The 72,089-nt window shown below is 43.7% G+C and overlaps 3 protein-coding genes across 5 annotated transcripts; 1 reads left to right on the top strand and 2 right to left on the bottom strand.

The window, feature by feature from the left end:
- Positions 1-27,236: 27,236 nt before the first annotated feature.
- LOC110516399 (ras-related protein Rab-19-like) lies at positions 27,237-34,072 on the bottom strand. The gene is made up of 3 exons (XM_036945270.1): positions 33,161-34,072; positions 28,394-28,577; positions 27,237-28,125 (listed from the first exon to the last, which is right to left on the bottom strand). Exons 1-3 carry the CDS (start codon positions 33,362-33,364, stop codon positions 27,842-27,844), a joined length of 672 nt encoding a protein of 223 aa, XP_036801165.1. The 5' UTR covers positions 33,365-34,072; the 3' UTR covers positions 27,237-27,841.
- Positions 34,073-38,289: 4,217 nt separating this feature from the next.
- LOC118938846 (tetraspanin-8-like) lies at positions 38,290-51,167 on the bottom strand. 2 transcript variants are annotated; one of them, XM_036945267.1, is made up of 9 exons: positions 50,938-51,164; positions 48,462-48,527; positions 48,078-48,194; positions 47,714-47,788; positions 42,986-43,081; positions 42,634-42,732; positions 42,134-42,244; positions 41,483-41,566; positions 38,290-38,795 (listed from the first exon to the last, which is right to left on the bottom strand). In XM_036945267.1, the coding sequence occupies exons 1-9, from the start codon at positions 50,995-50,997 to the stop codon at positions 38,667-38,669; spliced, it is 837 nt and encodes a 278-aa protein (XP_036801162.1). In that variant the 5' UTR covers positions 50,998-51,164; the 3' UTR covers positions 38,290-38,666. The 2 variants fall into 2 exon arrangements, with proteins under 2 accessions (XP_036801162.1, XP_036801163.1); XM_036945268.1 differs by having other exon boundaries at positions 38,292-38,902; positions 50,938-51,167.
- Positions 51,168-58,891: 7,724 nt separating this feature from the next.
- LOC110490625 (tetraspanin-8) lies at positions 58,892-67,287 on the top strand. Of its 2 annotated transcripts, none has more exons than XM_036945266.1 (9): positions 58,892-59,038; positions 63,339-63,404; positions 63,677-63,793; positions 64,118-64,192; positions 64,438-64,533; positions 64,836-64,934; positions 65,198-65,305; positions 65,480-65,563; positions 66,583-67,287. In XM_036945266.1, exons 1-9 carry the CDS (start codon positions 59,015-59,017, stop codon positions 66,709-66,711), a joined length of 798 nt encoding a protein of 265 aa, XP_036801161.1. In that variant the 5' UTR covers positions 58,892-59,014; the 3' UTR covers positions 66,712-67,287. The 2 variants fall into 2 exon arrangements, with proteins under 2 accessions (XP_036801161.1, XP_036801160.1); XM_036945265.1 differs by having other exon boundaries at positions 59,029-59,283.
- The last annotated feature ends 4,802 nt before the right edge of the window (positions 67,288-72,089 follow it).

Here is a 72,089-nt window from a genome sequence, read left to right as displayed (position 1 = left end):
GCTACCGTTCAACGTGATTGAAACAGACAGATGTTATGGACCACTTCAGATGTACTTTATTAGTTATCTTTCCATTGATAAAATATGCCAGATTTAATCTTTGAATGACATACCTCTGTTGAATTAAAAGCTGAGCTCAAATGTCAACAATCTAAACCTATTAATTCACTTTAATGTCAAAAGCATAAAAGACCAACTGTCAACACCTCCCCCTTGTCTATCATTGGTGAATGACCTCACAGTCAACACCTCCCCCTTGTCTATCATTGGTGAATGACCTCACAGTCAACACCTCCCCCTTGTTTATCATTGGTGAATGACCTCACAGTCAACACCTCCCCCTTGTCTATCATTGGTGAATGACCTCACAGTCAACACCTCCCCCTTGTCTATCATTGGTGAATGACCTCACAGTCAACACCTCCCCCTTGTCTATCATTGGTGAATGACCTCACAGTCAACACCTCCCCCTTGTCTATCATTGGTGAATGACCTCACAGTCAACACCTCCCCCTTGTCTATCATTGGTGAATGACCTCACAGTCAACACCTCCCCCTTGTCTATCATTGGTGAATGACCTCACAGTCAACACCTCCCCCTTGTCTATCATTGGTGAATGACCTCACAGTCAACACCTCCCCCTTGTCTATCATTGGAGGGTGACCTCACTCCCTGATGATTCGTTTTCAATGTTGCCATGACCCTGATGTTACAAGTCAATTAAGTTTTTACTATTTGTTTCTTTAATTGGATATTTTATGGAGTTTTAGCTCTTATTTAAAAATAAATGCTCAATAAAAATCAGAGCAAATAAGTCTGTGGTGAATTACAGTGTTGTAGCACCGTGCCACGTTGTACAGTGGCTTTATTAAGGTTTTCAGCTATTTATGACTCTGTGCAGTCACACACGCACACACACACACACACACACACACACACACACACACACACTCACTCACAGTCACACTCACAGACAGTCACACTCAGCAAGACACTCAAGAGACACCGTGAAAGAGTGTAGGATGTGATTGTAGCCGTTCCTCCACACTTCACTGAGAGCTTTCTTTGCACAGCCATGGAAAAAGACAACCACTCTACTCACAGAGAGAGAGAGGGAGGAAAAGGAAAGCTCAAAGTAGAGGGATCAGTGTGAGAGATTTGTGGTATTTGTGCTGTCACTGTAAATCAAACAGAAGCATTGTTTAACTCTAACTGTGTGGCTCAGTGTATACAGCACACCCAGAATCATGGAAACACACACACACACACACACATAAACACTCACACACACACACACACACACACACACACACATAAACACTCACACACACACACACACACACACACACACACACACACACACACACACACACACACACACACACACACACACACACACACACACACACACACACACACACACACACACACAACCTTCCTCTTTGGGACATTCCAACAGTCCAGTACACACTCCTTCAAGTTGTATTAATTCCCTAGGATAATGTTGTTACAGTATCACAGGCGTGTGTGTGCTGAATAATACTACAATATTAAGTCGTGGTAGTGTTTATACATCTGCTAGTTTGGCACCACTCATGACTAGCACTTGAGATGAAAAGTGAAATGGATCTTCCCTTCTTCCTGAATGAAAACAAAAACTAAACCCTTAATATTTAGCCTCACACACTCCATTAGCCTCACGGCCTATCAGTGGCTGAGAGCTGGGTCGTTCCATCAAATGAGTACCTTAAGGTACAGTGTAACTTCATAAAAAAAAAAGTTTTATTTCACCTGATTTTAATATTTTTTCATAAAGAGCAACTTAATTAAAAAACACATTCTCCCATCTCAAGAGGTTAAATAAAAAAATACTATAGTAACTGCCTATTAATTAAGTGCCAAATAAAGTAACAGGGTTGACCTTAACAGGGTTGACCGTAACAGGGTTGACCGTAACAGGGTTGACCTTAACAGGGTTGACCGTAACAGGGTTGACCGTAACAGGGTTGACCTTAACTGGGTTGACCTTAACAGGGTTGACCGTAACAGGGTTGACCTTAACTGGGTTGACCGTAACAGGGTTGACCGTAACAGGGTTGACCTTATCAACGTTGACCGTAACAGGGTTGACCTTAACAGGGTTGACCTTAACAGGGTTGACCGTAACAGGGTTGACCGTAACAGGGTTGACCTTAACAGGGTTGACCGTAACAGGGTTGACCGTAACAAGGTTGACCTTAACTGGGTTGACCGTAACAGGGTTGACCGTAACAGGGTTGACCTTAACAACGTTGACCGTAACAGGGTTGACCTTAACAGGGTTGACCTTAACAGGGTTAACCGTAACAGGGTTGACCGTAACAGGGTTGACCTTAACAGGGTTGACCGTAACAGGGTTGACCTTAACTGGGTTGACCGTAACAGGGTTGACCGTAACAACGTTGACCGTAACAGGGTTGACCTTAACAGGGTTGACCGTAACAGGGTTGACCGTAACAGGGTTGACCTTAACAGGGTTGACCGTAACAAGGTTGACCGTAACAGGGTTGACCTTAACAGGGCTGACCATAACAGGGTTGACCTTCACAGGGCTGACCATAACAGGGTTGACCTTAACAGGGCTGACCATAACAGGGTTGACCTTAACAGGGTTGACCGTAACAGGGTTGACCTTAACAGGGTTGACCGTAACAGGGTTGACCGTAACAGGGTTGACCGTAACAGGGTTGATGATTTCTTCTTAAATCAGCCATAAATCCCCTTGTGACAGGGGGAATTGAAGCTTGTTGTGTACAACAGGAAGGGGCAATTGAATGCAAGCTTCACATGACTTGTTTATTGTACAAACATTTCTAGCCTGTCTATCTATAACGTGTTATGCTCGACAAGCTCAGTTCACAAAACAGGGAGACAGACATTTCATTAGATGAATCATAATCTTCAGAATTATTAAACCATGCAAGTCAGTTAAGAACAAATTCTTATTTACAATGACAGCTTAGGAACAGTGGGTCAAGTGACCTGGTCAGGGGCAGAAACACAGATTTTTATCTTGTCAGCTCGGGGATTTGATCTAGCAACCTTTCGGTTACTGGCCCAATGCTCTAACCACTGTATTCTATATCATCTACTGCATCTTTATGTAATACATGTATCACTAGCCACTTTAAACTATGGCACTTTGTTTACATACCCTACATTACTCATCTCAAATGTATATACTGTACTCGATACCATCTACTGCATCTTGCCTATGCCGTTCTGTACCATCACTCATTCATATATCCTTATGTACATATTCTTCATCCCTTTACACTTGTGTCTATAAGGTAGTAGATTTGGAATTGTTAGGTTAGATTAGTCGTTGGTTATTACTGCATTGTCGGAACTAGAGGCACAAGCATTTCGCTACACTCACATTAACATCTGCTAACCATGTGTATGTGACAAATACAATTTGATTTGATTTGATATTAGCCCAAACCTGTCACCCCAAAATGACTTTGTCAAAGCAACAAAATAACTAGAGCTTTACAATGATGATGAGAACTTGGAGAAATGTGGGGTTTAAATGGGTTAAAATCTTCCTAGAAGTCACAGAGCGACATGTCAATATCAAGAATTTGGGCACTTTAGCAAGTCTTTATTCATAATAAAAATCTAATTTAGTCATTTTAATATAACAGCCTTTTAAAATTCAACGTTGATGCTCAACTTCTACTGAACATCTCAAAGGGATGCAAAAGGACCTCTTTGTCACGACTTTCTTCCTGGGAAGGAGAGGTGGACCAAAACGCAGCGTGGTTGAAGTTCATGGTGCTTTAATAAGAGACACTTAACATGAACAAACTACAAAACAATAAACGTGAAAACCGAAACAGTCCTAACTGGTGCAGAAAACACGAAATACCCAAAGAAATATGGCTGCCTAAATATAGCTCCCAATCAGAGACAACGATAAACACCTGCCTCTGATTGAGAACTAATCCAGGCAACCATAGACTTACCTAGACACCTAAAAGAACACAACCCCATAAACATACAAAACCCCTAGACAAGACAAAACACATAAATCCCCCATGTCACACCCTGGCCTAACCAAAATAATAAAGAAAACAAAGATAACTAAGGCCAGGGCGTGACACTCTTTATCTGACATTACCCAGCACAACTGAATGGAATATTGTTACCTTTATTTCCCAAACACAGTGTTTCGGGGGAAACACTGTACAGCCGGCGACCGAAGTCAGCGTGCATGTAACCGGCACAAGAAGCTGCTAGAGAGCGATAGGACAAGGACATCCAGGCAGACCAAACCCTCCCCTAACCCAATTGTGCAGTGCCTCATGGGTCTCCCGGTCACGACACACCCCAGGATCAAACCCAGATCTGTAGTGATGCCTCTAGCAGTGCTTTAGACCACTGCGCCACACGGGAGGCCTCTTTTAAGCATCTTTCAACACAGGCTTAACACCTAACAAACACATTGTACTTTTTTTGACACTTTTAACACAGGCCAGGCCTTGTTTTTACCTCATATCCTAGAGATAATGCCTTGCATTACGCCTGGGAAGACAACACTTGCTCCACTTGCCATTGGCTCAACCATTGACACAACTTACCCCAAGGATAACATTTTTACTATATTAGCCCACACTTGAGGCGTCACTACAGACCCGGGTTCAATCCCAGGCTGTGTCACAACCAGCCGTGACCTGGAGTCCCATAGGGCGGTGCACAATTGGCCCAGCGTCGTCCGGGTTAGATGAGGGTTTGGTCAGGGGGGCTTTACTTGGCTCATCGCACTCTAGCGACTCCTTGTTGCGGGCCGGGCGCCTGCAGGCTGACTCCTTGTGGCGGGCCGGGCGCCTGCAGGCTGACTCCTTGTGGCGGGCAGGGCGCCTGCAGGCTGACTCCTTGTGGCGGGCCGGGCGCCTGCAGGCTGACTCCTTGTGGCGGGCCGGGCGCCTGCAGGCTGACTCCTTGTGGCGGGCCGGGCGCCTGCAGGCTGACTCCTTGTGGCGGGCCGGGCGCCTGCAGGCTGACTTCAGTCATCGGTTGAACGGTGTAACGACTGGCTTCCGGGTTAAGCGGGCGGGTGTTAAGAATCTCGGTCTGGCGGAGGACTCATGACTTGACCTCATGACTCTCCTGAGCCCGTTGGGGAGTTGCAGCGATAAGACCAGATCGAAATTGGATATCACGAAAAAGGGGTTAAAATACAACCAAAAATATATATATATATATATTTCCTAAATATTTGGTCAAATTAGACATTTTGTCTATGGTTTCCTAGAAACAAGGGTGCCTCCTCAACTTACCCCTTTGGCTCATCATACCCCACTCTCCCCTAGAAGATTCTGGAACTAATGAATTCCTTCTTTCCAGCCCCCCATACGGAATACATTCCATTTCCTTCTCTCCACAGCCTGGACCAGAAGGCTAGTTATCCCTGTGTTATTCCCTGTCATTCACAGGGCTGTCTGTGTGTCTGTCAGTGAGTGGCTGTGTCTGTCAGTGAGTGGCTGTGTCTGTGTGGGCCCGGGTCGTCATGGAGATACAACACACCTGTCTCTTTCTCGTCACCAGTCAACAGGAGAGATTATCATGAGCTATTTAAGACTCACAGGGCTCGAACCCCTTCTGTTACCCAGCCTGACAGTCTGATTCAGAGGGGTTGGGTTAAATCCGGAAGACACATTTGAATTGAAACCATTCAGTTGTGCAACTGACCAGGTCTCCCCCTTTCCCTTTCCCTCTTTGGCAGAGAACCAGGCAAGACAAGAGACAAGAGGAATGGGATCACAGGTATCAGAGTGTTAGAAGGATTATGTGTCATCTTAATTATTATTTTTAGAACATCTGTCTCATCCCATGAGCACCTTGGTGTCCTCACTCCATAAATAAATATCTTGTCCCATTGTTCAAAACACCTCTAAAGAACACACAGACAGTCTGCCACCCCTCTATCTCTCTCTCTCTCTCTCTCTAATTATCCCCCCCCTCTCTCTCTCTGTCTCTCTGTCTCTCTCTCTCTCTCTCTCTCTCTCTCTCTCTCTCTCTCTCTCTCTGTCCTCTCTCTCTCCCCCCTCTCTCTGTCTCTCTGTCTCTCTCTCTCTCTGTCTCTCTCTGTCTCTCTCTCTCTGTCCTCTCTCTCTCTTCCCCCCCTCTCTCTCTGATAAAGCTAATAACAAACCCCAGGATAGTTATGAATCTCCACAAAAACATGGAGGTTCTAATCTAACACCCATTCATCCTCTCTCTTTGTTTCATGCTGTTGGATGTCTGTTAGATGTGTGAAGGATGGTACATGTTGTATGTAAACACAGACTGAAGAATGGAAAAGGATTGCTGTGTGACTCCAGGCAGTTCACCATGGAGCATAAACCATTCACTCTGACATCTGTTCTCCAGTACAGACCAGCGGTTCCTCTGTGGTGCGGACAGGGTACTCTGTCTGTGTGTGTGTGTGTGTGTGTGTGTGTGTGTGTGTGTGTGTGTGTGTGTGTGTGTGTGTGTGTGTGTGTGTGTGTGTGTGTGTGTGTGTGTGTGTGTGTGTGTGTGTGTGTGTGTGTGTGTGTGTGTGCCTGTCTGTGGGTAACCCTCCCCTCTCTAGCCTCTCTGCTCTGTACTGGTGTGGCGCCAGTGGTGTGGTTCTTTGTCTGTTCTGAAATATGATTGACTGACTCACCAGGCTCTCAGACTTACATCCCTACACCCCAATCCAGACCTCTTCACTCTGCTGCTCCCCACCGGAATGTAATCTTCTGTTGAGAGGAGGAAGAGAGGAGGGAAGAGCAGGGTGGGGGAGAGAGGAGGAAGAGAGGGGGGAAGAGCAGGGTGGGGGAGAGAGGAGGAAGAGAGGGGGGAAGAGCAGGGTGGGGGAGAGAGGAGGAAGAGAGGGGGGAAGAGCAGGGTGGGGGACAAATGTGTTGTTGGGGGAGAATGGAGGGATAGGGAGAGACGGGGGAGAGGTATGGTCAATGACCGTGAGGTATTTGGGTCATCATATCTCCTCTCTTTCAGAGGTCCTAAACTCAGTGAGAATAATATATGAATGTATCTCATTCACTTCTTCTCAAATACCAGGCTTTCTAACTACATTCAGCGTCTGTTTTCTTTAAATGGAGCATTAAGCCCTAAAAACGTCTCAGTAATGTTGAGAAAGGTGACATGGAAAGCAGGTTGATTACAGAACTAAATCTCCAGTGATTTACAAAAGAAAAGGGGCCTTGAGGTCAGTGAGAAAACCCCACAAAGTTTTATTGGCCATAGATTCATTCCGCTTCACCTCCACTTGCGTGTGAGCTGCAGCGATGAGCTGTACCGATGAGCTGCAGCGATGAGCTGTACCGATGAGCTGCAGCGATGAGCTGCACCGATGAGCTGTACCGATGAACTGCAGCGATGAGCTGTACCGATGAGCTGCAGCAATGAGCTGTACCGATGAGCTGCAGCGATGAGCTGCACCGATGAGCTGTACCGATGAACTGCAGCGATGAGCTGTACCGATGAGCTGCAGCAATGAGCTGCACCGATGTGCTGCACCGATGTTCCTATGAGCTGTACCGATGAGCTGCACCAATGTTCCTATGAGCTGCACCGATGTTCCTATGAGCTGCACCGATGTTCCTATGAGCTGCACCGATGTTCCTATGAGCTGCACCGATGTTCCAATGAGCTACACCGATGAGCTGCACCGATGAGCTGCACCGATGAGCTGCACCAATGTTCCTATGAGCTGCACCGATGTTCCTATGAGCTGCACCGATGTTCCTATGAGCTGCACCGATGAGCTGCTCCGGTGTTCCTATGAGCTGCACCAATTAGCTGCACCGATGAGCTGCACCAATGAGCTGCACTGAATTTGGCTATCTCAGTGGTTGAACTCAACTATCACTCAAGCTTTGACCAATTCCCAGAGGTTGTAAGGCTCTGGTTAATGAACAATTAGACAAAGTCCCAGTCTGCAATAGATCAATACTTTATTCAGAGAGCGCTCTGACTTCAAAATGAGAACATAATATTTTTATAGCACACACACACAAATGAACTCACATCAGTAGAAACTCCACCTCTCTTTAGGTGGGCTATATTTTTCTAAAGTTCACATACATTGTTTATCACCCTTCTGCAACATGTTTCATAATCTTCTGCAAGCCGTTGCTCAGTTGCTCTCCTCCCTAGGGTGGGGAGGCCTCTTTCCAGTTATTAGTTTCACCGTTATCACAAGTCGACAGTTCAGTTGTCCTTGAATGTCTCAGCTATACCCTGCTCATACTGCGAAATAGTAACACAATGGCCTAGTCTTAAAAAAGTCTGGTCACACACATTATTGGATTTTGACTCTAACACATTTCATACAATTATATGGTTTCAGGGTGGAATACTTTAGTCATTATCTTAAATATACAAATTATTCTATCTGTTAGACAGAACAACACAGTGCCTGACACTGTATCTGTGAAAACTGGGCCGTAATGGTTATGTACTGTGCTGTGGGTGTACCTCATCTATGGCTTGTGTGCAGTCAGAACAGATGTATTCTCATCCATGTCCCTAGACTGGATCAAATATCTGTCAGAACAGATGTATTCTCATCCATGTCCCTAGACTGGATCAAATACCTGTCAGAGCAGATGTATTCTCATCCATGTCCCTAGACTGGATCAAATATCTGTCAGAGCAGATGTATTCTCATCAATGTCCCTAGACTGGATCAAATATCTGTCAGAAGAAGGTGGACATGGTTCTGACCTCTAGTTGATATCTGTTGTACATATCTACTGCACCAATGTGGCTGCACTCATTGTAGTGGGGTTAGACACTAGAATGAATGGGGGGCCAACATGTTACTACTGAGATACCCCAGGACATGGGTGGGCCAACATGTTACTACTGAGATACCCCAGGACATGGGTGGGCCAACATGTTACTACTGAGATACCCCAGAACATGGGTGGGCCTACATGTTACTATTGAGATACCCCAGGACATGGGTGGGCCAACATGTTACTACTGAGATACCCCAGGACATGGGTGGGCCAACATGTTACTACTGAGATACCCCAGGACATGGGTGGGCCAACATGTTACTACTGAGATACCCCAGGACATGGGTGGGCCAACATGTTACTATTGAGATACCCCAGGACATGGGTGGGCCAACATGACACAGACACACAGAGGAATTGCAGACAAATTGCTGTTCTGTGCCCCACCAACATGGTACTCCGTTTTATCCTGACCTGTTTGTGCTCTTTCCAACTCAGTTGCTGTCGTTGTCAAGCCAAACATAAGGAGTTGGCAAGACAGCAGCAACAGACTGGCACCCAGACTCTGCTTCTCTATATCACTTAGTCTGTCTGCGTCCTAAACTACACCCAATTCCAAACATAGTGCACTGCTTTTGACCAGGGCCCACAGGGGTCTATGTTATGCAGTAGCGTACCATTTGAGCCTGTGTGTAACACAGACAGAATCACTAACAGCAGGACCCCGTCAGGAGACCAATTAGAAACAGAGTGGCTGTTAAACCTTAAACTTTAACACTGTAGCGTCAAGACTCTTAACTGTAGGAACTGATCTCAAAGTGACTGCATGAGCGCTGTTTCATTTAGTCCAACTGTCCTTTCCATTTTACTGTGCTATTCATCTTACAGGCTACAAAGCCCCCAAAGTACAGGTGGTAATACTTGTTCCAGATTTAGCCAGCATGGCAGCCCAAGATCTCCAGTGGTTGTGTTTTGGACTGACACATGTGGGAAAGCAAAATGGTAGCCCCTCTTCGGAGTACAGCAAAATGGTAGCCCCTCTTCGGAGTACAGCAGAATGGTAGTGTCCCCCTCAGAGTACAGCAGAATGGTAGTGTCCCTCTCAGAGTACAGCAAAATGGTAGTCCCCCATCGGAGTACAGCAGAATGGTAGTGTCCCTTTCAGAGTACAGCAGAATGGCAGTGTCCCCCTCAGAGTACAGCAAAATGGTAGTCCCCCCTCGGAGTACAGCAGAATGGTAATGTCCCTCTCAGAGTACACCAGAATGGTAGTGTCCCCCTCGGAGTACAGAATAATGGCAGTGTCCCCCTAAGAGTACAGCAGAATGGTAGTGTCCCCCTCAGAGTACAGCAGAATGGTCGTGTCCTGCTCAGAGTACAGAAGAATGGCAGTGTCCCTCTCAGAGTACAGCAGAATGGTAGTGTCCCACTCAGAGTACAGCAGAATGACAGTGTCCCTCTCAGAGTACAGCAGAATGGTAGTGTCCCCCTCAGAGTACAGCAGAATGGTAGTGTCCCCCTCAGAGTACAGAAGAATGGCAGTGTCCCCCCCAGAGTACAGCAGAATGGTAGAATGGTACAGTATTGATATTATACCTTCTGTTGGTACATTTTTATTAAGCTGTGTGGGTTTTCACAATTATTTCCAGACACATATCTCTGCCAGTTAATTGATCCTGAACTCTGAGGGGGGCACCAGATTTACATTATAATGTTGACTTTCGCAGCTGTAAATGAATGAAAGCGTTTTACAGGTCCCGCCTGGGCTGTGCATGAAAACCATCCAATTAAAATCTGAGGTGAAGGCACAAACAAAAGTCCTTGGAAGGCTAAGTGTTACTAAGCATGAACGTTTGGAGTTTCCAACCACTTCTCTCCTCCTGTTTTTAACAGGAGACCTAGACAATAAAGAAGCAAACTTTTATACAAGTTTTTGTTGGTTTTGTCATCAGAAAACATCTGGTAAAATCCAAATCTCACATCCACTTAACCATTTTAAAAGCTTCCACAAAACGGTTTAAATTAAACAGTCTATTATGACACTAGGCGAGACCCAGATGCAGACACAGGAGGCAGATGGTTGGAGTTGAAGATGTTTAATAAATCCAAAGGGGTCGGCAAGAGAATGGTCGAGGACAGGCAAGAGATTGGTCGAGGACAGGAAAAAGGCCAGATCAGAGTCCAGGCAGACTCGAGGTCATAACCAGATCAGAGTCCAGGCAGGCTCGAGATCAGGGCAGGCACAATGGTCAGTCCAGACAGGCTCGAGGTCAGGGCAGGCACAATGGGCAGGCAGGCGGGTACAGAGTCCAGGCAGGCTCGAGGTCAGGGCAGGCACAATGGTCAGGCAGGCGGGTACAGAGTCCAGACAGGCAAGGGTCAAAACAGGGAGGACTAGAAAAAGGAGAAAAGACAAAGCAGGAAAACAGGAAAAACTGCTGGTAGGCTTGGACATGCAAGACAAACTGGCCCAGAGAGACAGGAAACACAGGGATAAATACACTGGCACAGAGAAACAGGAAACACAGGGATAAATACACTGGCTCAGAGAGACAGGAAACACAGGGATAAATACACTGGCACAGAGAAACAGGAAACACAGGGATAAATACACTGGCACAGAGAGACAGGAAACACAGGGATAAATACACTGGCTCAGAGAGACAGGAAACACAGGGATAAATACACTGGCCCAGAGAGACAGGAAACACAGGGATAAATACACTGGCTCAGAGAAACAGGAAACACAGGGATAAATACACTGGCTCAGAGAGACAGGAAACACAGGGATAAATACACTGGCTCAGAGAAACAGGAAACACAGGGATAAATACACTGGCACAGAGAGACAGGAAACACAGGGATAAATACACTGGCTCAGAGACAGGAAACTCAAGGATAAATACACTGGCTCAGAGAAACAGGAAACACAGGGATAAATACACTGGCACAGAGAGACAGGAAACACAGGGATAAATACACTGGGGAAAATAAGCGACACCTGGAGGGGGTGGAGACAATAATGAGGACAGTCTCATTCTTAGTTCAATAAGTCAGGTTAGAACACAGACAGTAAAACTATTCACGATTGTTTCTGCAGTTTCTCTCTCAGATCGCACAATGGCTAACAATACTAATTATGACCTCATGTAGAAGTAGAAAAATAATATAAATGACTTGAGCATCTGTTTTATTTTTCGTGATTACAATCTTGTCTCATTGCTGCAACTCCCCAACGGGCTCGGGAGAGGCGAAGGTCGAGTCATGCGTCCCCCGAAACATGACCCGCCAAACCACGCTTCATAACACCCACTGCTTAACCCGGAAGCCAGCCTCACCAATGTGTCGGAGGAAACACCGTTCAACTGACGACCAAAGTCAGCCTGCAGGAGCCCGGCCCGCCACAAGGAGTCGCTAGAGCGCGATTAGCCAAGTAAACCCTCCCTAAGCCGGACGACGCCGGGCCAATTGTGCGCCACGCTATGGGACTCCCGGTCACGGCCGGTAATGATCGAACCCCAGGCTGTAGTGACGCCACAACACTGCGATGCAGTGCCTTAGACCTCTGCGCCACTCGGGATGCCGAGTTGCATGTGTTGTAGGAATCAAACTACATGATGTTTATGACTAACATCTGTTATAGGAATCAAACAACATGATGTTTATGACTAACACAGTGTTATCATATGGGAGTATAGACTTCAGACACATAATACAGGTATACTGTGCTTCATGTTGGATTTTCCACACTACACCAAACATGGACACCCAGAAAGACACTTGATATCTCTGTCCCACCATGTTTGTCACGTTTGTGCATGTGTGTTTGTGTGAGTAAGAGATAGACAGAGAGAGAAAGAGAGAGAGAGGGAGAAAAAAGAGAGACATGGAGACAGAGAGAGACAGAAAGAGAGACAGAGAGACAGAGACAGAAAAAACAGAGACAGAAAACAGACAGAAACAGAGAGAGACAGAAAACAGAGAGATGGCACCCACACACTTCAGCTGTGGTTCCTCTCTCCCTCTCTTTCTCTCTCCCTCTCTCTCTCTCTCTCTCTCTCTCTTCCTCTCTCCCTCTTTGGGCTTCTCTCCACTGCTTTCCCTCCCTCAGCTTTTCCAGTCAAACCAGAGACAACCCAACAACTCCTACTATCACAGTCTATTCCATCATATGATCTCATCTGTCAGTGTTCCCGTCTGTCACTCTCTGATTACTTCCCCATAGTGCTAATTCATCTGGGATATCCCTCCAACACTAGGCCAGACTCCCTGCTCTCTCCTGGCCAGACTCCCTGCTCTCCCCTGGCCAGACTCCCTGCTCTCCCCTGGCCAGACCCCCTGCTCTCCCCTGACCAGATTCCCTGCTCTCCCCTGGCCAGATCCCCTGCTCTCCCCTGGACAGACCCCTTGCTCTCCCCTGACCAGACTCCCTGCTCTCCCCTGGCCAGACCCCCTGCTCTCCCCTGGATAGACCCCCTGCTCTCCCCTGACCAGACTCCCTGCTCTCCCCTGGATAGACCCCCTGCTCTCCCCTGGATAGACCCCCTGCTCTCCCCTGACCAGACTCCCTGCTCTCCCCTGACCAGATTCCCTGCTCTCCCCTGGACAGATCCCCTGCTCTTCCCTGGCCAGACTCCTCTGCCCTTCCCTGGCTGGATGCTGGAGCCTGTCTTTGATAGGTCTGCTTGGTGAATGGAGGAAACAGAGCTGCAGGTTCTGAGGTATCAACTATCCAGAGTCTCTGCTGTCTCCAGATCCTGGATGTGGGAGGCTTCTCTACTACCAGCCCACTGTGATGCTCCGTTATGCTTCTTCAGTCTAACACCTGATGCATGAGATCAGTACAGAACAATAGGCACGACTCCATCTTCTGTTGTCGTTACTGACATAATCTACATTCATATCCCTGCAGGCCCTGTATCCACAAATAGCTCCCTCTGACTTTCAATAAGCTAGAGCATGTTTGACCTTTAAACTCTCTGTCTGTTCCACAGGCTCACATACCCATGTACAAACACATACGCATCACCAAAAGTTACATCCAGAATGTGTTACATAACATTGCAATTTCAGACTTTGGTGTCTGTCCGGAGAAGTCTAGTTTCACACAGCTGGCTGGGGTCAAAGGTCAATAGAACAGCCCATAGGTGACCGCAGTGGGTTGTCTCATGCTCCATCTGCTCCATTACTTCCACCTTGCTGACTGTGCAGCTCCTCTCCACCGTCCCCCTTCAATGTCTCCTTAGAGGCACTGAATCCCCTGTATTGCCATTCAAGCTGCATGTTGTCTGCACAAGTAATCAGTAGTAGACTAGCCCCATTAAACACTCCAGCAGCAGTTCATATGGCAGCAGCCTCACTGACTGTGTTAACAGTGAGCCCCAGTGACATTCATAACGTATTTTACTGAGAAGAGCTTTTAAGATTCAAAAGCATGGTATCTTGAGGTTTAAGAGCCGACGGGGGGGTTAGGCTGAGACACTGGGCGATCCCAAATGGCACCCTATTCCCTACATAGTGCACTACTTTTGACCAGAGCCCTATGGGAGAGTCTATTTGCTGTGTGCCCTGGTCAAAAGTAGTGCACTACATAGGGAATAGGGGGCCATTTAGGATGCACCCGCCGAAGTCTGATTGGACAGTGGGGGTCTGTGATTCAGAACAGAGCAGACAGAGCTTTGCCCCTGTGTGGGGGTCTGTGATTCAGAACAGAGCAGACAGAGCTTTGCCCCTGTGTGGGGGTCTGTGATTCAGAACAGAGCAGACAGAGCTTTGCCCCTGTGTGGGTGTCTGTGATTCAGAACAGAGCAGACAGAGCTTTGCCCCTGTGTGGGGGTCTGTGATTCAGAACAGAGCAGACAGAGCTTTGCCCCTGTGTGGGGGTCTGTGATTCAGTACAGAGCAGACAGAGCTTTGCCCCTGTGTGGGGGTCCTGGGTATTTACAACTGGAGCTGGCCTGAGCTGAACTGGGAACCATGATGGGTTCTCTGGGATCATATCCTAACCTAGCAGAGACCAGAGAAGCAGAGAATAACTACAACCAAGCTGTATACAAGCTCTGTCCACAACACAATACCTGCTTTCAGCTGGGATGGAAATACCTTCACACACACTGACACACAGTTGTTTTTCTCGGCAGACCGTGTCTCTGTAAAGTCTCAGCAGACCGTGTCTCTGTAAAGTCTCAGCAGACCATGTCTCTGTAAAGTATCAGCAGACCGTGTCTCTGTAAAGTCTAGGCAGACCGTGTCTCTGTAAAGTCTCAGCAGACCGTGTCTCTGTAAAGTCTCAGCAGACCATGTCACTGTAAAGTCTCAGCAGACCGTGTCTCTGTAAAGTCTCAGCAGACCATGTCTCTGTAAAGTCTCAGCAGACCATGTCTCTGTAAAGTCTCAGCAGACCATGTCACTGTAGAGTCTCAGCAGACCGTGTCTCTGTAAAGTCTAGGCAGACCGTGTCTCTGTAAAGTCTCAGCAGACCGTGTCACTGTAAAGTCTCAGCAGACCGTGTCTCTGTAAAGTCTCAGCAGACCATGTCTCTGTAAAGTCTAGGCAGACCATGTCTCTGTAAAGTCTCAGCAGACCAAGTCTCTGTAAAGTCTCAGCAGACCATGTCTCTGTAAAGTCTCAGCAGACCGTGTCTCTGTAAAGTCTCAGCAGACCATGTCACTGTAAAGTCTCAGCAGACCATGTCACTGTAAAGTCTCAGCAGACCATGTCTCTGTAAAGTCTCAGCAGACCATGTCTCTGTAAAGTCTCAGCAGACCATGTCTCTGTAAAGTCTCAGCAGACCAAGTCTCTGTAAAGTCTCAGCAGACCATGTCTCTGTAAAGTCTCAGCAGACCATGTCTCTGTAAAGTCTCAGCAGACCATGTCTCTGTAAAGTCTCAGCAGACCATGTCTCTGTAAAGTCTCAGCAGACCGTGTCACTGTAAAGTCTCAGCAGACCATGTCTCTGTAAAGTCTCAGCAGACCATGTCACTGTAAAGTCTCAGCAGACCATATCTCTGTAAAGTCTCAGCAGACCATGTCTCTGTAAAGTCTTAGCAGACCATGTCTCTGTAAAGTCTCAGCAGACCATGTCACTGTAAAGTCTCAGCAGACCATGTCACTGTAAAGTCTCAGCAGACCGTGTCTCTGTAAAGTCTCAGCAGACCATGTCTCTGTAAAGTCTCAGCAGACCATGTCTCTGTAAAGTCTCAGCAGACCATGTCTCTGTAAAGTCTCAGCAGACCGTGTCTCTGTAAAGTCTCAGCAGACCATGTCTCTGTAAAGTCTCAGCAGACCATGTCTCTGTAAAGTCTCAGCAGACCGTGTCACTGTAAAGTCTCAGCAGACCATGTCTCTGTAAAGTCTCAGCAGACCATGTCACTGTAAAGTCTCAGCAGACCATATCTCTGTAAAGTCTCAGCAGACCATGTCTCTGTAAAGTCTTAGCAGACCATGTCTCTGTAAAGTCTCAGCAGACCATGTCACTGTAAAGTCTCAGCAGACCATGTCACTGTAAAGTCTCAGCAGACCGTGTCTCTGTAAAGTCTCAGCAGACCATGTCTCTGTAAAGTCTCAGCAGACCATGTCTCTGTAAAGTCTCAGCAGACCATGTCTCTGTAAAGTCTCAGCAGACCATGTCTCTGTAAAGTCTCAGCAGACCGTGTCACTGTAAAGTCTCAGCAGACCATGTCTCTGTAAAGTCTCAGCAGACCATGTCACTGTAAAGTCTCAGCAGACCATATCTCTGTAAAGTCTCAGCAGACCATGTCTCTGTAAAGTCTTAGCAGACCATGTCTCTGTAAAGTCTCAGCAGACCATGTCACTGTAAAGTCTCAGCAGACCATGTCTCTGTAAAGTCTCAGCAGACCATGTCTCTGTAAAGTCTTAGCAGACCATGTCTCTGTAAAGTCTCAGCAGACCATGTCTCTGTAAAGTCTTAGCAGACCATGTCTCTGTAAAGTCTCAGCAGACCATGTCTCTGTAAAGTCTCAGCAGACCATGTCTCTGTAAAGTCTTAGCAGACCATGTCTCTGTAAAGTCTCAGCAGACCATGTCACTGTAAAGTCTCAGCAGACCATGTCTCTGTAAAGTCTCAGCAGACCATGTCTCTGTAAAGTCTTAGCAGACCATGTCTCTGTAAAGTCTCAGCAGACCATGTCACTGTAAAGTCTTAGCAGACCAAGTCTCTGTAAAGTCTCAGCAGACCATGTCACTGTAAAGTCTCAGCAGACCATGTCTCTGTAAAGTCTTAGCAGACCATGTCTCTGTAAAGTCTCAGCAGACCATGTCACTGTAAAGTCTCAGCAGACCGTGTCTCTGTAAAGTCTCAGCAGACCATGTCTCTGTAAAGTCTCAGCAGACCATGTCTCTGTAAAGTCTCAGCAGACCATGTCACTGTAAAGTCTCAAACAGACACATACTGTACCAGCTCAAGGGAGGGCCAGCTTGTTTCTCTAGAGCTCTCCTGTTGGGCTGCTAGTAAACACCTCTCTTGATTCGGTGATGAGAGCTCTGGATGTTTCAATTGAGTGTCATTGTTGTCTGTGGGTCTGTTGCCATAGTTTGAGTTCTGGGCTGGGCTATTCCGCAACATGTCCTTCCAAGATCTGTGTGTTCAGAAGCTGTAATTTTGGTTTTGGAATAATCACAGGGTATCTCAGAAAAAAGCTCCTATATATATATAAACAGTGTGTTCCGGTGTGTTTCTGACCAAAGTGGGAGGAAAACATGGTGAAATATGTTGTGAATGCTCACATTAAAACAGAATTAAACTATTCAAGATGCCGTTATTATCCATGAAGGAAACAACACTAACTGCTTTTCAGCCATTCATACGACTAACGTCTCACTGGTTGAAAATAAAACAAAAACAGGCCACTTTGTCTTATTATTATTATTTTAAAAGTATTTTTACCATCTACAGTCTCAATATTATTGGTCTTTTAAACCCATGAGTGTACCCCTCCACATCATATTTAATCACAGTCTATATTTGTAGAGTGACAGTGTGATTAGCACCAAAATACACATAGTAACTACATCATTAACATCAGAGCCACTGTATATACAGCAGTATGTGGACAAATGAGTGGATTTTGCTGTTTCAACCACAGGTGTATAAAATCCAGCACACAGACATGCAATCTGCATAGACAAACATTGGCAGTAGAATGGCCTTACTGAAGACCTCAGTGACTTTCAACCTGGCACAGTCATAGGATGCCACCCTTCCAACAAGTCAGTTCGTCAAATTTCTGCCCTGCTAGAGCTGCCCCGTTAACTGTTAGTGCTGTTATTGTGAAGTGGAAACGTCTAGGAGCAACAATGGTTCAGCCACGGAGTGGTAGGCCACACAAGCGTAGTGCTTAAAAATCGTCTGTACTCGGTTGCAGCACTCAGTACCAAGTTCCAAACTGCCTCTGGAAGCAACGTTAGCACTAGAACTGTTTGTCGGGAGCTTCATGAAATGGGTTTTCATCGCTGAGCATCTGGCAGTTCGACAGACAAATCTGCGTTTGGTGGATGCCAGGAGAATGCTACCTGCCCCAATGCATAGTGCCAACTGTAAAGTTTGGTGGAGGAGGAATTGGGCTAGGCCCCTTAGTTCCAGTGAAGTGAAATCTTAACTCTACAGCATACAATGACATTCTAGACAGTTCTGTGCTTCCAACATTGTGGCAACAGTTTGGGGAAGGATCTTTCCTGTTTCAGCATGACAATGCCCCTGTGCACAAAGCGAGGTTAATACATCCTGACCTCAACCCCATCGAACACCTTTGGGATAATTTGGTACGCCGACTTCCGAACCAGGCCTAATTGCCCAACATCAGTGCCCGACTTCACTAATGCTTTTGTGGCTGAATGGAAGCAAGTCCCCGCAGCAATGTTCCAACATCTAGTGGAAACCTTCCCAGAAGAGTGGGGGCTGTTATAGCAGCAAAAGTGGGGAACAACTCAATATTAATGCCCTTGATTTTGGAATGAGGTTTGACGAGCAGGTGTCCACATACTTTTGGTCAGAAATGTCCTAATAGAACTTCTCATAGGAATATAAAGTGACATTCCTCTTTGAGGTTTGGTACACTCATCTATTAGATGTGAAGCGTGGCTCTTCTATAGGTTTAGCAGTTGTGTGTGTAGCTAGAGAGGAAATGGCCTATGTCTTGGAAGCTCCACACCCACGGGGAGCGTCCTGGAGGAAGTGGCTGCTTTGGCATGACTGTGGCTGGGATGAAACCAGAGGTAACACTGGGGCCCCCGGAGGAGGACTGCTTTCTTATATATCCATGTAAACGTCAGCCTTTTTTTCTGCTTCGTCATCCTCTCTGTAGGGATAGAGCCTCTCTGTAGGGATAGAACCTCTCTGTAGGGATAGAGCCTCTCTGTAGGGATAGATCCTCTCTGCAGGGATAGAGCCTCTCTGTAGGGATAGAGCCTCTCTGTAGGGATAGAGCCTCTCTGTAGGGATAGAGTCTCTCTGTAGGGATAGAGCCTCTCTGTAGGGATAGAGCCTCTCTGTAGGGATAGAGCCTCTCTGTAGGGATAGAGCCTCTCTGTAGGGATAGATCCTCTCTGCAGGGATAGAGCCTCTCTGTAGGGATAGAGCCTCTCTGTAGGGATAGAGCCTCTCTGTAGGGATAGATCCTCTCTGCAGGGATAGAGCCTCTCTGTAGGGATAGAGCCTCTCTGTAGGGATAGAGCCTCTCTGTAGGGATAGAGCCTCTCTGTAGGGATAGAGCCTCTCTGTAGGGATAGAGCCTCTCTGTAGGGATAGAGCCTCTCTGTAGGGATAGAACCTCTCTGTAGGGATAGAGCCTCTCTGTAGGGATAGAGCCTCTCTGTAGGGATAGAGCCTCTCTGTAGGGATAGAGCCTCTCTGTAGGGATAGAGCCTCTCTGTAGGGATAGAGCCTCTCTGTAGGGATCCAGACTCTGGTTCCTGGGCTTCTGGCAAACAGACTGTGGTAATTGCTTCCATCCGTCTTCAGCAGACATGGTATCCAGCAATGGGACAATTATTCTACACGGATCACCCCACTGAAAGCTTTTCCTTCTATCTGTAGTGATCTTTCTTTCTTTCTCTCTCGCTCTCTAGTGTTCTCTCTCTCTCTCTCTCTCTCTCTCTCTTTCTTTCTTTCTTTCTTTGTTTCTCTCTCTACCTCTCTCTCTCTCTAGTGTTCTCTCTGTTTCTTTCTCTCTCTCTCTCTCTAGTGTTCTCTCTGTTTCTTTGTTTCTCTCTCTCTCTCTCTCTCTAGTGTTCTCTCTGTTTCTTTGTTTCTCTCTCTCTCTCTCTAGTGTTCTCTCTGTTTCTTTGTTTCTCTCTCTCTCTAGTGTTCTCTCTGTTTCTTTGTTTCTCTCTCTCTCTCTCTCTCGCTCTCTAGTGTTCTCTCTCTCTCTCTCTCTCTCTCTCTCTCTCTAGTGTTCTCTCTCTCTCTCTCTCTCTCCTCTCTCCTTTGCCCCCTGTCCATCAAATATCCCCCTGTGGTCTATCTGTCAACTCCATTCACACCTCTCAGTCTTCTACCATTAACTGTGTCAGTGCTGAAAGTTGTTATTGCCTGACTGACTCAACATGGTGGACATTCCATCCACCTAACAAAACACTCTTCCTCCAGCCTTATTCTCACTGAATGGACAGGACAGTTTAGCTACAGATGTTTCAGAAGAGATTTCCCCACTCCAGAGGGTTGAGTGTTGCCAGAAATGTGATGTCTGTTTAGTTTGTTAGATTGTTTTTTTCGATGTCGTTCCGTTCTCAGTAGTTCTTTTGTTACTTCACTAGGCCCCCTAATGCTTGAACAGAAGTCCATGAAATCCATACGGGAACCAACCAAGGCGTCAGATAACAGTAAAGCCCCTGTTATGTGGAGCTGGGAACAGGAACGCTGGAATAGCTTTAGGCTTAATACTGCTGGACATTCATAGGGTGTCCCTGGATGTGTTGCTCATTACAGGTCACAGGGGTTCACATACCTGGGTTCAGTTGTGTTGCTCATTACAGGTCACAGGGGTTCACATACCTGGGTTCAGTTGTGTTGCTCATTACAGGTCACAGGGGTTCACATACCTGGGTTCAGTTGTGTTGCTCATTACAGGTCACAGGGGTTCACATACCTGGGTTCAGTTGTGTTGCTCATTACAGGTCACAGGGGTTCACATACCTGGGTTCAGTTGTGTTGCTCATTACAGGTCACAGGGGTTCACATACCTGGGTTCAGTTGTGTTGCTCATTACAGGTCACAGGGGTTCACATACCTGGGTTCAGTTGTGTTGCTCATTACAGGTCACAGGGGTTCACATACCTGGGTTCAGTTGTGTGCTTTTCAACACATCTGAAAACCATCCATTTAAACCATTTCTGTTTCAGTTGGTGCCTCATAAAACTCCATTTAAACCATATCTGTTTCAGTTGGTGCCTCACAAAACTCCATTTAAACCATTTCTGTTTCAGTTGGTGCCTCACAAAACTCCATTTAAACCATTTCTGTTTCAGTTGGTGCCTCACAAAACTCCATTTAAACCATTTCTGTTTCAGTCGGTGCCTCACAAAACTCCATTTAAACCATATCTGTTTCAGTTGGTGCCTCACAAAACTCCATTTAAACCATTTCTGTTTCAGTTGGTGCCTCATAAAACTCCATTTAAACCATTTCTGTTTCAGTTGGTGCCTCATAAAACTCCATTTAAACCATTTCTGTTTCAGTTGGTGCCTCATAAAACTCCATTTAAACCATTTCTGTTTCAGTTGGTGCCTCACAAAACTCCATTTAAACCATTTCTGTTTCAGTTGGTGCCTCATAAAACTCCATTTAAACCATTTCTGTTTCAGTCGGTGCCTCACAAAACTGCAGGCACTAACGCCTGTCATGGTCAGGGTGCTTTTGATTGCTGTTATAATAATAACAACACTGAAAGCAGTAGTAATGGTAGTAGTTGTAGTTAGTAGTACTTTATTCATCCCACCAAGGGACATTGCAGTATACATTGGTAAGGCTGAAAGCAGTTAGTACCAGTAGCTCTCTCCTGGTACTAACTGTCATACCTGCTGCAGAATCAAAGGCTCTCTCCTGGTACTAACTGTCATACCTGCTGCAGAATCAAAGGCTCTCTCCTGGTACTAACTGTCATACCTGCTGCAGAATCAAAGGCTCTCTCCTGGTACTAACTGTCAAGCTATGTGCATTCTCCAAACTCACATTTCGTCCAGATGCTGCCGAGTTCTTTGTCGAGAGTAGAAGTATTATGCCATAAAAGCTGGATAGTTTGGCAGGCCATACACATTTCAACACAATTTCCGTATTTGGATAAATGAGTCTATACTTTTTTAGCAACAAGAGGCCCTGTGATGTTAGGTCATAGCAAGTCTAGGAGTTACAGTATCCAGGCAGAAATACTGTGGCTGTTGTCAATGATGCTTCACTTGACTCATAATAATGGAGCTGCTTCGTTCTCTTCTTCTGATGCTCCGAAGTGGATAAGTGAATGTAGGTCTACTACCCCCTCTAGTGGTAGCCAGAGAGTTACAACGTTTTTCGGTGTCTTTTACCAAAGTGTACGCATGTCCGTATTCTCCTTACTGACACACAGGTATGGTACTTTTCCAAAGGCCCAACTTGAAGAGGCCGTAGTGCAACACTTAGTTCAAACTGAACCTCAACCCCTTTCCAAAGGCCCAACTTGAAGAGGCCGTAGTGCAACACTTAGTTCAAACTGAACCTCAACACCTTTCCAAAGGCCCAACTTGAAGAGGCCGTAGTGCAACACTTAGTTCAAACTGAACCTCAACCCCTTTCCAAAGGCCCAACTTGAAGAGGCCGTAGTGCAACACTTAGTTCAAACTGAACCTCAACCCCTTTCCAAAGGCCCAACTTGAAGAGGCCGTAGTGCAACACTTAGTTCAAACTGAACCTCAACCCCTTTCCAAAGGCCCAACTTGAAGAGGCCGTAGTGCAACACTTAGTTCAAACTGAACCTCAACACCTTTCCAAAGGCCCAACTTGAAGAGGCCGTAGTGCAACACTTAGTTCAAACTGAACCTCAACCCCTTTCCAAAGGCCCAACTTGAAGAGCCCGTAGTGCAACACTTAGTTCAAACTGAACCTCAACCCCTTTCCAAAGGCCCAACTTGAAGAGCCCGTAGTGCAACACTTAGTTCAAACTGAACCTCAACACCTTTCCAAAGGCCCAACTTGAAGAGGCCGTAGTGCAACACTTAGTTCAAACTGAACCTCAACACCTTTCCAAAGGCCCAACTTGAAGAGGCCGTAGTGCAACACTTAGTTCAAACTGAACCTCAACCCCTTTCCAAAGGCCCAACTTGAAGAGGCCGTAGTGCAACACTTAGTTCAAACTGAACCTCAACCCCTTTCCAAAGGCCCAACTTGAAGAGGCCGTAGTGCAACACTTAGTTCAAACTGAACCTCAACACCTTTCCAAAGGCCCAACTTGAAGAGGCCGTAGTGCAACACTTAGTTCAAACTGAACCTCAACCCCTTTCCAAAGGCCCAACTTGAAGAGGCCGTAGTGCAACACTTAGTTCAAACTGAACCTCAACCCCTTTCCAAAGGCCCAACTTGAAGAGGCCGTAGTGCAACACTTAGTTCAAACTGAACCTCAACCCCTTTCCAAAGGCCCAACTTGAAGAGGCCGTAGTGCAACACTTAGTTCAAACTGAACCTCAACACCTTTCCAAAGGCCCAACTTGAAGAGGCCGTAGTGCAACACTTAGTTCAAACTGAACCTCAACCCCTTTCCAAAGGCCCAACTTGAAGAGCCCGTAGTGCAACACTTAGTTCAAACTGAACCTCAACCCCTTTCCAAAGGCCCAACTTGAAGAGCCCGTAGTGCAACACTTAGTTCAAACTGAACCTCAACACCTTTCCAAAGGCCCAACTTGAAGAGGCCGTAGTGCAACACTTAGTTCAAACTGAACCTCAACACCTTTCCAAAGGCCCAACTTGAAGAGGCCGTAGTGCAACACTTAGTTCAAACTGAACCTCAACCCCTTTCCAAAGGCCCAACTTGAAGAGGCCGTAGTGCAACACTTAGTTCAAACTGAACCTCAACACCTTTCCAAAGGCCCAACTTGAAGAGGCCGTAGTGCAACACTTAGTTCAAACTGAACCTCAACCCCTTTCCAAAGGCCCAACTTGAAGAGCCCGTAGTGCAACACTTAGTTCAAACTGAACCTCAACCCCTTTCCAAAGGCCCAACTTGAAGAGCCCGTAGTGCAACACTTAGTTCAAACTGAACCTCAACCCCTTTCCAAAGGCCCAACTTGAAGAGGCCGTAGTGCAACACTTAGTTCAAACTGAACCTCAACCCCTTTCCAAAGGCCCAACTTGAAGAGGCCGTAGTGCAACACTTAGTTCAAACTGAACCTCAACCCCTTTCCAAAGGCCCAACTTGAAGAGGCCGTAGTGCAACACTTAGTTCAAACTGAACCTCAACCCCTTTCCAAAGGCCCAACTTGAAGAGGCCGTAGTGCAACACTTAGTTCAAACTGAACCTCAACCCCTTTCCAAAGGCCCAACTTGAAGAGCCCGTAGTGCAACACTTAGTTCAAACTGAACCTCAACCCCTTTCCAAAGGCCCAACTTGAAGAGGCCGTAGTGCAACACTTAGTTCAAACTGAACCTCAACCCCTTTCCAAAGGCCCAACTTGAAGAGCCCGTAGTGCAACACTTATCATATTTTACAATCTATTTTATTTTTTGTTGTTGTTGATTTTATTTGATCTTTGAGAAACAATACAAAAGATACAAAATGCATCATACAAACATCAATGACATCACACCTTCCCAGACCCACTAGCTTCCCTTATCACTTTCTGCCACAGGGCCTCAAATTCACATCTAATTGAATGTCTATAACAATAGTATAACGTTAGTGTGACCATTGACTGTCACATATTAGGCAACATTGTACATAAATCATCACAAATTAAAACGTCTCTCGAGACGTCAGTAGAACGTCACTGATGAGCACATGTTTTCTAATACAACACCATAGCTTGCTCTGTGTGAGTAGGTTGGTGGGAGTCACACTACAGGCAATGTGCAGGCTCTGTTCAGGCTCTGTTCAGGCTCTGTTCAGGCTCTGTTCAGGCACTGTTCAGGCTCTGTTCAGGCTCTGTGCAGGCTCTGTGCAGGCTCTGTGCAGGCTCTGTGCAGGCTCTGTTCAGGCTCTGTTCAGGCACTGTTCAGGCTCTGTTCAGGCTCTGTTCAGGCACTGTTCAGGCTCTGTTCAGGCTCTGTTCAGGCTCTGTGCAGGCTCTGTGCAGGCTCTGTTCAGGCACTGTTCAGGCTCTGTTCAGGCTCTGTTCAGGCTCTGTGCAGGCTCTGTTCAGGCTCTGTTCAGGCTCTGTTCAGGCTCTGTTCAGGCTCTGTTCAGGCTCTGTTCAGGCTCTGTCCAGGCTCTGTTCAGGCTCTGTTCAGGCTCTGTTCAGGCTCTGTTCAGGCACTGTTCAGGCTCTGTTCAGGCTCTGTTCAGGCTCTGTGCAGGCTCTGTTCAGGCTCTGTGCAGGCTCTGTTCAGGCTCTGTTCAGGCTCTGTTCAGGCTCTGTCCAGGCTCTGTCCAGGCTCTGTGCAGGCTCTGTTCAGGCTCTGTTCAGGCTCTGTTCAGGCTCTGTCCAGGCTCTGTCCAGGCTCTGTCCAGGCTCTGTCCAGGCTCTGTTCAGGCTCTGTAGGCTTTCAGCAACAACATGGATGGCAGCAGGTGGAACAGTACTGTAGTGTTTCATCCACTGCTCCAGTCCACTCCCCCCTGGGACACTCACAGGGTCACAGTGTCATAGATCCACCGCTCCAGTCCACCCCCCCCCCCCCCCCCCGGGACACTCACAAGGTCACAGATCCACCGCTCCAGTCCACTCCCCCCTGGGACACTCACAAGGTCACAGTGTCATAGATCCACCGCTCCAGGCCACTCCCCCCCCCCCCCGGGACACTCCCAAGGTCACAGTGTCATAGATCCACCGCTCCAGTCCACTCCCCCCCCGGGACACTCACAAGGTCACAGATCCACCGCTCCAGTCCACTCCCCCCTGGGACACTCACAGGGTCACAGTGTCATAGATCCACCGCTACAGTCCACCCCCCCCCCCCGGGACACTCACAAAGTCACAGTGTCATAGATCCACCGCTCCAGTCCACTCCCAAGGTCACAGTGTCACAGATCCACTGCCCCAGTCCACTCCTCCCCTGGGACACTCACAAGGTCACAGTGTCATAGAACCACTGGCATAGCACACACACAATATATACATATATATTTTTCAAATCTTCTAAATACTTTCAATATTATTAATTTCCATGTCGGCTCTATGCCTGGAAATGCCCTGTCCTGAGCAAAGGATCCCAATTTCAAACTCCCCAAAATGATATAAAGAATGGTAATAATGGATATTAACTGAAACACGATCTTATGTAGTTTTATGCAAGAGCCCTCTGTGACTTAAATGGAACATATTTTAACAAAGATTCATATTCTATCGTAATCTAACGACAAGGGGTCCTTATGGCATAGCGGACCCTACTCAATCCTGATTCTTTTGAGATTTTAGACTAATCTGACAGAGTTCACCAAATCTCAGTTTTGAGTGAAATATTCTTTAAATTAGGTTTTAGAGTCATAAAGCAACGGAGTAAAACATCATTGCTACTGTGTATACCACTTGAATTAAGCATCCATTTTTGTCCTCTCTGTTAGGCATCAACTCTGTCAGGTTTTCGTCTAACGTCAACTCCGTCAGAGTGCTGAAATTAATAATTTTCCATATTTTACAAACGTTTGTATTGAACTTGTATTTTTAGAGGCAGTATCAGTATGTGTTGCCAACTACATCAGTGGCTTGTCAACTCCGTCACTGACGACTGACCCACTTAAGATTTTGTTGTTGTCGATATTCAGACAAAACATGTGAATTGTTCTGCAACAGATGGTTAAACAATTGTAATATTTGCTGAGTTAGACCTGGGGGTGATGTTCGTTTTATAAATGTTGTTTTATGTCTTAAATCCAGAAAACTAAACAAAAAGAAGTTTGGAGATTTGTATTTGAATAATCTAATGTTAGAGAGAAACAATCCAAGGCCGTTTTAAACACGTAAGAATTGTAAAGGAAAATGCCTTTTATGGTGTCTGACGGGAGTTGACAGAAATCCAGTTAGTTGCATTTGATGATTTATTAAAAATGTCATTAGGAAGTTATTCATTTACATGGTGTGATAGCTGATACTTTGGTCGATCAAAAACTATATTTCACATTTTGTTAATATTAAGACCAACATTCGTGGGAAAAAGTTGAGATTGTCCCGTCTTTCAAGAATCCCTGAGAACCAAAACAGCAACATGTTATCTCAGCAGAATATGGAAAAGAGCATGAGATCAGCTATAAAAAAAGCTACTTAGCATTTTTTAAATTAAATTGCTCGTACCTTGTGGGGGGGGGGGGGAGGGGGGGGGGGGGGGTCAGGGGGTTGAGAAACTGCGCTACACCACTACATAGGTCAATAGTACCTAAAGTCACACACACAAAAGGAGTGTGTGTTCTGCCTGTAACGGTCTCAGCTTCCCCTATTCCAGGGTTTCCCAGGTGTGTGTTCTGCCTGTAACGGTCTCAGCTTCCCCTATTCCAGGGTTTCCCAGGTGGCGGCCCGCGGGTGGGTTTTATTTATTATATATATATATTTCTTTGTGGAATTGTTATTGTTGGACATTAAAGATTGTTGAAACACCAGGAAATCAGCTCCAAGTGATTTTAATTGAAGAAATCTGTTCCCAAGTATTCCCACGCATAATGGAGAGACACGTGTGAACGTATACAAATGTGAACAAGGTTTGAAATGATTATGTTTCGTCAAACTATATCTGTTTGGGCTTCTTGCGGTCAATTTGTGGTTTACAAATGAATTGTAATTGTGTTCCGGCCCCTCAACCATCCGTTCCAGAAAAGATCGTCCCGCGGCTGAATCTAGTTGATGATCCCTGCCTTATTCTGTCCTCTTCCAGGTAACACAGTGGCACACGCAGGTATCCATTCTTACACTCCCTCTGTTGTCCTTCCTCCTCTCTATGTCAGCAACACGTCTTCCTGTCTGTGATCACCGCTGGCCCGTTGATTGGTCGTGAGTTGGCTCGGAGCAGGACGCGGGGCGAGTCATTGTTGCTAGGGGCCTGTTGCCGGACGACAGTGCCGTTGCGCGCCAGCAGCTCGCGGGCCATCATCATGAAGGCATCGTCCACATTCTGGGCCTCCTTAGCTGAGGTCTCTAATGCTACCAGGATGCCTCTCTCCTCAGCCATACAGCATGCTTCCTGGAACAACACCTGACGCTCAGACTCCAGGTCAGACTTGTTACCTGGGAAGGAGAGAAATAGGTGTTTCAAGTTTTGTTTTTAGAACTGATTTGTCAAAAACACATTGATTTGACCTTTATTTGAACAGGAAGGGGTCAGGGGTTAAAGTATTTTAAAGGTTTGTACCTCTTTTCTGAGAGAGGCCCAGATTTTTTTTGTTTCAAATCTTTACATCTCAATTATAGAAATACAAAGGATAGAACAAACGTATCAATTCAAAACAATGGCCCATGCCACATAGTGTTAGCAAATGTTTTTGCTCCCACTCACCAATGAGACAGAGCACTACATTGGCCGCGCCGTACAGCTCCACCTCCCTGATCCAATTGGACACGGAGTCAAAGGTTCCGTGGCGTGTGATGTCATAGGCGATCATGGCGCCGTGGGCGCTGCGGTAGTAACTCTGGGTGATGGTCCGGAAACGCTCCTGTCCAGCCGTGTCCCATACCTGCATCTGTTTTACACAGACACACACGGAATTAGATAAATATCTCACACACAAACACAATGATCTCACAGTCTAATATACTCCTGGAGGGAACGATACAAAACAATGATCTCACAGTCTAATATTCTCCTGGAGGGAACAATACAACACAATGATCCCACAGTCTAATATTCTCCTGGAGGGAACGATACAAAACAATGATCTCACAGTCTAATATACTCCTGGAGGGAACAATACAACACAATGATCTCACAGTCTAATATACTCCTGGAGGGAACGATACAAAACAATGATCTCACAGTCTAATATTCTCCTGGAGGGAACAATACAACACAATGATCTCACACTCCTGGAGGGAACGATACAAAACAATGATCCCACAGTCTAATATACTCCTGGAGGGAACAATACAACACAATGATCTCACAGTCTAATATACTCCTGGAGGGAACAATACAACACAATGATCTCACAGTCTAATATACTCCTGGAGGGAACGATACAAAACAATGATCTCACAGTCTAATATACTCCTGGAGGGAACAATACAACACAATGATCTCACAGTCTAATATACTCCTGGAGGGAACAATACAACACAATGATCCCACAGTCTAATATTCTCCTGGAGGGAACGATACAAAACAATGATCTCACAGTCTAATATTCTCCTGGAGGGAACGAAACAAAACAATGATCTCACAGTCTAATATTCTCCTGGAGGGAACAACACAACACAATGATCCCACAGTCTAATATACTCCTGGAGGGAACAATACAAAACAATGATCTCACAGTCTAATATTCTCCTGGAGGGAACAATACAAACTCTGTGTGAAGGCAGCACTACTGAAATGACACCTTAACAAAATGATGATGTACTGTAAATGTTAAAAAAGGCTGCAATATGCCACTGTGTGTCTCAGGTATCTCCTTCAGCCTCCGCCTGATCTGCTCCTCTCTTCATGTTAGCATAGCAACAACTGCCATAGCAACCTGACACACCTGGCACCAGAGTTCCTAAACTCCCATGCTCACCTGGTCTTACCCTGCATTTGGTTTCTTTATCACTGTCCTCACAGACTTTATCTTTGTCTTCCTCTAAAACCCCCCATTACATCCTTTCATCCCTCTTTCTCCTAATCATCCACACAACATGTACACAAGCACAGGAGAACATGTTGTTTATATGATTCCAAAAGCTACTGTAGGGATGATCGGTTTTGATTCGTACGTGTTGTAGTTCTAATGCAGTAAACATGTCTCTGCCACTGGCTTTGGGAGGGATAGCTTATATACAGTATGTGTGCAGTGATGCACAGGGATTTCCACTGGCTTTGGGAGGGATAGCTTATATACAGTATGTGTGCAGTGATGTACAGGGGATTTCCACTGGCTTTGGGAGGGATAGCTTATATACAGTATGTGTGCAGTGATGTACAGGGGATTTCCACTGGCTTTGGGAGGGATAGCTTATATACAGTATGTGTGCAGTGATGTACAGGGGATTTCCACTGGCTTTGGGAGGGATGGCTTATATACAGTATGTGTGCAGTGATGTACAGGGGATTTCCACGGGTTCCTGTGTTTAACAATGACACACCTCTATAGGGAGGGAAGCAAAACACCCTGCAACTCCATTTATGCCTGGAGCAAGAGCACTGCCTGGAGCAAGAGCACTGGCGTAAGAGCACTGCCTGGAGCAAGAGCACTGCCTGGAGCAAAAACACTGCGTGGAGCAAGGGCACTGCCTGGAGCAAGAGCACTGGCGTAAGAGCACTGCCTGGAGCAAGAGCACTGCCTGGAGCAAAAACACTGCCTGGAGCAAGAGCACTGCCTGGAGCAAGAGCACTGCCTGGAGCAAGAGCACTGGCGTAAGAGCACTGCCTGGAGCAAGGGCACTGCCTGGAGCAAGAGCACTGGCGTAAGAGCACTGCCTGGAGCAAAAACACTGCCTGGAGCAAGGGCACTGCCTGGAGCAAGGGCACTGCCTGGAGCAAGAGCACTGGCGTAAGAGCACTGCCTGGAGCAAGGGCACTGCCTGGAGCAAGGGCACTGCCTGGAGCAAGAGCACTGCCTGGAGCAAGTGCACTGCCTGGAGCAAGGGCACTGCCTGGAGCAAGGGCACTGCCTGGAGCAAGGGCACTGCCTGGAGCAAGGGCACTGCCTGGAGCAAAAACACTGCCTGGAGCAAAAACACTGCCTGGAGCAAGGGCACTGCCTGGAGCAAGGGCACTGCCTGGAGCAAGGGCACTGCCTGGAGCAAGGGCACTGCCTGGAGCAAGGGCACTGCCTGGAGCAAGGGCACTGCCTGGAGCAAGGGCACTGCCGTTGTCATGCAAAGTGATAAAGAAACTAAATAGAACTCTTTACAGTTAAATAATATCCATGTTCCTGTCAGTAAATACAACTCTTTACCGTTAAATAATATCCATGTTCCTGTCAGTAAATACAACTCTTTACAGTTAAATAACATCCATGTTCCTGTCAGTAAATACAACTCTTTACAGTTAAATAATATCCATGTTCCTGTCAGTAAATACAACTCTTTACAGTTAAATAATATCCATGTTCCTGTCAGTAAATACAACTCTTTACAGTTAAATAATATCCATGTTCCTGTCAGTAAATACAACTCTTTACAGTTAAATAACATCCATGTTCCTGTCAGTAAATACAACTCTTTACAGTTAAATAACATCCATGTTCCTGTCAGTAAATACAACTCTTTACAGTTAAATAACATCCATGTTCCTGTCAGTAAATACAACTCTTTACAGTTAAATAATATCCATGTTCCTGTCAGTAAATACAACTCTTTACAGTTAAATAACATCCATGTTCCTGTCAGTAAATACAACTCTTTACAGTTAAATAATATCCATGTTCCTGTCAGTAAATACAACTCTTTACAGTTAAATAATATCCATGTTCCTGTCAGTAAATACAACTCTTTACAGTTAAATAATATCCATGTTCCTGTCAGTAAATACAACTCTTTACAGTTAAATAATATCCATGTTCCTGTCAGTAAATAGTACAAGCAGACTGAATAAATGCTGTTTGCATTGATCTCTGTCTCTTTGTGTGGTTACAGTTGTCACGTGGAGTTATGTGTGTGGTACAGGGATAGCAACAATGGTCTAGTGTTGTCATCATGCATGCTTTGCATTCGTTCTGATGTGCGGTCAGTTGAGGCAACAAAGCCCTATTCACACAGAGTGGCCATAAACCAAATGACACCCTATTCCCTATATAGTGCACTACTTTCAACCAGAGACATGGGCCCTGGTCAAAAGTAGTGCACTAGATAAGGAATAGGGTGCGCTCTGGGACAGAGCCCCAGACTAAGATACATTCTGAAGCCATCCACTTGCCTGCTCTTCCTTCCTTCCTGTGTCAAAGGTCAGTTGGTTGAGGATACGGTCAGTAACACAGAATGAAATAGAACCCATTCTAGAATGAAGGAGGTATATGACACACAGTAGGCCCCTCTAGTAATAATGTTACTATACCTCTTAAACAAAATGGTGCTATCTACCACTGAAAATGGTTATTTGGCTGTCCCCATAGAACCCTATTTGGTTCTTTCCACAGAGGGTTCTACATGGAACCAAAAAGGGTTCTCCTACGGGGACAGTGGAAGAATACTTTTGTGACCCTTTTTTCTAAGAGTGGTTGGTAAGAGGAAGAGGCCGCACCATAAATACCTTCCTATCGCCTCTCTTGTCTGGCAGGTTTGGGGAACAATACAGTTAGCATGTGTTGGTAGAGTAGGGAGGGAGGGGCCCTCCAGCTACAAAATCATTTCAACCTAAAGTATCTCTAAAGTATTTAAACCTACACTCTTAGAAAAAAGGGTTCCAAAAGAGTTCTTGGGCTGACCCATAGGAGAACCCTTTTTGATTCCAGTTAGAACCGTTTTTGGCTCCAGGTAGAACCATCTGTAGAAAGGGTTCTACATGGAACACAAAGCATTCTATCTGCAACCAAAAAGCCTTTAAGGTTCTAGAATCTAGATAGCAAACAAAATGATAAGAGTGTAGCCAGTCCCTCATAGAGGTTTCCTATTCAAGCATACAGTAGTTTGACCTCAATAGGTACTTAAGGCTTACTCTCACTTTTCTCATTGAAGTTTAAAAATAAATACGGACGTTTTTGGTCAGGGAAGAGAAAGAGGAATGACTGATGTGTTGTAGGAGAACCAGAAAGGCGAGTCCCTCATGAAATGCCGGTCCAACGTGTGTTAAGTGTCAACTTAATTAAGGCCTGCAAAGCCTTCTTGACAGTATCACAAGACAACAGCTGTGTTTTACACCAACCACCCCAATGGCCTCCAAACTGAAGTATTCAGACAGCAACACTTTGACATTTCAGTTATACGTTATGTGTATAGTCAACAACAGAAGATGTGTTGTAGATGTTCAAACTATCAACACACTACCAACTGCAGCTCTGTTGCTATGCAACAGCTTGCTGGAGTGACAGTGACTGTAGGGTTAGGGTTAGGTTTAGGCTGACTTTCATTGAACCCTTTAAGTTCTATAAAAGCACCATTTCTCCTAAAGGTTTGAGGCTGACTTCCTTACCTTAATTTTCTTGCCCTCGATGTCCACTGTCCGCACGGTGAAGTCCACTCCTATGGTGTTCTGTTGCCTCTCTGAGAACTGTCCTGACTTGAAGCTCTGGACCACGCAGGTCTTGCCCACGTTAGAATCTCCAATCAGGATGATCTTGAACAGGAAATCAAAGGATTCGTCCTGCTGCTCCACTCCTCCAGTTGGCTGTTGCATCGTGAAGAGGAGTGGGCTGTCTGGGCCTGGGAGCCACACCAAGACACTGACTTAGTGTCACGTCACAATGCTATGACTATGTTATAACTGTGTTATAAGCAAGTGAGTGATGTCTGCCTTACAATGCTATCCCGTGATGGTTGTTGCAAGGTTATAATCCCAGATGACCTAGGGTCTCTTGTTGACTTGTACCTGTCGCTTCGTGACTCCTAAATCCTCCCTGGCCAGAGAAGGCTCTTCCATATACAGTAGCTTCAGTACTGTAGTAGGTCACAGCACAAGTGTGGAAAATAGCATTCTTTAGTTGATCAGGTGTGATACAGGATTTCCTTCTGGCCATATAACCACTTCAGAGCTGAGAACGGAGCCCAGAATGTTCCCTCCAATCAGGCCTCTCTCCGCCCCGTACATCCACCAGGTGAGGATAACAGCGGCTCAATTCTCCAGAACGAAAGCATTCCCTTTCTGCTCCCGACCAGCCTCCTCTCAGGTGTTGCCCCAGTTCATTTCCAACGGCAACAGAGTGCACTGAACACTACACTACTCCTCCACACAGAATAAGAAACAGATTGAGTCTCCTTTACACTGTCAAAAGAGCTGCCTTTTTCTCCTCCAGATTGTCTTTGTTAGTGGATGTTACTTTCTCTTCCTCCATCCACCTGTTGCCTTCCCGCCCTCATTAGGTTTTTCCGTCTCTTTCTACCAATTTAATCCCGCCCTACCTGCTAATCGTCACGTGAGCTCCCACCTGTGGTATTGTGGGAAATGTAGTGTTTCAGTTCTCATTGACATTGCTCTCAAAACCTGGATACAATTTGTTAAAAATATTTTGTTTAAACACTTTCCAAATTAAATAGATACCAAAATAGATACTAAAACAGAAAGACCGTTTTGATGTATTATAATTATATATCATGTTATCATTATTGTCTTTAACTGTGAGAAAAACAACTTTCAGTATTTATGGAAACTCTGCCTCACATTCTATTCAATGTTGGAACTCAGAACTGTAAAGCAGTTGTTTTGAATGAAACATTCTATTCAAATGACTAGCATCTTCCAGAACACTTCAATCAAAACATTCTCCACCACAACATAACTCCGGCTTGTGGATTGGTGGAGCAATGGCTTGGCTACCTTTGCAGAGTCTTGGGGACAGTGACAGAGAGTACGAGATGACGAGTGTTGATCTCCAGGGGGAGAAAAGGAAAGAGTTTTGGGGGGAAAGAAAACATCAAAATAAAATGAAAGAAAACTTAAAAGTAGAAGAAAATGACTTTCAGAAGAAGAGGGAACAGATGGATGAAGAGGAGAATAAATAGAGGGGAACTGGATGAGAAAGAAAGGCTGGAGCTTGCAGTAGACCAGGCAAGACAAGCAGCGAGGGAGTGTGATCCAATAAGATCTGTGATACAGAAAGAGACAGAGAATCAGGAAGAAAAAAGGAAGAATGGAGTGCAGAGATAAGGCAGTCTGAGAGACGGAGAGACATAGAGAAGAAGGTACATCTGAAGCAAGATAGGGAGTTGGAAGGGCATCTAATTAAGATGGAGAGAGAAGGTTGTTAGAGGCAGAGTTGAAGAGGACAAGAGAAGAGAAGGAGGAGGTAGAGCTGGAGAAGGATAGAGAGAAAAGGTGCATGTGGAGATGGAGAGAGCAGAAGGGAAGGAAGAGAGAGAAACAGTGCATGTGGAGATGGAGAGAGCTGAGAAGAAGGAGGAGGTAGAGCTGGAGAAGGATAGAGAGAAAAGGTGCATGTGGAGATGGAGAGAGCAGAAGGGAAGGAAGAGAGAGAGAAACGGTGCATGTGGAGATGGAGAGAGCAGAAGGGAAGGAAGAGAGAGAGAAACAGTGCATGTGGAGATGGAGAGAGCTGAGAAGAAGGAGGAGGTAGAGCTGGAGAAGGATAGAGAGAAAAGGTGCATGTGGAGATGGAGAGAGCAGAAGGGAAGGAAGAGAGAGAGAAACAGTGCATGTGGAGATGGAGAGGGCAGAAGGGAAGGAAGAGAGAGAGAAACAGTGCATGTGGAGATGGAGAGAGCAGAAGGGAAGGAAGAGAGAGAGAAACAGTGCACAGTGGCGATGGAGAGAGCTGAGAAGGAGGAGGAGGTAGAGCTGGAGAAGGAGAGAGAAACAGTGCATGTGGAGATGGAGAGGGCAGAAGGGAAGGAAGAGAGAGAGAAACAGTGCATGTGGAGATGGAGAGAGCTGAGAAAAAGGAGGAGGTAGAGCTGGAGAAGGATAGAGAGAAACAGTGCATGTGGAGATGGAGAGAGCTGAGAAGGAGGAGGAGGTAGAGCTGGAGAAGGAGAGAGACACAGTGCATGTGGAGATGGAGAGGGCAGAAGGGAAGGAAGAGAGAGAGAAACAGTGCATGTGGAGATGGAGAGAGCAGAAGGGAAGGAAGAGAGAAACAGTGCACAGTGGCGATGGAGAGAGCTGAGAAGGAGGAGGTAGAGCTGGAGCTGGAGAAGGAGAGAGAAAAAACATGCACAGAGAGATAACCAGGAGAAGGAAAATGAGGTGATATATTTAGAGGATAACAGAGATAACCAGGAGAAGGAAAAGGAGGTGATAGATTTAGAGGATAACAGAGATAACCAGAAGAAGCTTTGGTTAGAGTGGAACAGCTACAGAGAGAGATACGCTGGAGGACCAGCTATAGCTGGAGGACCGTCAGGAAAGTATGTTGGGGGCAATGGTGAGGTTTAGGAGCGTGAGAAAGATGATAAATGAATTGTAAAAGAAAGAGATAGAGGACAGAGAGTGGATAAAAGAGGAGAGCAAGGCAGCGCAGGGGGAGATCGAGTCACTCAGCAAACTCCTGGATCTAGAGGGAGGGAGAGAACTGGAGAAGATGGAGGAGAAGAACAAGAAGAGAGAAGAGTGGGTAATGGACCTGGAGGAGCAGAGAGTGGGACAGGAGGGAGAGGAGGAAAGAGGGGGTGGAGCACTGAGAGAAATGCAATTAAGGAAGAGAACATGCATCTGAGAGAGACTATTGACGTGCTTAATACCATCATTGACTTGCAGGACATGAAAAGCAATGGAAACACAACCATGCACCAGTAGTAAAGACTCTTCTTAATCTAGGTTATTGGATAGTCCATCTGTAGATGCTCTTCAGATCCTCAAACAGATGACGGATCTTAATTTGATCATCCTGTTGTTGATGAGAATTTTCCTGCACATCAGAAAATGCAGACTTGTAGTGTATTCAAGGTTTAAAAAAGTATTCTAAAGTTTGTAATTTCCACTTAAAAAATGTCAGACTTGATTTGCCCTGATGAAAAATGTACCAACCCCTACAAAAAATGTCCATTAATTATGATCCACATCATAATTTAAATGGTTTTCCTGCTGTGAAAAACAGGGGATAACAAACAAACTATCTGTTCATAGCAACTGCTTGCTAAAGTTACGGTTAGGGAAAGGTTTAAAATAAGGATTAGGGTTAAGGTTAGAGTTAGGGTTTGTAGACAGATGAAATGCTACTGATATAAGTATCTGTAGAAGTATCAGGGGCCCTTCTTAGCCTGGGAACCAGTCTGTTTGTGCCATCATGCCTCTGCTTGTCATGCCAAACACATGATAACACAAACAGATCTGGGAACAGGCTAGGCCCCTCTCTCTAGGATGTGTGCATCTAACTAACTTGATGAGTTAATATCTACTGCCCTCCTGTGATTTTACAGTAAAATGCAGGACATTTGGGGAGCCATGACAATGGAACCACAGCATCGCAGAACGTTGCCAAGGAAACTTCTGCCACACAGGCAAATAGAACAAAGTAGTTTATTGAATGAACGTAAAATGATATTATGAGTATGTACTACAGTAGCCTGGGTGCCAGTCTGTTGAGTGAACATTCCACCCCTTGTACTCCGTGTCACATGCCAAATGTTTAGCATGACAAGGAGTGGCAAGGAGTGGAATGATAGCTAAAGTGGTACAACCACTGGTCTAATCTCATACAGTTTAGAGTCCTTCATTACGTCTTCATTGTTTTAATCAACTTTTCCCCCTGTGTCAGACTGTGTTGAGTGGGAAGAAAGAGAAAGACAAGTTGAAGAAACATGAGAAGGGGGAGAGGAAGAGAAAGGAAGCAGAGACAAAGACAGAGAAGGCAGAACCAGAAGAGGAGAGAGAAAGAGCTGAGGGAGTGTGAAAGACAGGAGGATGAGAGGAGAAAACAGGAGGAGAAGAGGGTGAAACAGGGAAAGAAGAGAGGAAGAGAGGAGGATGAGAGGAGAGAACAGGAGGAAAAGAGGAAGAGAGAGGAGGATGAGAGGAGAGAACAGGAGGAAAAGAGGAAGAGAGAGGATGAGAGGAGAGAACAGGATGAAAAGAGGAGAGAGAAGGATGAGAGGAGAGAACAGGATGAAAAGAGGAGAGAGGAGGATGAGAGGAGAGAACAGGATGAAAAGAGGAAGAGAGAGAAGGATGAGAGGAGAGAACAGGAGGAAAAGAGGAAGAGAGAGGAGGATGAGAGGAGAGAACAGGAGGAAAAGAGGAAGAGAGGAGGATGAGAGGAGAGAACAGGAGGAAAAGAGGAAGAGAGAGGAGGATGAGAGGAGAGAACAGGAGGAAAAGAGGAAGAGAGAGGAGGATGAGAGGAGAGAACAGGATGAAAAGAGGAAGAGAGAGAAGGATGAGAGGAGAGCACAGGATGAAAAGAGGAAGAGAGGAGGATGAGAGGAGAGAACAGGATGAAAAGAGGAAGAGAGGAGGATGAGAGGAGAGAACAGGAGGAAAAGAGGAAGAGAGGAGGATGAGAGGAGAGAACAGGATGAAAAGAGGAAGAGAGGAGGATGAGAGGAGAGAACAGGATGAAAAGAGGAAGAGAGGAGGATGAGAGGAGAGAACAGGAGGAAAAGAGGAATATTTTTAAGAGATGTTGGTTGTCGAATAAAAGGAACATAATGTTAAAAGATGCTTGTCCCTTTATTCAAGACACTGTAACCAACACTGAGGCACTACAATGGTTAAATGGTTAATCAGTTGAACAGTAATACTTTGGACAACACAGTAGAGATGTCTAATGTCTAATAATGTCCTGAGTTGTCCTTTCATGTGTGTTATGAGTATGTACAAAATATGGATGCATTGCTAGCCTGATCCCAGATATGTTTGTGGTCTGGCCAATGACAACTCCATTGCTGTCATTGCCAAGCCAACTCTTTGTCACCCATTGTCATGTTTGGCTTGACACAAATGAGTGACCGGAGTTGTCATGATGGCACAAACAGACTGGCACTCAGGCTAGTGCATTGAGTATCCTTCATAAGAGGACCATTTCATGTCAGACACTCTCTGCTGTGTCACACAGCTCTCTGTATTGAGGTGGTTGAAAGGTGAAGATCACAGGTGGCACATCAACCTTTCTTCTCATCTGGCAGAGTATTGTGATGGCCAGGACAACTCCAACATCCTGAGGACCAGACACACAGTAACGGTTCAGTCAGGATTGACGGAGCAGGTGACCAGATGCTGAGTGTAAGAGATGATGGTTCAGTCTAATAGGCCTACACTCAAAACCTATGCTAAAAAAAAAGAGTATGGAACAGCGTTTGGTTCAATTAAGTTTTAAATTCAGGTAGAGTCAATTGAAATTCACTTCCTGAATTGAAAAATCCACATAAAAAACTATGGACAATTTTCAAATAGCCTAACCTAAACGGAGGTCAATCAAATAGCCTAACCTAAACGGAGATCAATCAAATAGCCTAACCTAAACGGAGGTCAATCAAATAGCCTAACCTAAACGGAGGTCAATCAAATAGCCTAACCTAAACGGAGGTCAATCAAATAGAAAATTTGCTGTCATTATAACAAACATATCCGGGGCGGCAGGGTAGCCTAGTGGTTAGAGCGTTGGACTAGTAACCGGAAGGTTGTGAGTTCAAACCCCCGAGCTGACAAGGTACAAATCTGTCGTTCTGCCCCTGAACAGGCAGTTAACCCACTGTTCCCAGGCCGTCATTGAAAATAAGAATTTGTTCTTAACTGACTTGCCTGGTTAAATAAAGGTAAAATAAATAAATAAATAAAAATAGCCTAACCTAAACGGAGGTCAATCAAATAGCCTGACCTAAACGGAGGTCAATCAAATAGCCTAACCTAAACGGAGGTCAATCAAATAGAAAATTTGCTGTCATTATAACAAACATATCCTAAAACCAGGACAGGTCAAAGTGAAATGAATAATCACAGCTGTTGTCCAGGAGTTTCATCCCGTTGTCAAGATCAGTGGTTTCAGGTTTGTATCTGTCCATTTTTGACAAGCTGATCACAGTGAAAACTAAAATATTGACAATGGGCTCCTGAGAACTCCTGATAAAGTTGGGTAGCTGATATTCAGGGCTTAAATTGCCAAATTGGTTAGTCACAGGAATCAGGACTAATAAAGCCAATGTTTTCCAAAGGTGGGCCTACCACATGGATGGGCATTCATACAATTCCATTGCGGGCGACATGGTAAGCTACACCCCACACCCCAGTAAGCCCGAGACGACATATTTTAGATGTCTTTTTTTGGTCCTGTTCGGATGTCGTTTTTATGTGTTTTACAAAACGGTAGGCTTACCACATACGATGCATTCAGAGAGTATTCACACCCTTTGACTTTTTCAAAATGTTATGTTACAGCCTTATTCAAAAAAATTATTAATTTTTTTTTCTCCCTCATCAATCTACACACAATATCCCATAATGACAGAGCAACATTTTTTGGGGAAAATGTTCCTAATTTATTAAAAATAAAAAACTGAATTAACACATTTCCATAGGTATCCAGACCCTTTACTCAGTACTTTGTTGAAGCACCTTTGGCAGTAATTACAGTCTCAAGTCTTCTTGGATATAACACTACAATATTTGGGGAGTTTCTCCCATTCTTCTCTGCAGATCCTCTCAAGCTCTGTCAGGTTGGATAGCGCTGCACAGCTATTTTCAGGTCTCTCCAGAGATGTTAGATCGGGTTCAAGTCTGGGCTCTCACTGGGCCCCTCGAGGACATTCAGAGACTTGTCCCAAAGCCACTCCTACGTTGTCTTGGCTATGTGCTTAGGCTCGTTGTCCTGTTGGAAGCTGAACCTTCGCCCCAGTCTGAGATCCTGAGGGCTCTGGAGCAGATTTTCATCAAGGATCCCTTGCCCCACTTTGCTCCGTTCATCTTTCCCTCGATCCTGACTAGTCTCTCAGTCCCTGGACTGAAAAACATCCCCACAGCATGATGCTGCCACTGCCATGCTTCACAGTAGGGATGATGCCAGGTTTCCTCAAGACGTGATGCTTGGCATTCAGGCCATAGAGTTCAATCTTGATTTCATCAGACCAGATAATCTTGTTTCTCATGGTAAGAGTCCTTTAGATGCCTTTTGGCAAACTCCAAACGGAAGTCTGGCCACTCTATCATAAAGGCCTGATTGGTGAAGTGCTGCAGATGGTTATCCTTCTGGAAGGTTCTCCCATTTCCACAGAGGAACTTTAGAGGTCTGTCAGAGTGACCATTGTGTTCTTGGTCACTTCCCTGACCTAAGCCCTTCTCCCCCAATTACTCAGTTTGGCTGGGCGGTTCTAGGAAGAGTCTTGGTGGTTCCACACTTCTTCCATTTAAGAATGATGGATGCCATTGTGTCCTTGGGGACCTTGAATGGACCAGATCCATTTTAGAATAATGCTGTAACGTAATTTTGGGGGGAAAAAGATTAGGGGTCTGAATACTTTCCGAATGAACTGTAGATGGGCATTCATAAAATTCAATTTCAGGCCAAACTGTAGGCTTCAGGTGACACCTTTTATACAACTTTATTTGCAGCAGTTCAGGACCGGCCTTGATTTCCACATCCAGACACTTGTTTTGGTCCGGACCAAATCTGAACCAATCATGTTTGGTTCAGATTCTGTCCGGTCTGGACAGCCTTATTTTCAACTTTCATTCAGAATCAACAATGTGCATGATTTCAACATGTGTAAAATACACATCTTCAACTTTCATTCATCTGTCTTTTGGACGTCTAGTTTTGCGGGGTTGGTATTTTTTGGTCTTGCCTATGGAGGCAGAATGGCAAGGCTCGGCCCTAGTTAAATAGTACAGAAATATATTAGAAATGCATACCCATAATGCTGTCAGTGCTACTAATGTTCCTATTCCCAGGCTGATTGCATAGCTCTCGACAGAGATCAGGATGGGAAGACATGGCTGAAAATGGACAGTTAAGAGTTTGTCATTTTGTGTGAAAAACAAGAGTATACAGCTCAGTATTATATCAGAACTTAAACAAACATCAGTTTATTGTATCAATGAGTACTGTACAAGTCATCTCTATGGATCCAACTAGAATTGACATTCTAGTGGATACACAGCTGCCAGCAAAACACTGAGCAAAATTACGAGCAAAACAGTTTAGTTGCACCCTCTTGACAGCAGATACATTAAAAAACGGTGTAATTCTACGCATTTTAACATGGGGTGTAGTGAAAATGTTGCTGTTTTAAAGCAAGTTCGCTGCAATTCTACACATTTTGCCATGGGGTGGTGAGAAATGTATGCCGTTTTTAATATGACATCATAGTGAGACTGACTAACCACATCAATGAGGGCCCCATGGGTAGTAATTTGACCACGATAACAGGTTTAGATAACTGTCTGCTAACCTAATTTAGCCATCTAAAAAATATATTATCTGACATGGCCTAGTTGATCTGAGGGCCTTCAAAATGGCCGCCAGTTGCCCATCCCTGGTGAAGTGGAATGACATGTTTTTACCTTTTCATATACCAGCATGTGTTCATCCATTAATCCCTTGTGGTCATCATCCTCAGACATATCACTGTTGGGATAGTGAATAACAAATCTTGTATTGTTACCAGGAGCAACCTGAAATAGAATGTGACATGGTTTAAAACAGTGCTCTACTTTACCTGCATGATTTCTTATTAGGCTGCAGCTTGGCATCCATTATGTGTCTGGTCCAAATGGTATTGTTGGTATATGGTATTTGTTGGTATTTTAGAGTATTGTCATGTACATCTTCCTCAGTTTATTTATGGTCGTCTTGTCACTGTCCTTTATCGTCTCTTTTTTTATTTTGGTTTTAAAAACACATTTTAAAGATAATAGAATAAAAAATGTATTGCTCTTACCAAAATACATATTTATTTAACACAGACTGACACACTGAATCAGATCTTCCTCAGCATACACACAACAACAACATCACCAACAACAACAGCATCAAGTTAACTTATTTAACACAGCAGACTCACACATTTAAAGTCTGTTGAGTCCTCATCAGAACAGAGACAGGAGAGGGGGATGTCTGTGCCCCAGTCTTGGTAGCCTTGTACGAGCCCACAGCATTTTAACTGAAAGTGAAGGAAACAGCACAACAGGCATTTTAAAAACAATTAGGCAATTAGGCAAACAATTACCATATATAGTTAAGGCCTGGAGAAACCTCCATGGAGAAATCTCCAATGAAAGTGTTTTTAGTCCAGGCCTTGGTTTACATAATATGGAAAACTGTCCCTAAAGACACACATACATTGAATTGTCACCCTGGGAATTTGAATTGTCACAAGCAGAGACCATAAGAAGCATTAAATGAAGGTGACTTACGTTAGTCTGTATGTTGTATATCGTTTCTATATCAGTTTGTTTCGCTCCACTCAGAGGCATCATCGCTAGATGTTCCTCTCTGGTTAACTCCTCCATCTTGAAATGAATCAAGTTAACATTCAGTGTTATAGTCACAGCTGAAACCTATAATCAGCTTGGAAATTTGAACTGGACAGATACAGTACATTGAATTATCAAGAATCAGATGCATTGCACCATCATACAATAACTTCTCAAATATATTTTCACCAGAACAGCAAACAAACATTGTCTCAAGGTTGAATTAGAAAATGAAGATATAAACAGGTAACTGCCAAAACTAATGGAAACCCCTGAGTAAATGAGGGACATGGAGTATATTAAAAGCAGGTGCTTCCACACAGGTGTGGTTCCTGAGTTAATTAAGCAATTAATATCCCATCATGCTTTGGGTCATGTACAGTATGAAAATGATTTTGGCTACCATGGCTACTTCCCCATGGCTAGGGCTCCCGAGTGGTGCAGCGGTCTAAGGCACTGCATCGCAGTGCTAGCGGGATCACCACAGACCCGGGTTCGATCCCGGGCTGTATCATAACCGGCCGTGATCGGGAGTCCCATTGGCCCAGCGTTGTCTGGGTTAGGGGAGGGTTTGACCAAGGGGGCTTTACAAGTAGGCCGTCATTGTAAATAAGAATGTGTTCTTAACTGACTTGCCTAGTTAAATAAAGGTTAAAAAAAGGATGATATGCTGCCATCCAAAGGGTATGAGTGTTCACTGAATGGTTTGATGAGCATGAAAACGATCGATGTAAAACCATAGTTTACAATGGAGCCCCTAGTTCCGCTCTTCATACCCCTGATACCTCCTTTGTCCCACCTCCCACACATGCGGTGACCTCACCCATTACAACCAGCATGTCCAGAGATACAACCTCTCTTATCATCATTACTGCCTGGGCTTACCTCCGCTGTACCCCGCACCCCACCATACCCCTGTCTGCGCATTATGCCCTGAATATATTCTACCATGCCCAGAAGTCTGCTCCTTTTATTCTTTGTCCCCAACGCTCTAGGCGACTAGTTTTGATAGCCTTTAGCCGCACCCTCATACTACTCCTCCTCTGTTCCGCGGGTGATGTGGAGGTAAACCCAGGCCCTGCATGTCCCCAGGCACCCTCATTTGTTGACTTCTGTGATCGAAAAAGCCTTGGTTTCATGCATGTCAACATCAGAAGCCTCCTCCCTAAGTTTGTTTTACTCACTGCTTTAGCACACTCTGCTAACCCTGATGTCCTTGCCGTGTCTGAATCCTGGCTCAGGAAGGCCACCAAAAAGATTTCCATACCCAACTATAACATTTTTCGTCAAGATAGAACTGCCAAGGGGGGAGGAGTTGCAGTCTACTGCAGAGATAGCCTGCAAAGTAATGTCATACTTTCCAGGTCCATACCCAAACAGTTCGAACTACTAATTTAAAAAAATACTCTCTCCAGAAATAAGTCTCTCACTGTTGCCGCCTGCTACCGACCCCCCTCAGCTCCCAGCTGTGCCCTGGACATCATTTGTGAATTGATCGCCCCCCCATCTAGCTTCAGAGTTTGTTCTGTTAGGTGACCTAAACTGGGATATGCTTAACACCCCGGCAGTCCTACAATCTAAGCTAGATGCCCTCAATCTCACACAAATCATCAAGGAACCCACCAGGTACAACCCTAAATCTGTAAACAAGGGCACCCTCATAGACGTCATCCTGACCAACTGGCCCTCCAAATACACCTCCGCTGTCTTCAACCAGGATCTCAGCGATCACTGCCTCATTGCCTGTATCCGCTACGGAGCCACAGTCAAACGACCACCCCTCATCACTGTCAAACGCTCCCTAAAACACTTCTGTGAGCAGGCCTTTCTAATCGACCTGGCCCGGGTATCCTGGAAGGACATTGACCTCATCCCGTCAGTTGAGCATGCCTGGTCATTCTTTAAAAGTAACTTCCTCACCATTTTAGATAAGCATGCTCCGTTCAAAAAATGCAGAACTAAGAACAGATATAGCCCTTGGTTCACTCCAGACCTGACTGCCCTCGACCAGCACAAAAACATCCTGTGGCGGACTGCAATAGCATCGAATAGTCCCCGCGATATGCAACTGTTCAGGGAAGTCAGGAACCAATACACGCTGTCAGTCAGGAAAGCTAAGGCCAGCTTCTTCAGGCAGAAATTTGCATCCTGTAGCTCCAACTCCAAAAAGTTCTGGGACACTGTGAAGTCCATGGAGAACAAGAGCACCTCCTCCCAGCTGCACTGAGGCTAGGTAACACGGTCACCACCGATAAATCCATGATTATCGAAAACTTCAACAAGCATTTCTCAACGGCTGGCCATGCCTTCCTCTAGGCTACTACAACCTCGGCCAACAGCTCCGCCCCCCCCCCCCCCCCCCCCAGCAGCTACTCGCCCAAGCCTCTCCAGGTTCTCCTTTACCCAAATCCAGATAGCAGATGTTCTGAAAGAGCTGCAAAACCTGGACCCGTACAAATCAGCTGGGCTAGACAATCTGGACCCTCTATTTCTGAAACTATCCGTCGCCATTGTCGCAACCCCTATTACCAGCCTGTTCAACCTCTCTTTCATATCGTCTGAGATCCCCAAGGATTGGAAAGCTGCCGCAGTCATCCCCCTCTTCAAAGGGGGAGACGCCCTGGACCCAAACTGTTACAGACCTATATCCATCCTGCCCTGCCTATCTAAGGTCTTCGAAAGCCAAGTCAACAAACAGGTCACTGACCATCTCGAATCCCACCGTACCTTCTCCGCTGTGCAATCTGGTTTCCGAGCCGGTCACGGGTGCACCTCAGCCACGCTCAAGGTACTAAACGATATCATAACCGCCATCGATAAAAGACAGTACTGTGCAGCCGCCTTCATCGACCTTGCCAAGGCTTTCGACTCTGTCAATCACCATATTCTTATTGGCAGACTCAGTAGCCTCGGTTTTTCTGATGACTGCCTTGCCTGGTTCACCAACTACTTTGCAGACAGAGTTCAGTGTGTCAAATCGGAGGGCATGCTGTCCGGTCCTCTGGCATTCTCTATGGGGGTGCCACAGGGTTAAATTCTCGGGCCGACTCTTTTCTCTGTATATATCAATGATGTTGCTCTTGCTGCGGGCGATTCCCTGATCCACCTCTACGCAGACGACACCATTCTGTATACTTCCGGCCCGTCCTTGGACACTGTGCTATCTAACCTCCAAACGAGCTTCAATGGCATACAACACTCCTTCCGTGGCCTCCAACTGCTCTTAAACGCTAGTAAAACCAAATGCATGCTTTTCAACCGTTCGCTGCCTGCACCTGCAGGCCCGACTAGCATCACCACCCTGGATGGTTCCGACCTTGAATATGTGGACATCTATAAGTACCTAGGTGTCTGGCTAGACTGTAAACTCTCCTTCCAAACTCATATCAAACATCTCCAATCTAAAATCAAATCTAGAGTCGGCTTTCTATTCTGCAAGAAAGCCTCCTTCACTCACGCCGCCAAACTTACCCTAGTAAAACGGACTATCCTACCGATCCTCGACTTCGGCGATGTCATCTACAAAATAGCTTCCAACACTCTTCTCAGCAAACTGGATGCAGTTTATCACAATGCCATCCGTTTTGTTACTAAAGCACCTTATACCACCCACCACTGCGACCTGTATGCTCTAGTCGGCTGGCCCTCGCTACATATTCGTCGCCAGACCCACTGGCTCCAGGTCATCTACAAGTCCATGCTAGGTAAAGCTCCGCCTTATCTCAGCTCACTGGTCACGATGGCAACACCCACCCGTAGCACGGGCTCCAGCAAGTGTATCTCACTGATCATCCCTAAAGCCAACACCTCATTTGGCCGCCTTTCGTTCCAGTTCTCTGCTGCCTGTGACTGGAACGAATTGCAAAAATCGCTGAAGTTGGAGACTTTTATCTCCCTCACCAACTTCAAACATCTGCTATCTGAGCAGCTAACCGATCACTGCAGCTGTACATAGTCTATCGGTAAATAGCCCACCCAATTTTACCTACCTCATCCCCATACTGTTTTTATTTATTTACTTTTCTGCTCTTTTGCACACCAATATCTCTACCTGTACATGACCATCTGATAATTTATCACTCCAGTGTTAATCTGCTAAATTGCAATTATTCGCCTACCTCCTCATGCCTTTTGCACACAATGTATATAGACTCTCTTTTTTTTCTACTGTGTTATTGACTTGTTAATTGTTTACTCCATGTGTAACTCTGTGTTGTCTGTTCACACTGCTATGCTTTATCTTGGTCAGGTCGCAGTTGCAAACGAGAACTTGTTCTCAACTAGCCTACCTGGTTGAATAAAGGTGTTCTCAACTAGCCTACCTGGTTGAATAAAGGTGAAATAAAATAAATAAATAAATAAATAGGCCATTGCTGTCTCAGTCACCAGATCTCAACCCAAATGAACACTTATGTGAGATTCTGAAGCAGCTCCTGAGACAGCGTTTTCCATCAACAAAACACCAAATTATGGAATTTCTTGTGAAAGAATGGTCTCGCATCACTCCAATAGACTTCTAGACACTTGTAGAATCTATGCCAAGGTGCATTGAAGCTGTTCTGGCTCGTGGTGCCCCAACGCCTTATTAAGACACTTTATGTAAGTGTTTCCTTTATTTTGACAGTTACCTGTGTGTGTGTATATATATATATATATAGACTACTGTACCTCGTGTTTGGAATGATATGCGTTCACGCACTCCACAAACAGGTATAGGCTGGCCAGTGACATACCTACAGAAAACTACACACACATATTGGAGTTGTCAAGCAAAATCAATACTAAAGGTTCATTCAAACTTATCACGCTTTTTGGGAAACATGTCATGGGGAAAGTGTTGACTGGTTTCAGTTGAGTTGTATGGCATGCCATTACCTATCAGAAAGGAACAGTTTGCAGCAGAGAAGTCAAGCCGGTAGCCAGATCCCAGATCTGTTTGTGCTGTCTAACGAACTCTTATGATAATTATCCAAGACAAACAAACAGATCTGGGATCATGCTAACACTTTGAGACAGGTCTCGGCAGGCTTACCAGAACCAGAGCCCATTTCTTCTCCTTCCGAGCGCCATAGACCCCAAAGATTGACAGGACCAGGGTTGCTGCTTCTAGGACATACATAACTACTATCCCAGGCAGAATATCCTCTATCTGTGCATAGGAAGACAAGCCAGACTAATGATATGGCAACTGTGGGTTTATAATCATAATATTACAATGATACTGCTGGATTCTAGCCTGGTCTCAGATCTGTATAGCCAACTCCAATGGTTGTTGTCATGCTAAACACTGTAGGAGTTGGAAAGACAGCACAAACAGATCTGGGACCAAGCTAGATGGACACAGCATTATTATAATGAAATCAATATGATATAATTAGTAAATGTAATAGGAGCTATAAAAAAAAAACAGAATTACTTCTTCTGATTGGTGGAAGTACCCATGTCCAAATAATGTGATGGCCAGCAAGAGGGTGCTGATGATCTGAAGAGAATACAACACATGATACAATCATTACAATGTACAGGGTATTATACTGGGAATTCTACTGATAATACACAGTAAAGGTTGATACAATCATTACAATGTACAGGGTATTATACTGGGAATTCTACTGATAATGCACAGTAAAGGTTGATACAATCATTACAATGTACAGGGTATTATACTGGGAATTCTACTGATAATACACAGTAAAGGTTGATACAATCATTACAATGTACAGGGTATTATACTGGGAATTCTACTGATAATGCACAGTAAAGGTTGATACAGTCATTACAATGTACAGGGTATTATTCTGAGAATTCTACTGATAATGCACAGTAAAGGTTGATACAATCATTACAATGTACAGGGTATTATTCTGAGAATTCTACTGATAATGCACAGTAAAGGTTGATACAATCATTACAATGTACAGGGTATTATACTGGGAATTCTACTGATAATGCACAGTAAAGGTTGATACAGTCATTACAATGTACAGGGTATTATTCTGAGAATTCTACTGATAATGCACAGTAAAGGTTGATACAATCATTACAATGTACAGGGTATTATTCTGAGAATTCTACTGATAATGCACAGTAAAGGTTGATACAATCATTACAATGTACAGGGTATTATACTGGGAATTCTACTGATAATGCACAGTAAAGGTTGATACAGTCATTACAATGTACAGGGTATTATTCTGGGAATTCTACTGATAATGCACAGTAAAGGTTGATACAATCATTACAATGTACAGGGTATTATTCTGAGAATTCTACTGATAATGCACAGTAAAGGTTGATACAATCATTACAATGTACAGGGTATTATTCTGAGAATTCTACTGATAATGCACAGTAAAGGTTGATACAATCATTACAATGTACAGGGTATTATTCTGAGAATTCTACTGATAATGCACAGTAAAGGTTGATACAATCATTACAATGTACAGGGTATTATTCTGAGAATTCTACTGATAATGCACAGTAAAGGTTGATACAATCATTACAATGTACAGGATATTATACTGGGAATTCTACTGATAATGCACAGTAAAGGTTGATACAATCATTACAATGTACAGGATATTATTCTGAGAATTCTACTGATAATGCACAGTAAAGGTTGATACAATCATTACAATGTACAGGATATTATTCTGAGAATTCTACTGATAATACACAGTAAAGGTTGATACAATCATTACAATGTACAGGGTATTATACTGGGAATTCTACTGATAATGCACAGTAAAGGTTGATACAGTCATTACAATGTACAGGGTATTATTCTGAGAATTCTACTGATAATGCACAGTAAAGGTTGATACAGTCATTACAATGTACAGGATATTATACTGGGAATTCTACTGATAATGCACAGTAAAGGTTGATACAGTCATTACAATGTACAGGGTATTATACTGAGAATTCTACTGATAATGCACAGTAAAGGTTGATACAATCATTACAATGTACAGGGTATTATACTGAGAATTCTACTGATAATGCACAGTAAAGGTTGATACAATCATTACAATGTACAGGGTATTATACTGAGAATTCTACTGATAATGCACAGTAAAGGTTGATACAATCATTACAATGTACAGGGTATTATTCTGAGAATTCTACTGATAATGCACAGTAAAGGTTGATACAGTCATTTGTTTCAGAGGAGTTGAGGGATCCATTTCTTCATAACTTCAATAATGTATTTGACCAACGCCATCTACAAATGGTTTGTAAGCAGACAGTAAATTGTATTTACATATATTATACCTTATTTATAAATAGACTAAGAAATTATACATGATTAAGAAATGAATAGCTGAAATATTTACTTAGTCGGCTGGTTATAAAAATCGAATATCAGTTATTGACTATCCTAATATTCTGACAAATACGTGATAACTAAGGTCAGTAGGCCTATTTGAAGATGAGAATAAACATAACTAATAACTTTAAAACATTTAGCAGCGCGAGGATTAGCAGTTAATAAACAAATAGGGGCCAAATTAAAAGGCCGAAAAATAAATAAGTAAATAAGCTGAACACACCCACAAACCAAAGCTAAAAAACGTGTTCCGGTGAAAGATTAAAGCCCAGCAGCCCAATTGCAACATTAAATACAACATTTCAGTTTAATTTTAGTGCTTGTCTTGATACCGCACTATAAAACAATCGGCTCATTATTGTTGATGAAAGCGGCACCACTCTTTATTCCGTCCCGTGTAAACTGCAACTCTCACTGCTTGCGTTGAAGTTACAAAAATAACCAGCAATAATGTAAACAAATAATGTCGTATTAAAAAACATATTATTAAAGACAGTCATAATTGGCGACATGCTGCTATAAAAAAAACGGGTTTATCTACTCGAATACGATCACTTACACAGATCAAGACACAGACGAAAATTAACGTCCGTTTTACGCAGATATGTATTCTTCCCATTTCTATATTTGGTTATAATAAGCAGTTCACTTCAGAGTTGGTCTTGCTGAAGCCCAAGATCTTTATGTCCAGAAAATAGATTGTCCGATTCCTTTAACTGTTTCTTCTTCTTCTCAACATGAGAGTGTGTTGACATGCTGCTGAATGGTGTTTTGTGTTATGGGAGGGACTAGCCCGCATGAACGCAACGCCCCATGAACTTGACTTGTATTTTCTTTAAATGGGCTCTCCCGGAAGTTAGAGAGAGATGTGGAACCAGGCAGTAAGATTTGTGCCCAGTGGAGCACAAACAACATTGTAAATATTGATCTGTTTATTGTCTGCCCTCCTATCGGTTGTCTTGGCAGAACAAAGCATCTACTGTGTGAATCCAGAGGTCCAGTCCAGAGCAAGGAGGCCTGAGTGAACATGAAATCACATAATCAGCCATTTCTGGACAACTATGACCTCACCACTTGCGACCAAAATGGCACCCTATTCCCTAGTGCTCTATAGGCCCTGGTCAAAAAGTAGTGCACTATATAGGGAATAGAGTGCTTTTTGAGAAGCAGCCCCATTGGGTCTCTAGGAATCCAGAGAAGGGCCAAGTGTTAAGCAATGTCAATGTCAATGCAACCCCGCAAAACATCTGGAGCACATTTTGTACAGAGGAAGATAGTAATGGAACAGACTCAAGCATATGATAGTAACGGAACAGACTCAAGCATATGACAGTAACGGAACAGACTCAAGCATATGATAGTAACGGAACAGACCCAAGCATATGATAGCAATGAAACAGATTCAAGCATATGATAGCAATGGAACAGACTCAAGCATATGATAGCAATGGAACAGACTCAAGCATATGATAGCAATGGAATAGACTCAAGCATATGATAGCAATGAAACAGATTCAAGCATATGATAGCAATGAAACAGACTCAAACATATGATAGCAATGGAACAGACTCAAGCATATGATAGCAATGGAACAGACTCAAGCATATGATAGCAATGGAACAGACTCAAGCATATGATAGTAATGGAACAGACTCAAGCATATGATAGCAATGGAACAGACTCAAGCATATGATAGCAATGGAACAGACTCAAGCATATGATAGCAATGGAATAGACTCAAGCATATGATAGCAATGAAACAGATTCAAGCATATGATAGCAATGAAACAGACTCAAGCATATGATAGTAATGGAACAGACTCAAGAATATTCCCCATTCACCGGAAAAGGATGTACAAATTAAGGATTTGATTTTTTATTTATTTCATTTCACCTTCATTTAACCAGGTAGGTTAGTTGAGAACAAGTTCTCATTTGCAACTGCGACCTGGCCAAGATAAAGCATAGAAATTTGACACATACAACAACACAGAGTTACACATGGAATAAACAAAACATAGTCAACAATACAGTAGAACAAAAGAAAACAAAAAGTATATATACAGTCAGTGCAAATGAGGTGAGGTAAGATAAGGGAGTTAAGGCAATAAATAGGCCATGGTGGTGAAGTAATTACAATATAGCAATTAAACACTGGAATGGTAGATGTGCAGAAGATGAATGTGCAAGTAGAGATACTGGGGTGCAAAGGAGCAAGATAAATACAGTATGGGGAGGAGGTCGTTGGATGGGCTGTTTACAGATGGGCTATGTACCGGTGCAGTGATCTGTGAGCTCCTCTGACAGCTGGTGATTAAAGCAGGTGAGGGAGATATGAGTCTCCAGCTTCAGAGATTTTTGCAGTTCGTTCCAGTCATTGGCAGCAGAGAACTGGAAGGAAAGACGACCAAAGGAGGAATTGGCTTTTGGGGTGACCAGTGAGACATACTTGCTGGAGCGAGTGCTACGAGTGGGTGCTGCTATGGTGACCTGTGAGCTGAGATAAGGCGTGGCTTTACCTAGCAGAGACTAGTAGATAACCTGTAGCCAGTGGGTTTGGCGACGAGTATGAAGCGAGGGCCAACCAACGAGGATAGGTGGGTTTGAAATGCTGTAGAGTAACTGGAGAGTAACTGTTCCTTCCTGGGTTACAGATTAGTTCAACAACTACGTAACTGAGCACATACAGTATGTCCAGTTGTTTCCTGTGAGGTCTTGATTGTCAACATGACACTCAACACTGAAGAGGGTCTTGTTTTGAAAACATCCTTCCCAATTCCCTTTAGTAATCACTGAAATAACACATCAACGGTAAATTGTCTGAAGCTATCACCACTGCCTAAGGCGGCCCATGATATCACTGGTTACTCGAAGCCAATGAATGGAGGAGCGAAGGAAGCGTGGATTGTGTTATAGTTGGAAATGTCCCAAGTGTTTACCCGTGACAGGCCCCGTAATACTAACTGTCACCACTAGACGGTGACGGCTGTGTTCGGTGTTGTGTTTACATCTGCGTGCTGTTGACGTTGAAGAGACACAGCAGAAAGATGGCGGCGCCCTCTGCAGAGCAGCAAAACGGCCAAAGTGATGAATCTGATCTACAAAGCCCTATCTCGACAAATGATGAAGACTCCGAAACAGGATTGGGTGATGGAGCACTCCCCGACTACGTTGTCGACTTGATAGAGAAAGAAATCGGAGTGGATCTGAAGTCGTTGAAGAAAGCGCTCCTGGATAAACTGACCGTGGGAAAAAATTGTTGCTGAAGGAGCAGGTAGTTAAGTACCAAGCTAGCTAGTTAACTTTGCACACTCAAATAAGCTTTAAGTGCTGTATCAGTTATTGAATTAAAATAATAGAATAGCTAATTATGAGAATATTATTCTGCCCTTGACAGCAGATAATTTAATGTAAGTAATAAAAAATGATCTATCCAGCTAGCTAACCTTTGCTAGTCGTCAGTCTCCTACAGGATGGAGAGTCTGAGAAAGGGCCTCTGGTAGATGACTCTGTCGTCGTCAGTCTCCTACAGGATGGAGAGTCTGAGAAAGGGCCTCTGGTAGATGACTCTGTCGTCGTCAGTCTCCTACAGGATGGAGAGTCTGAGAAAGGGCCTCTGGTAGATGACTCTGTCGTCGTCAGTCTCCTACAGGATGGAGAGTCTGAGAAAGGGCCTCTGGTAGATGACTCTGTCGTCGTCAGTCTCCTACAGGATGGAGAGTCTGAGAAAGGGCCTCTGGTAGATGACTCTGTCGTCGTCAGTCTCCAACAGGATGGAGAGTCTGAGAAAGGGCCTCTGGTAGATGACTCTGTCGTCGTCAGTCTCCTACAGGATGGAGAGTCTGAGAAAGGGCCTCTGGTAGATGACTCTGTCGTCGTCAGTCTCCTACAGGATGGAGAGTCTGAGAAAGGGCCTCTGGTAGATGACTCTGTCGTCGTCAGTCTCCTACAGGATGGAGAGTCTGAGAAAGGGCCTCTGGTAGATGACTCTGTCGTCGTCAGTCTCCTACAGGATGGAGAGTCTGAGAAAGGGCCTCTGGTAGATGACTCTGTCGTCGTCAGTCTCCTACAGGATGGAGAGTCTGAGAAAGGGCCTCTGGTAGATGACTCTGTCGTCGTCAGTCTCCTACAGGATGGAGAGCCTGAGAAAGGGCCTCTGGTAGATGACTCTGTCGTCGTCAGTCTCCTACAGGATGGAGAGTCTGAGAAAGGGCCTCTGGTAGATGACTCTGTCGTCGTCAGTCTCCTACAGGATGGAGAGTCTGAGAAAGGGCCTCTGGTAGATGACTCTGTCGTCGTCAGTCTCCTACAGGATGGAGAGTCTGAGAAAGGGCCTCTGGTAGATGACTCTGTCGTCGTCAGTCTCCTACAGGATGGAGAGTCTGAGAAAGGGCCTCTGGTAGATGACTCTGTCGTCGTCAGTCTCCTACAGGATGGAGAGTCTGAGAAAGGGCCTCTGGTAGATGACTCTGTCGTCGTCAGTCTCCTACAGGATGGAGAGTCTGAGAAAGGGCCTCTGGTAGATGACTCTGTCGTCGTCAGTCTCCTACAGGATGGAGAGTCTGAGAAAGGGCCTCTGGTAGATGACTCTGTCGTCGTCAGTCTCCTACAGGATGGAGAGTCTGAGAAAGGGCCTCTGGTAGATGACTCTGTCGTCGTCAGTCTCCTACAGGATGGAGAGTCTGAGAAAGGGCCTCTGGTAGATGACTCTGTCGTCGTCAGTCTCCTACAGGATGGAGAGTCTGAGAAAGGGCCTCTGGTAGATGACTCTGTCGTCGTCAGTCTCCTACAGGATGGAGAGTCTGAGAAAGGGCCTCTGGTAGATGACTCTGTCGTCGTCAGTCTCCTACAGGATGGAGAGTCTGAGAAAGGGCCTCTGGTAGATGACTCTGTCATCGTCAGTCTCCTACAGGATGGAGAGTCTGAGAAAGGGCCTCTGGTAGATGACTTCCTGTCATGGTTTGAAAACTGCTTCCTCCAACAGAATGTCTCCCAAACTAAAGACATTGACTTTAGAAGGCAGCCACAGAACCCCACACCCACTGTGGTCATGGGAAAGTACATTGAGCTGGTCAGTACCTACAAGTACCTGGGAACACTGCTGGACAACAAGTTGACGTTTAAGGAGGACACAGATGCCATCTGTATAAAGGGACAGCAGCGGCTTTTATGTTGTTGAGAACGATGAACTCTTTTTAATGTCATCAAGACTGTGATGACACTGTTTAGGTTGGACAGTGTGGTTAAGGTGGCCAGCCAGGTCATCAGGGTGCAACAGGCACAGCTCTCGGTGACATTCAGAAAGCATGTGGTGAGGAGAGCTAACAGTATCCTAGACTGTCCTGATCACCCCCTCCTTGACCATTTTGCACTTCTCCCCTTAGGTCGTCGTATGCACTACGGTCAACGTGGCGGATGTGTTGTTGCCTACCCTCACCACCTGGGGACGTCCCGTTGGGAAGACCAAGATCCAGTTGCAGAGAGAGGTGTTCACCAGGATCCAGTTGCAGAGAGAGGTGTTCACCAGGATCCAGTTGCAGAGAGAGGTGTTCACCAAGATCCAGTTGCAGAGAGAGGTGTTCACCAAGATCCAGTTGCAGAGAGAGGTGTTCACCAGGATCCAGTTGCAGAGAGAGGTGTTCACCAGGATCCAGTTGCAGAGGTAGTGTTTTCAGTCCCTGGATCCTTAGCTTAGTGATGAGCTTGGAGGGCACTATGGTGTTGAATGCTGAACTGTAGTCAATGAACAGCATTCTCACGTAGGTGTTCCTTTTGTCCAAGTGGGAAAGGGCAGTATGGAGTGCAATAGAGATTACGTCATCTGTGGATCTATTGGGGCGGTAGGCAAATTGGAGTGGGTCCAGGGTGTCTGGGATGATGGTGTTGATGTGATTCATGACCAGCCTTTCAAAGCTTTTCATGGCTACAGATGTGACTGTTATGGGGCGATCGTAATTTAGGCAGGTTACCTTGGCGTCCTTGGGCACAGGGACTACGGTGGTCTGCTTGTAACATGTAGGTATTACAGACTGGGTAAGAGATAAAAAATGTCAATGAAGACACTTGCCAGCTGGTCAGTGCATGCTCCGAGTACGCATCCTGGTCCTGGGGCCTTGTTGATGTTAACCTGTTTAAAGGTCTTACTCACATTGGCTACGGAGAGCGTGATCACGCAGTCGTCCTGAACAGCTGGTGCTCTCACTTATGGTTCAGGGTTGCTTGCTCATTCCATTTTATTAATCACTGAAATAACACATCTGCTGTAAATCTTATGATATCAGTGGTTACTCCAAGCCAAGTTACGGAGGAGGGAAGGAAGCATGGATTGTGTAATATTTGGAAATACCATATGGTACCATATTTATTTATGATGCGTTATCATAGTAAAATGGCAGTATAATGCATTCAATAAATAAACCCCCCCAAGGTCAAAAGAGGTTGGTTGGTGTTATATTGATGAAGTTATATACCAGTATGGAAACGTTCTGATGAAGTCAGAGGCAGGCTACTTGTTGGTCTTAGTTTTCTGTCAAGAAAAAGGGAAAGAGTTGCTGTGAAAAAGGGGTAATACTTTCTGTTTTAATAGTACCGTTTTTTGCTCATGTTTGGGTTCCTTGTGTTGCCAACCTGAAATGTGGGAGATAGTGAGGTATATGGAAGCTCATGTTTGGGTTCCTTGTGTTGCCAACCTGAAATGTGGGAGATAGTTAGATATACAGTGCCTTGCGAAAGTCTTCGGCCCCCTTGAACTTTGCAACCTTTTGCCACATTTCAGGCTTCAAACATAAAGATATAAAACTGTATTTTTTTGTGAAGAATCAACAACAAGTGGGACACAATCATGAAGTGGAACGACATTTATTGGATATTTCAAACTTTTTTAACAAATCAAAAACTGAAAAATTGGGCGTGCAAGAAACTCAGAAATACCTTGTGTTACTTTTGATGTTGAGTCGTTATACACAAATCTTCCACACGAGGGCGGTATTGAAGCTATGGAACATTTTCTTCTGCAACGTGACCCTAATGAACTACCTTCCAGTGCATGCATTATAACATTGTCTGAAATAGTACTCACACATAACTATTTCATGTTTCTAAATGATTTCTTTATTCAGACGAAGGGTACTGCTATGTGATCCCCAATGGCTCCTAACTATGCTAATTTGTATGTGGGTTACATGGAGAAACACTATTTTCAATCCTCTCAAAAATGTTTTCTTGCCTCACATCATTATGTGGAAATGGTATATTAATGATATTTTTGTTCTATGGAAGGGTGATGCAAAACAGCTCCAGGCATTCCATGCTCTTCTTAACTCCTGTTCTGATCATTTGAGATTTACTATGCAATCTGATACACGTCAAATCAGTCTTCTTGATCTTGTGTGAAGATAATGTTCCACATCAACAACAAACTACAATGGTCCAAACACACCAAGACAGTCGTGAAGAGGACACGACAAAGCCTCTTCCCCCTCAGGAAACTAAAAAGATTTGGCAGGGGTCCTGAGATCCTCAAAAGGTTCTACAGCTGCAACATCGAGAGCATCACTGCCTGGTACGGCAATTGCTCGGCCTCTGACCGCAAGGCACTACAGAGGGTAGTGCGTACGGCCCAGTACATCACTGGGGCAAAGCTGCCTGCCATTCAGGACCTTTACACCAGGCGGTGTCAGAGGAAGGCCATAAAAATTGTCAAAGACCCCAGCCACCCCAGTCATATACTGTTCTCTCTACTACCGCATGGCAAGCGGTACCGGAGTGCCAAGTCTAGGACAAAAAAGGCTTCTCAACAGTTTTTACCCCCAAGCCATAAGACTCCTGAACAGGTAATCAAATGGCTACCCAGACTATTGTGTATAGCTTGTCTTTTTACTGTTGTTTTATTTCTTGACTTACCTATTACGTACCTTTTTTGCACTATTGGTTAGAGCCGGTAAGTAAGCATTTCACTGTAAGGCATTTCACCTGTTGTATTCGACGCACGTGACAAATAAACTTTGATTTGATTTGATCCTTGACAAGTCTTGGAGGGTTGATTCCTGCGCTACCGAAATTAAGCCTTGGCCTCGAACGCTTGCAGAAACTGAACGTTTCTTCATGGAAAATCACGATATAGTTTATAGCACTTGTAATTTGTATTTGCTAATATATATTTATTTTTTTATAATATTGACACCATATTCCATTGGTTAACTGACCACAATCCATTGAATCAATATGAAGAAGTGTTGATTATTTGACGTCAGGAGACCACAGCACATGAAAGAAAGCGTTGAGAAATGCAGCACAGCGTTATGTTTTCCTGCAATGTTCACTGCTGGCGTGTGAGGCCAAGAGTGCGGGGCGCTTCATTTCTGTCGCGCAGGGATCAAAACGTTAACAGTTCTGCGCTGCTCCGCAAAGCGTAAGAAGTAGAGGCCCTATCACCATAAATGCTGCAAGGCCAACGCAGACAGCAGATTGACCATATAGTTCCTTTTAGCCTGCCTGCTCTCTAGCCATCGTGCACTGTCCAACATAACATGGGAGGTTGCGTTCATGTGGGCTAGTCCCCCCCATGTAACCAAACACCATTCAGCAGTATGTCAACATCAAAGTCCTTGCTCCGTCAAAACGACACGCCACACCCATGGACCTTCGTTTATTCTCCGAAGTATGTAGCGAACATAGAGCAGCGGAATAATTCAGTTTGAGTCGTTATGCAATGTCAACAAACTCACGCTGAGAAGAAAAACCGGTTAAAGAAATCGGACGATCCATTTTCTGGATTTAATTTAGCCCCTCTCTGAAGTGAACAATTTATCTAAGCTGTTGTTTGTATCATAACCAAATATTAAAATGGGAAGAATTAATATCTGGGTAAAACGGGCGTTCATTTGTGTGTGTGTCTTGATAGGGGTAAGTAATCTTCCAGTCTATTGGCCTTATTTCATTCGAGTTGATGAATTCGTTTTTTTTTTATCGGCCACTTTATGACCGTGTAGACAAGTTTAGTTATATTACTTTCCTTCCTACATTTATTGCAGCGCTTGTTGTTGTTATGCGCGCGGTGGGGTGCCCAAGCAATGAGCGGTGCTGCTTACATTAAAATACATTGGCCGATTGTTCTCCTCTAGTGTAGTACTGAACAAAGAAGTAAAACAAAATAGATGTTGTAGCCTACGTAGTTACCCTTTGATATCAGCTGTCATGTTTAAACTTTCACTGGAATCCGTTTTTTTAGGTGTGGCTTGTGGGGGATGTGTTCAACATATTTATTTATTGTCTCAGCATATTCTACTTAAACTGCAGTATGTTATAAAGTTATGTCATGTTTATTAACTCAGACACACGGCATACCACAAAGGGTTTGTAAGTATATTTGATTAGTAAACAGCCAACTAAATTAACATTTCAGCTATTCATGTCATCATTTATAGGCTATTTATAAATGATACATATGAAATATATTGTAAACTCATTAACCCTCTGCTCACAAACCCTGTAAATAATTCCATCCCTCATGACTCATGATGAAGCATGAGTAGAATTCTCAGAATAATACCCTGTACATTGTAATGATTGTATCTACATTTACTGTGTATTATCAGTAGAATTCCCAGTATAATACCCTGTACATTGTAAAGATTGTATCTACATTTACTGTGCATTATCAGTAGAATTCCCAGTATAATACCCTGTACATTGTAATGACTGTATCAACCTTTACTGTGCATTATCAGTAGAATTCTCAGAATAATACCCTGTACATTGTAATGACTGTATCAACCTTTACTGTGCATTATCAGTAGAATTCTCAGTATAATACCCTGTACATTGTAATGACTGTATCAACCTTTACTGTGCATTATCAGTAGAATTCTCAGAATAATACCCTGTACATTGTAATGACTGTATCAACCTTTACTGTGCATTATCAGTAGAATTCCCAGTATAATACCCTGTACATTGTAATGATTGTATCAACCTTTACTGTGCATTATCAGTTGAATTCCCAGTATAATACCCTGTACATTGTACTGATTGTATCAACCTTTACTGTGCATTATCAGTAGAATTCCCAGTATAATACCCTGTACATTGTAATGATTGTATCAACCTTTACTGTGCATTATCAGTAGAATTCTCAGTATAATACCCTGTACATTGTAATGATTGTATCAACATTTACTGTGCATTATCAGTAGAATTCTCAGAATAATACCCTGTACATTGTAATGACTGTATCAACCTTTACTGTGCATTATCAGTAGAATTCTCAGTATAATACCCTGTACATTGTAATGACTGTATCAACCTTTACTGTGCATTATCAGTAGAATTCTCAGTATAATACCCTGTACATTGTAATGACTGTATAACCTTTACTGTGCATTATCAGTAGAATTCCCAGTATAATACCCTGTACATTGTAATGACTGTATCAACCTTTACTGTGCATTATCAGTAGAATTCCCAGTATAATACCCTGTACATTGTAATGATTGTATCAACCTTTACTGTGCATTATCAGTAGAATTCCCAGTATAATACCCTGTACATTGTAATGATTGTATCAACCTTTACTGTGCATTATCAGTAGAATTCCCAGTATAATACCCTGTACATTGTAATGATTGTATCAACCTTTACTGTGCATTATCAGTAGAATTCTCAGTATAATACCCTGTACATTGTAATGATTGTATCAACCTTTACTGTGTATTATCAGTAGAATTCCCAGTATAATACCCTGTACATTGTAATGATTGTATCAACCTTTACTGTGCATTATCAGTAGAATTCTCAGTATAATACCCTGTACATTGTAATGATTGTATCAACCTTTACTGTGTATTATCAGTAGAATTCTCAGTATAATACCCTGTACATTGTAATGATTGTATCAACCTTTACTGTGCATTATCAGTAGAATTCTCAGTATAATACCCTGTACATTGTAATGATTGTATCAACCTTTACTGTGTATTATCAGTAGAATTCCCAGTATAATACCCTGTACATTGTAATGATTGTATCAACCTTTACTGTGCATTATCAGTAGAATTCCCAGTATAATACCCTGTACATTGTAATGATTGTATCAACCTTTACTGTGCATTATCAGTAGAATTCCCAGTATAATACCCTGTACATTGTAATGATTGTATCAACATTTACTGTGCATTATCAGTAGAATTCCCAGTATAATACCCTGTACATTGTAATGATTGTATCAACCTTTACTGTGCATTATCAGTAGAATTCTCAGTATAATACCCTGTACATTGTAATGATTGTATCAACCTTTACTGTGTATTATCAGTAGAATTCCCAGTATAATACCCTGTACATTGTAATGATTGTATCAACCTTTACTGTGCATTATCAGTAGAATTCTCAGTATAATACCCTGTACATTGTAATGATTGTATCAACCTTTACTGTGTATTATCAGTAGAATTCTCAGTATAATACCCTGTACATTGTAATGATTGTATCAACCTTTACTGTGCATTATCAGTAGAATTCTCAGTATAATACCCTGTACATTGTAATGATTGTATCAACCTTTACTGTGTATTATCAGTAGAATTCCCAGTATAATACCCTGTACATTGTAATGATTGTATCAACCTTTACTGTGCATTATCAGTAGAATTCCCAGTATAATACCCTGTACATTGTAATGATTGTATCAACCTTTACTGTGCATTATCAGTAGAATTCCCAGTATAATACCCTGTACATTGTAATGATTGTATCAACCTTTACTGTGCATTATCAGTAGAATTCCCAGTATAATACCCTGTACATTGTAATGATTGTATCAACCTTTACTGTGCATTATCAGTAGAATTCTCAGTATAATACCCTGTACATTGTAATGATTGTATCAACCTTTACTGTGTATTATCAGTAGAATTCCCAGTATAATACCCTGTACATTGTAATGATTGTATCAACCTTTACTGTGCATTATCAGTAGAATTCTCAGTATAATACCCTGTACATTGTAATGATTGTATCAACCTTTACTGTGTATTATCAGTAGAATTCTCAGTATAATACCCTGTACATTGTAATGATTGTATCAACCTTTACTGTGCATTATCAGTAGAATTCTCAGTATAATACCCTGTACATTGTAATGATTGTATCAACCTTTACTGTGTATTATCAGTAGAATTCCCAGTATAATACCCTGTACATTGTAATGATTGTATCAACCTTTACTGTGCATTATCAGTAGAATTCCCAGTATAATACCCTGTACATTGTAATGATTGTATCAACCTTTACTGTGCATTATCAGTAGAATTCCCAGTATAATACCCTGTACATTGTAATGATTGTATCAACCTTTACTGTGCATTATCAGTAGAATTCCCAGTATAATACCCTGTACATTGTAATGATTGTATCAACCTTTACTGTGCATTATCAGTAGAATTCTCAGTATAATACCCTGTACATTGTAATGATTGTATCAACCTTTACTGTTTATTATCAGTAGAATTCCCAGTATAATACCCTGTACATTGTAATGATTGTATCAACCTTTACTGTGCATTATCAGTAGAATTCTCAGTATAATACCCTGTACATTGTAATGATTGTATCAACCTTTACTGTGTATTATCAGTAGAATTCTCAGTATAATACCCTGTACATTGTAATGATTGTATCAACCTTTACTGTGCATTATCAGTAGAATTCTCAGTATAATACCCTGTACATTGTAATGATTGTATCAACCTTTACTGTGTATTATCAGTAGAATTCCCAGTATAATACCCTGTACATTGTAATGATTGTATCAACCTTTACTGTGCATTATCAGTAGAATTCCCAGTATAATACCCTGTACATTGTAATGACTGTATCAACCTTTACTGTGCATTATCAGTAGAATTCTCAGTATAATACCCTGTACATTGTAATGATTGTATCATGTGTTGTATTCTCTTCAGATCATCAGCACCCTCTTGCTGGCCATCACGTTATTTGGACATGGGCACTTCCACCAATCAGAAGAAGTAATTGTTATTTTTATAGCTCCTATTACATTTCCTTATTATGTCATACACATTTAGTTATACTAATTCTGTGTCCATCTAGCCTGGTCCCAGATCTGTTTGTGCTGTCTTTCTAACTCCTACAGTGTTTAGCATGACAACAACCATAGGAGTTGGTTATACAGCATAAACAGATCTGAGACCAGGCTAGAATCCATCAGTATCATTGTAATATTATGATTATAAACCCAGAATTGCCATTTCATGAATTTGACTTGTCTTCCTACTCACAGATAGACAAGATGCTGCCAGGGATAGCAGTTCTGTATGTCCTAGACGCAGCAACCCTGGCCCTTTCAATCTTTGGGGTCTATGGAGCTCGCAAGGAGAAGAAGTGGGCTGTGATTCTGGTAAGCTTGCCAAGACCTGTACCCTTAAGTGGTAGATGCCCTGGTCCCAGATCTGTTGGTGTGATCTTGGACAATGACCATAGGGGTTGGCTATAGAACACAAACAGATCTGGGACCAGGTTAGTGTCTACCGACGTGCAAAACGGTTCCTTTCTGACAAGTCATGGCATGCCTTAGAACTCAACTGAAACCAATCAACCATTTTCCTCATGACCTGTTTCTAACATGTTTCCCAGAAAGTGTGATATGGTTTGAAGTGATTTTTGATTTGAATGAACCTTTAAGTATTGATTTTGCTTGACAAACCCCAATATGTGTGTGTAGTTTTCTGTAGGTATGTCACTGGCCAGCCTATACCTGTTTGTGAATTGTGTGAAAGGATATCAAGCCAAACACGAGGTACAGTCTACAGCTTCTATGTATCTTACCTACCCTTTGAATTCAACCTTGAGCCAATGTTTGTTTGCTGTTCCGGTGAAAATATATTAGAGTTAAATGTAACATAAATGTTATAGTATAAAGCATGATGGTGGAATATATCTGACTCTTGATAATTCAGTCTGTTCCCATCAAAGTCGTAGATGATTACTGTATAGGTTTTAGCTGTGAATGTAACAGTCAATGTAAACCTCATTCATTTCAAGATGGAGGAGTTAAGCAGAAAGGAAGACCTAGCCATGATGCCTCTCAGTGGAGCCAAACAAAACGATATAGAACAGATGTACTACTTTCAAGCTAACGTAAGTCACCTTCATTGAGTACTTCTTAGGGTCTCGGCCAATCCAGGACAGGGTGTATGCTTCCACCTTTGTAATTAGGTGTGTTTTTCCATGGGTGAGTCCTTAGGGCTGTGGGGTTGGGGTTGTTTTGGATACAAAGTGTCTGCAATGTGTTTTCCGGACACAGATGATGTAAACCTAGTCCTGGACTAAAATTACTTTCATTGGAGATGTCTCCATGGAGTAGGCTTCAAGGCCTTATAGTTCTGGAAATCAATTAAGTGTTTTTAAAGTGTCTGTTGTTCTGTTTCCTTCACTTTCAGTTAAAATGCTGTGGGCTCGTACAAGGCTACCAAGACTGGGGCACAGACATCCCCCTCTCCTGTCTCTGTTCTGATGAGGACTCAACAGACTTTAAATGTGTGAGTCTGCTGTGTTAAATAAGTTAACTTGATGCTGTTGTTGATGTTGTTGTGTGTATGCTGAGGAGGATTCAGTGTGTCAGTCTGTGTTAAATAAGTTAACTTGATGCTGTTGTTGATGTTGTTGTTGTTGTTGTTGTTGTTGTTGTTATGTGTATGCTGAGGAGGATTCAGTGTGTCAGTCTGTGTTAAATAAATCTGTTATGTCTTTCGGTAAGATCAATTGATATATTTTTACGAGCCCATGTCACATTCTATTTCAGGTTGCTCGTGGTAACAATACAAGATTTGTTATTCACTATCCGAACAGTGATATGTCTGATGATGACCACAAGGGATTAATGGATGAACACATGCTGGTATATAAAGAGGTAAAATCATGTCATTCCACTACACGATTACAATGCCATAATTCTAGTTTGATATACAAAGATGATTTACAGTACTCTTTGATACAATAAAGTGATATTTGTTCTGATTTAATACGGACACATGTACTCTTGTTTTTCTCACAAAATGATAAACTCTAAATTTGTAATTTTCAGCCATGTCTTCCCATCCTGATCCCTTTCATGGGCTATGCAATCAGCCTGATGATAGGAACATTAGCAGCACTTAACGCATTATGGGTATGTATTTCATATCTATGTCTGTACTATTTAACCATTTCAGGGTTGGGGTCCATTCAGTTTTTTCAATCAAATCAATTGAAATTCAATTCCCCAAAAATTGTCCTTAGTGGATTTTTCAATTCAGGAAATGAAATTCAATTGACTACCCGAATTGAAAACTTTAGTAGTATTTGTTCATTATAATTATTACCGATGTGGCAGCTAAAAGCTGAATTGCAGTACACAGTACATACAAGTAAACAAGAACAATTAAAACATCTGAAAGTCAGGATGCTAACTGAAGGATGGATGATTTGACCCCTGTCATGGAAGTTCAGTACTGAGACAGACTTGGTCATTTCTTCAAACAATCATCTTTATTTAATATTGATTAATTATTGCAACATTGAGGATGGTTGACCCCTCTCCCCCCCCTTGAGTGTTGGACCCAGTAACCTAACCTTTACACAAATGCAGAGTACTGTATATAGCTGACACTAACAATGCTCAGTCATGGTTGATTCAACCCCCCCCTCATGCAGACCAAGGAGCATCATAAACCACTGGCTTCATCCTGTCGTTATCTGCACTTGGGTTGTTGTCTTAACCCCACCCTGGCTTAGTTTCCCAGATGGAAGAATGATTTAGAGACAATGAGGAATTGTTCTAAACTCCTCTCTTGGTTACACCCATCACATGTTTACTATGTAATGCAGTCTTTAACTAATTTGTCAGCTCAAATCATCTCTGATGACCAGATTAGCTGCAGGGAATTAGAGTGGAGACCAAAAAAACATAGACACTAACAGGACAGAAATATCCTTCTATCTATTAAACATGAATTGCAAACTATTAATAATTAACAAATCAGGTAAATATGTCATTTTTCTATCACACCCCAACACTGTACCATAGTGATTTTCACCGTACCTTTTGAGTGTAGGCCTATTAGATTGAACCATCATCTATCACACTCAGCGTCTGGTCACCTGCTCCGTCAATCCTGACTGAACCGTTACTGTGTGTCTGGTCCTCAGGATGTTGGAGTTGCCCTGGCCATCACAATACTCTGCCAGATGAGAAGAAAGGTTGATGTGCCACCTGTGATCTTCACCTCTCAACCACCTCGATACAGAGAGCTGTGTGACACAGCAGAGAGTGTCTGACATGAAATAGTCCTCTTATGAAGGAGACTCAATGCACTAGTCTGAGTGCCAGTCTGTTTGTGCCATCATGACAACTCCTGTCACTCATTTGTGTCAAGCCAAACATGACAATGGGTGACAAAGAGTTGACTTGGCAATGACAGACTGGCACGATGGCCTTTATTTAGCTTGGCAAGTCAGTTAGGAACAAATTCTTATTTACAATGACGGCCTACCGGGGAATAGTGGGTTAAACTGCCTTGTTCAGGGGCAGAACGACCGTTGGCATTGGCAAGACCACAAACAGATCTGGGATCAGGTTAGCAATGCACTCATATTATGTACATACTCATAACACACATGAAAGGACAACTCGGGACATTATTAGACATTAGACATCTCTACTGTGTTGTCCAAAGTATTACTGTTCAACTGATTATCCATCTGACTGCCAGCAAGAGTCTTCTTATTGGCTGTCAAAGGTTCTGTAAAACCTGTGGTTTGTTTTTCTGTTGTAAATAATTGGTAACCATTTAACCGTTGAAGTGCCTCAGTGTTGGTTACAGTGTCTTGAATAAAGGGACAAGCATCTTTTAACATTATGGTCCTTCTTTATTCGACAACCATTTCTTCCAATGACTTTTGTCCTCTCCCCATCCTTATTTTATTTTCTGCCTTCCTCTTTTCCTCCTGCTCTCTCCTCTCATCCTCCTCTCTCTTCCTCTCTGCTCTCCTCCTCTTTTCCACTTGCTCTCTCCTCTCATTCTCCTCTCTCTTCCTCTTTTCACCCTACTTGGCCCTATCAGAGCCTACACCCATTAAAACCTCACCACTATTCCACTACTTGGCCCTATCAGATTCTGCACCCATTAAAACCTCCCCACTATTCCACTACTTGGCCCTATCAGATGCAACACCCATTAAAACCTCCCCACTATTCCACTATTTGGCCCTATCAGATCTTACACCCATTAAAACCTCACCACTATTCCACTACTTGGCCCTATCAGATCTTACACCCATTAAAACCTCCCCACTATTCCACTACTTGGCCCTATCAGATCCTACACCCATTAAAACCTCCCCACTATTCCACTACTTGACTCTATCTGATCCTACACCCACTAAAACCTCCCCACTATTCCACTACTTGGCCCTATCAGATCCTACACCCATTAAAACCTCCCCACTATTCCACTACTTGGCACTATCAGATCCTATACCCATTAAAACCTCCCCACTATTCCACTACTTGGCCCTATCAGATCCTATACCCATTAAAACCTCCCCACTATTCCACTACTTGGCCCTATCAGATCCTACACCCATTAAAACCTCCCCACTATTCCACTACTTGGCCCTATCAGATCCTACACCCATTAAAACCTCCCCACTATTCCACTACTTGGCCCTATCAGATTCAACACAAATTAAAACCTCATCACTATTCCACTACTTGGCCCTATCAGATCCTGCACCCATTAAAACCTCCCCACTATTCCACTACTTGGCCCTATCAGATCCTACACCCACTAAAACCTCCCCACTATTCCACTACTTGGCCCTATCAGATCCTGCACCGGGCCTCTTTTCCACGTTAATAGCATGCATACGTAAACACAGCACCAGACCAATGTTTATCTATTATATTGACTAGATAGTGACCGCTCTAACAATGGAAATACATCTCCTTAATGATCGAAGGCAGGCGAGATCAGGTTGTAACATTCTAGCCAATGTGAGGGCAGATACACAACTATGTGATTTTTCTCAAAGTTGCCAGAATGTAACCTGCATCCACTTATATCAGTACATTTGTAACAGCCTAAACATTACGGAACTATTAGATCAAATAAGCCTCACATATTTGACCCTTCGCTAAGTTCCGCCTCACTTAGTTACTTTTGCAACATCGAACAACATTTTCCCTGGAAGCCCAAATCCCCATTCAGACACAGTGGAAATCCCCTCACAACGATCTCAAAGTGTGTTTCTAATACACAATGAAATGAAACACTGACTTCCCCTTGCTAACCAGGAAACTCTTGGGTATGTTGTTGTGGACTGTTATTATCATTGCTTCACTGGAACCTGGTAAAATTATGTTTGTAGTGTAGCTAGCCACCGAATAGCTCTGAATTCACTGTCCGCACGCAGTCCAAGCTGTAACCCCTTTTGGAGCTAATAGTGGTCTGAATTTGTATCCTGATGTCGACAGCAGATTAGAGTTGTATTCATCAGTGGAGGCTCCTCAGAGGAGGAAGGGGAGGACCATCCGCCTCAGTGCATTTCTGAAAAATACAAATAGGGAAACATTTAAAAAGTTATATTTTTTTATAAAACTATACGATATATATTCAGGTCAGCAAATAAATGATTAAAACACACTGTTTTGCACTAAAGGTCTACAGTAGCCTCAGCAGCAGTCTGTAGGGTAGCACCATGGTGAAGCTAGAGGACAGCTAGCTTCTATCCTCCTCTGGGTACATTGACTTTAATACAAAACCTAGAGAACTCATGGTTCTTAACCGCTTCCATAGACTTACACAGAAATTGTGACAACGTCAGAGCCCTTGCAAGATGAACTGACGTTGTCCACCCAATTAGAAGATCAGAGAATGAATATAGTACTGGAAGAATAAGCTACAGCTAGCTAGCACTGCAGTGCATAACATGTGGTGAGTAGATGACTCAATGAGAGAAAAAGACAATAGTTGAACAAATTAATTTCTTCCAAAATTAAGGAGAAGCAAGACAGAGAGAGAAAGAGAGAGAGAGAGATAGCTATGTTTGGTTGTATTCTTTTCTTCACTTTCACTTAGCTAGGGAATGCAGCTAGCTAGTTTAGCCTATTCAAATGCCTGGCTCAAACAGAGAAGGATGCTATGTTACTTAGTTGGCTATGGCTATCCAACTCTGGAACTCATTCAAGTCAAGATAAGCTCTTGGTTTAATGAATGTTTGCCACTGTAGGCTGTGTGTAGTGGTTAGCGGTCATGATATGAAGGTTTGGCTTGTAAAGGTTTTTTCTCCTGGTTACAGACAGCTGATGTGTTGTGCACTAAAGTCCACAAGCGAATGGAAAAGGTGAGAGGATGAGAGCGAGTTGGTAATTGCAAGAAGGAATTCTATATACAACGAGCAAAGTGTTCAGGCTGTTTTTATGTGTCTGCTATGAAAGTGAATTGTGTTTGCGTGTGATCAGGTGTGTGTTCATTCCTCCGATTCTGTTAAAAGAAAAACCTTAAACGGAAGCAAACGAACGAAACAGAAATAAACATACCTGAATTTGTCCAATAGAAACTCACATTTGCAACTGTTGGACTAATGATTACATCTTAGATCAGCTAGATGCAGGCAAGAGTGTGCAAACGGCTCTGCATATCACCTATACAGTTCTTTCATATCCTCCTAGGGAGGAGGAGGTAGGGTTTCTATTGGACAGAGCCTAACTATACTGGCCCAATAAGCACATGCCCTAGTGATAGCTGTTATTGGACAGTGGTTAGGGTTTGGCATTGGTGCTGTTGTCCTGGGTTCAATACTCTCTAGGGGAGTCACCCTACACTCACATTAGTACCAATATATGTTAATGTCATTATTTGGCAGCAGTTAAACACCTATCTGATCTAATTCAAAATGAGTTTGTCAATGGCACGTTTGTTGTGCATTATATATGTGGTGTAGATTTCAAAATGACCATGGAGTTATTTTTGAGATGCTCAGCTATGTAGAATGAATAAATACTGACCATTTATGAGTTAGTAGAAATGTGGGCAATTATAATTCGTGCTCAAGAGGAAAACGTACATATTCCTATCGTTTGATGACAAACTAATTTTAAATTGGATCAGATAGGTCTGTTGTAACTGATGCCAAAATAATGACATTAACATATTTTTGTTAAGTGGGTCTTGAACACAAGACCAAAGACCAATGACAAACACCTTCCCCACTGTCCCAATAAGGGATATCGCTAGGACATGTGCTCATTGGGCCACTATAGTTAGGCCCTGTCCTGTCCAGAAACAAACCCTACCCCCTACTCACCAGGCACTTGTTGTAGATCTGAAACAACTTGATACCTCTGTTAAAAGTACACTCAAGAAAAAGGGATTCAAGAGTATCAATTAAAACAGGTTAACATGCACCACCAACATCAGACAACTGTTCTGAAAGCCCTTAAATGGATGAAATAAGTCAATCAAATCAATGATGATAATGGTCAGATGAATCAGTACATGATATAGACATGGTAGTGTAGCAGGAAGCTAGACATACCGTGAAACAAGAGGTTATGAGTTCAAATCACAGGTGAGAACTGTAGAATAATAATTATTGTATAAACTAACATGCACAATGTAGTAAAATATCTCATTTGATTATGTTATGTTAAAAGCATTCTGTGTGAGTATCCCTTGCCAACAAAAAAAATAGCTATGAATGGATCAGTGGTTCACCAATCAGGGCCTTGATTGGCATGACAACACAAGTCTTGACGTGTAATGAAACCATTTCCATTTGTTTTGTTCCATCAGGCGACGTCCTGACAACTGATACACAGAAATGTTCTTGAAACGTGTCTAGAACATGAATATCTTATGTTGGACATAAATATTTTTGCATCTGAGCTAATAGAGCGTACGGCTCTCCTTTACTTAATCTTGTTTTCTGAGAACATAGCAGCCATGTTCTGTGTATGTTTGTTGGGACGTTGATGGAATATTCTCCTAACCCTTACAACACTGGACACATGGATGTTCTTGCCACGTCCATTAAACATAAATATTGTCCACTGAATTATTATTATTTTTAAAATATAAACGCAACATGTAAAGTGTTGATCACATGTTTCATGAGCTGAAATAAAAGATCCCAGAAATATTCAGTCTGCTCAAGTCATTATGCTTTATAGGTGGTGTGGAACGTTCCAGAAGGAGGATTATTGGAAACTATTTGACTTGAGCCAGTTTTAGATGCATAATGAGTCTGTTTATAATCACAAAAAGTGCTTATTAGTAGTAATAATTTGTTATTGGTTAGGATGTTGGAGCTGGAGAGACAAAGGGAAGTCCAGAATGTCTCTGTATGGCCAGATATGTTATTTCTGCATATTAATATTTCTAAGGAAGTAGGTAAAGAACCACAGGCGAGTCTCAGTTCCTGGTAAGATCATGCGAGTTTCGGTGGAACTAGGGCCGGAAGAGACTTCCACATCGAAGTGAGGACAAAGTTGAAGAGAAGAAACTTCTACGAGGGAGGCTAGAGTGGCACATCCCATCAACCCTTCAACTATAGCCTTTTCTCTCTCACACACACCTCCCTGCCCACAAAGGTCCTGCACTCAGGCTGGGCCACGATTACACCAATAGGGGGACCTGACTCAGTTCCTGCCCAAC

Source organism: Oncorhynchus mykiss, chromosome 15 (genome assembly GCF_013265735.2).
Source record: "Oncorhynchus mykiss isolate Arlee chromosome 15, USDA_OmykA_1.1, whole genome shotgun sequence".
Lineage (NCBI taxonomy): Eukaryota > Metazoa > Chordata > Actinopteri > Salmoniformes > Salmonidae > Oncorhynchus > Oncorhynchus mykiss.
This window is presented reverse-complemented; position numbering and strand designations above follow the sequence as displayed.

Bases quoted from the DNA above. Each gene is read 5' to 3' on its own strand.
- LOC118938846 (XM_036945267.1), bottom strand. From the start codon at position 50,997: ATGGGAAGAATACATATCTGCGTAAAACGGACGTTAATTTTCGTCTGT. The intron at 42,733-42,985 runs GTAAGTCACCTT...CTTCACTTTCAG, and splicing joins TATACAACATACAGACTAAC to TTAAAATGCTGTGGGCTCGT. The intron at 41,567-42,133 runs GTAAAAACATGT...GTCCATTTTCAG, and splicing joins ACATGCTGGTATATGAAAAG to CCATGTCTTCCCATCCTGAT.
- LOC110490625 (XM_036945265.1), top strand. From the start codon at position 59,224: ATGGGAAGAATTAATATCTGGGTAAAACGGGCGTTCATTTGTGTGTGT. The intron at 64,193-64,437 runs GTACAGTCTACA...ATTCATTTCAAG, and splicing joins GATATCAAGCCAAACACGAG to ATGGAGGAGTTAAGCAGAAA. The intron at 64,935-65,197 runs GTGAGTCTGCTG...ATTCTATTTCAG, and splicing joins ACTCAACAGACTTTAAATGT to GTTGCTCGTGGTAACAATAC.
- LOC110516399 (XM_036945270.1), bottom strand. From the start codon at position 33,364: ATGCAACAGCCAACTGGAGGAGTGGAGCAGCAGGACGAATCCTTTGAT. The intron at 28,578-33,160 runs GTAAGGAAGTCA...TGTGTAAAACAG, and splicing joins TCGAGGGCAAGAAAATTAAG to ATGCAGGTATGGGACACGGC. The intron at 28,126-28,393 runs GTGAGTGGGAGC...TCTCCTTCCCAG, and splicing joins TGTAGTGCTCTGTCTCATTG to GTAACAAGTCTGACCTGGAG.